This window comes from Humulus lupulus, chromosome 8 (genome assembly GCF_963169125.1).
Source record: "Humulus lupulus chromosome 8, drHumLupu1.1, whole genome shotgun sequence".
Taxonomy (NCBI): domain Eukaryota; kingdom Viridiplantae; phylum Streptophyta; class Magnoliopsida; order Rosales; family Cannabaceae; genus Humulus; species Humulus lupulus.
Window position 1 is genome coordinate 87995615 of NC_084800.1, and position 72089 is coordinate 88067703.

Genomic DNA, 72089 nt, shown 5'->3' on the forward strand with positions numbered 1-72089 from the left:
GTTATAAATTTGTAATTGATTTTGTAACTCCAAAATATGTCACATTTGGGCACACACATTAGTCCAATTTTTTGACTCTCAATAATATGTTACAAGGTGTGACAAATCACATTTTGTCACATTATTTAATCTAATATTATATTATATGAAATAATATAACATTCCCCCACTAGATTAAATAATCACTTTTTGTAACACTTATTTAATCAATCAAACATTATATTAAAATATAATATTCCCCCACTTGATTAAATAATCACTCTCTATAGAAACCTTTGCATTGGTGCATAAAGTAAAATGTCTTTCGACTTGAATTTTACCTTAGTATAATTATCACAAAGTTTGTTGAAATTTTGGTTGTCGAAGCATTGAACCACTATCCCTTGATAACAAACCGGTGATAACACACACACCTTTGCTGTGTTCACTTGAGACCTCAATGTCTCGCTTTTGCACCGTTAATGGCCATGTGCACATTCCATTCATAGACTTTTCTTGAGAATGACTCCCAATTCTCATGAGGGGCGGCACCACCCCTAGGTCTATATAGGTAGAACTCTTACAATATTTTGTTAACCTAAAATACTTGTCTTTTCAAGACTGAATTCTATTAAAAAACCTTTCGGTTTTAACCCTCATTTTGGTAACACACTAGTACTCATATCTCAGATGGGACAAAATTTGAGTACTACTATCTATTCACTTGATTGACTTGTTATTACCTATTGAACCTAATACTAGTTTGGTTACTAGTATTAAGATAGGTTACCATCAACCGAGAATCTCTTTAGGGAGTCTAAGTCCCACCCCTTGAGATGTAGAAATGATTCCATTTGAACCATTTCTTTTCTCATGTATGCATACTTAGACACTCTCATTATTTTATTCAAACTTTGTTGCTAGCCATAGTTTGATTAAAATAGTTACCCCTTTAAAATAGTGATTTTGACCATAGTCAACACCCCCACTATTTTATAGTTTAATATCCAAGATAAACATTTGAATATTAATTCTAGAAATCTCTTTGTTTCTAAATTTTCCTATAAATTGATTCCTTCTTGAATCAAAATATTACAAACAGTAACTTTAGACACCAAGCATGTCTAGATTTATCCATTCTATACACATATAGCCAATGTGATTTAAAATGTGGAATTCCAAATCTCCTATTTTATAGGATGACCAAATTAATCAATTAATTAACAACAAAATAAATTGATTAACTTTGGAGCATCACCCCCACATTTCTCATATAGTGACAATAAAATGTCACTTTAAAATAGAAATCTCTTCATTTCTAATAAGTCATTTATCCTCCAAGATAAATCTAGACCTATGATTCTCAAAGTTCATTGTGAGTCCTTAAGCTTCATGATAAACACTCAATAGATCAAGATAAAAACCTTAATGTTTATCTTGATTCATTTACTTGCTAAAGCAATACACATTTCTTTCAAAGCAACTTTTACTTTTAGTTGTCTAAATAATCTTAAAATCACTTAAACAACTTTTGTGTATTTTCTAAGAGTCTCTTTGAGATTCTTTTGAAAACATCAATTTGACATCCATTGATTTTCTCATCAAAATCAAAATGAAAATGTCAATATTTTAAACACTTTAAATCAAAGAAAATAAACCCTCATTGATTTATTTAAACACTTTGATTTCTTATGTTTTGTTTAAAATTATCTCCTCATCGAGATTAATTTAAACATATCACCATCTTTAACCAAAATGAATAAAGTTCTCTTTTATTCGCCATTGATGTAAAGATTCAAAATTGCTTCTCCAATTTTGAAAATGTCTCCTCAATGAGTATTTAAGAATTATTGTCACTAAATAATTCTCAAATATATTTTATCTGACCACACTCTAGACTATAAGTCTATTGAGTCAATATGTCATCCCACAATTTTTTAATCCACTTTGATCCATTTTTCTTGCAATGGCAAGACACAACCATTAAAAGATGTAACCCCCTTAGTTTCATCTTTTCTTATCTCATAAAGTGAGATGGTATACACTTAAATGAGAAATCTCATTTCTCAAATAATTCCTTTTATTTATCAAATAAATGGTAACTCATCACATTGCAATAATATAGGATAAACATATTAACATTATTATCACCTTAATAATCATATTATATGACATATCATAATAATCATGATAATTCTCATGTATAAATCAATATACATTAACATAATTATGTCTCAAAGAAATTTCACACAATTTGTCAACATATATCCATCATATTAGCATGCATTGTTAATCTCATAATGATATTGTAAATATATCACAAATATCATACAATAATTCACATATCCACATATTGATATATTCTATTGATTCACAAAATCAATATATAGGCATGTCATATAAAACTCATAAATTGTCATCTCAATAATTTATCATTATCTCATAATAAGACAATTCTAAAACATGCTTATCATATTACCCAATAATCTACTAGATTATTTACACATTAATCACATATAACAAAAACTCAAGATATTATATTATCTTCTAATCTAACCACTAAAAAACAAAGGAGATTAGAAAATAATGAATCTCATTTATAAAATTTTCTTCTTCTCATATCTATCACTATATGAAAACTACTAGATCTTCTAAGAAAACCAAAGAAGAACATTACCTTATCTTACCATCTTTTCAAGGTTGAATCGTCAAGATCTCTATGGCTTCTCCTTCCATTGAAAAGGAAGTTAAGCTTTTGATTGTTAGGAAAATATTGTTTTGCCTCAATGGAATTATGGTAAAACCAAATACAACTCTATGCAAAATTACAATGGACAAGATAATATTGATTAAATAAGTATTACAACTCAATTGCTCAAAATACAAGTAAATAAAAAGATGTAGAAGAAAAAGATTACAAACTCAATACTATAATGATACAAATAAATAAGAAGAACAAGAGAATGAAAACACAAACTCTCACACAACCAAAGTGTAGAGTAGTGGGGATCACCAACTTGAACAAGGTTCAAGACCTTTGTCCAAAAGCTTATTTCCCCCTATTCTCTAAGCACTAAGGGATCTCTCTAGGAAATAGCTCTCTGGAATTATCAAGCCTTTTGGTGTATTTTTCAGCCAAGTGCTTTGTGGATGGAAAATGGTGTTTTTTACAAGTGAGCATTACGCTCCTATTTATTGAGTTTGAGATACCCCTTTGAATTTCAAATTCCACCAACCCTCATGGCTGTTACCAATGTTTAATTGGATGTTTATGGAATTAAAATGGAGATTTGGGAGTTATTTGGGATGTTAGAACCGTTCAATTTGGAAAAAACTGAAAATTCATATAGGCTATCAGCCTCACTGGCCGCGGCCACTGAAAGTCAGTGGCCGCGGCCACAGGCCATTTTCAGCACAAAAAAGTCATTTTTCCAAAACGTCCCAAATCATTTCCCACATGATTTTGTAACCTCCAAACACCTATTGGGAGTTAAAAACATGTCTCCAACAATCATATATCATCATGACAATATGAAATCCAATCTCAAATGTGTAACATATAATATACAAATTATTGGGTAATATTTGGGAGTTACAAATTTGCAATTGATTTTGTAACTCCAAAATATGTCACATTTGGGCACACACATTAGTCCAATTTTGTGACTCTCAATAATATGTTACAAGGTGTGACAAATCACATTTTGTCACATTATTTAATCTAATATTATATTATATGAAATAATATAACAGTGTATAAACCCGGATCCTGGTAAATGAACTAGGGTCTTGGTAAATCAAGAGGGATGTTAGTAAACGAACCCGAACCTGGCACCCAGGTTAGGCGTGATAAGTGGTCCCCGATACTGACTTCACTCCGAGAAACACGGAGTTGTGTCTCCATAACTAACCTGCAGAAGGGGTTACATACGGAATGTATGCCGTCATTGTAGAACTGTACTGCCACTACTCTGACGGATCCTATCCCCCGGATCTCCTTTGAAGCCCACACGAACCAGACTGAAGTTGCATATGGCTGTCAGTCTTGTAGCGTCGTTACGCTCAGGCTGGCCCAGTGGACCCTAATTAGTGCATCTTATTTAGTAAAATCCTTTGTATTAAGCCTCCATCAGCGAGCAAATAGTGTTTATACTCTTATTAGGCCTGAATTAATCCGGCCCAAACCTAGAGCACTCAACTACCTATAAATATGAACAATTGTGCGTTAGAATAAAGGATCCGATTTTTCTCTTGTAAACATACACTCTGCTCAAATTCAAAGAGATCTCATTATTTAAGCTCCTAAAAGCTCTAATACAATCGACTCGTGGACTAAGGCTCTTTAACGCCCCAACCACGTAAAATTCCTAGTGTGATAATCTAGGCTCTTCACTTTCTAAGCTCTCTTAACTCTTATAATTCTAGTTTCCGAAAAACTTGGTAAACAATTTTTGTGAACAATTTATAGAAAAAAATGTCTTTTTTTCAACAAAAAAAAAATATATACTACTTCATAACTAAAAAAAAATCATTTTTGTAACAAAAATTTTTAAAACTAGAAAGTAAAAAATTATTTTGTAGCTAACATTTTTAAAGGTATTCAAAGAATAATGATATTATGATTATCCTTAACTACATATTGTAACATATTGTAATGTCCCAAATTCTCTAATGTAATTTAATGCCTGTATGAGGGGGTCAGGAGAGCCATACTTGATTTATTATGCAATTATGTGATTAAATGCATGATTATATGATGATAATTGCATGCATGTGGGCCCATTTCTTATTAGAAGGGCATTTTCGTAATTTTGATCTGTTAAGAGCATATCTATATATTTATGTGCATGTTTATGATATATGGGTGAGACCACATTATTATGTGGATATATATTTGGATTATTCGGCATGAGACGATCCTAGGAAGCTAGTTAGCGGTTTGGTCATAACTGGATTAATTACCGGGCTCGGGGTGAGCCTAGGGGTAATTGGGTAATTTAGTACATTATCGGGATCGGGTAATGGGGGAAATCATTTGGTAATTATTTGAGGATATTTGGAGTAGCGGGATTAGGAGGACGTTAATTATAATTAACGGGATAGTTGAGAAATGACATTTTTGCCCTTGCTAGCCTTGAGAGGTTTTAATTGACCTAGGGGCATTTTGGTCTTTTGACCATGGGATATGTTTGAAGTTAGAAGGCTGTAGAGTTTTAGACAGAAAAAACTAGAGTAACTCTCTCTTCCTCACTCGATCATCTCTCTCTCTCTCTCTCTTCTCTGGATTTCTTCGGTGGAAAAGCTTGGATTTGAGAAGTTTAAGCTAGGGAATTGCTTGGGGGATTGCTAGGAAGCTCTTGAGTTCTTGAGGTGACCGCTAACGAACTTAAGAACCGATCGTTCTCAAAGGTCGTTCTTTTATTATTTTACGCTCAAACCAGAGGTAAGAAAACTGCACCCAGTATGTGATATGCATGGTTATTAATGAAGCATGTTAAGTGCTCTATTTATTGATATTGATTGCATAGTGAATGCATATCAACTTTGCTTATCTGTGTATGGTACTGAATTATTAGTCAGAGAACGATAATGGTATTTAGTATTGATCCTGAAGCTGTGACTTATCAGTCAAGTTCAGCGGTGATACTGAGAGCTAGTTGTATGTATTGGCTTAACAGTCAAGAACGACATTAATGTATTTAACATAGGCCGAAATGATTAGATCTAATCACCATGAGCATGAAATGCTTGACCGACCCCAAGTTCGATGAAAACTAAAAGCGCTTGTCTGGTCTAAAGGCTAGTTACTTAGTGTCAGGGCCAAAAGGCTCAGGTGACTGAAATGTCACATGGCTTAGGGCGCGGAGCCCAAGAGATAGACTTAATAGTCATCTATTCAAGGAGCAGATCCCTAGAGATAGACTTATTAGTCATCTATTAAGAGTATGACTTAATAGTCACTTATCTGATTAGGGTGCAGAGCCCCAGAGTGTGACTCTTTAGTCACCTATCTGATTAGGGCTTCAAGCCCCAGAATGATTACCAGAATCATTTGTTGATATTGTATACATGCAGTAATAAGTTTTCTTACTGAGCCTTGGCTCACAGGTGCTAAGTGGTGCAGGTAAAGGAAAAGAAAAGCTCACCCAGCCTTGAGTGGAGAGCTTAGGTGGCGATGTGTACATATGCGATCGCTTGACCACCACGGCCAAGGTGTTTCTCAAAGGAACTAGGGTTTAACCCTATTTTTGCTGCTTAGGTCGGCAGGTTGTAATTTTTACACTGTAATGACCATTTTGGATTGTAAATAACTTTGTAAACACTTTTATGAGCCCACGTATAGTTTAATGTTTTAAATAAAATATATTCATTCCTTTTGATCAAGATTTTTACCCTGGCCTATTAATAACACCTAGATGCACGTTTATAACTAAATGACTCGTTTAGCGAGTTGAGCATTGTTTAAAGTTCACAGTAACGGTGTTGGAGTGATGTAATGACCCAAATTTCCTAATAAGGTTTAAGACCTTGATTAGGAGGTCGGGATGGCCATAATTGATTTATTATGTCATTAAATGATTATATGCATGATTATGTGAATTATATTATTATATGATGATAAATGCATGCATATGGGTCCATTTTTCATTATAAGGGCATTTTGGTAATTTGACCCGTTGAGGGCACATTTGTATATTTTAATGCATGTTGGTGAATTTTGAATAAGGCCACATCATAATATGGATTTTTTCGAGTCATTCAGCATGAGACGATCTTTGAATGCAAGTTATCGGTTTGGTCATAACGGGGTTAATTTCGGGGCTCGAGGTGAGTCTCGGGGTAATTTGGTGATTAGTACATTACCGGGAATTAAAGGGTAATGGGATATGATTTATTAGCATTTGAGAATATTGGGAATAACGGGAATTGGAGGGTGTTAATTATGATTAGCGGGATTAGAGGAGAAAGGACAGTTTTGCCCTTGGTGGTTGTTAAGGGTTTTACTTAAGCCTAAGGGTATTTTAGTCTTTTCACCTAAGGATAGATATAAACCATTGAGAAGGCTGTAGAAAGCAAAGCAAAACAGAGCATCAATTTCTTCCTCTCCGGATCATCATTTTCTCTTTGACTTTTGAAGCTCCATTTGAGGAACCAAGCTAGGGAGTTGAGCCTTGATGGTCTAGGGGTATGTTCCACCATTGAAGAGGGTGTGATTCTGAGCTTGAGGTAAGTTTCTAGCCATTGAAACTCTGGTTTTCTGCTTTGTTTTCAGTTGTTTTTCAATTGGAACTTTGAATTGGATAGTGAGAATTGATGGGAGTTTTTAGCAAAGTTTGGTTGGGTTATGATGCCTAGGACTCGTAGAGTGGATATTTGGGTTCATTTGGAAGTTTGGATGATTTTTGGGATCAATTTGTGAAGGTTGAAATTAGAAAACTCGAAGGAGGAAGAACCAGGGCTGTTTCAGCCTGGTCCTAGCGATGTAGCGCCCAAGGGAGGGCGCTACAGCACTTTCCAGGGCCAGACAGCTCTGGTTGTAGCGGTGGGGCAGCGCTACCCTATTTTTCTTGATTCATATTTTGGGCACTTTTGAGGGTTTTTGGCTCGGGGTTTCAATTCCTAAGGCTCGGGATCGAATCTTCTAACTGTTTGAGTACGATTTGAGGTCCCGGGAGTGAGGTTTAGGTCAAGAACCTTTTATTATTGATTTCATTAATTGGATTCCATATTTGGTTATGGCTAGGTGACCGCTAAGGGATCAAAGGATTGATCGTTCTCAATGGTCGTTCATTTGTTATTTCTCGCTCGAATCAGAGGTAAGAAAGCTGCACCCAGTATGTGATGCATGAGAAACATGTGATTAGGGCATGACATGAATATTGAATATGAGATTGATCATAGCTTAAGTCTCTATAATTGTGCATGATCATAATTATGCTAGTGATTGTTAAGTAAGCATGTTGAATGCCCTACATTTAGATATTTGACATATGATATATGCCTAGTTGCATTGCTTACTTGTGAATGGAACTGACCTATGAGTCAGGAATCGGCAATGGTGTCAATATTAACTGTGAAGCTGTGACTTATTAGTCAAGTTCGGCAGTAGTACTGAGCACTGGTCGTATGGTATTGACTTAAGAGTCAAGTACGGTATTAGCGTGTTTAACGCAAGCCGAAAAGATTAGATCTAATCGACATAAGCATTGAATGATTCATCATGAGCATTAATGCCTGACCGACCTCAAGTTCGATGAAAACTAAAAGCGTTTGTCTAGTCCAATGGGTAGTTACTGTTAGAGAATATATATTAATATGGAAAAAACCAAAATACAACTCTATGCAAAAAATACAATAGACAAGGTAATTGATTAAATAAACATTACAACTCAATTGCTCAAAATACAAGTAAATATAAAGAGGTAGAAGAAGAAGAAGACTACAAACTCAAAACAATAATAATACAAGTAAATAAGATCAACAAGATCAAAAGAATGAAAATAAAACAAACTCTCACACAACCAAAGTATAGAGTAGTGGGGATCGCCAACTTGAACAAGGTTCAAGACCTTTGTCCAAAAGCTTATTTCCCCCTATTCTCTAAGCACTAAGTGATCTCTCAAGGAAATAGCTCTTTGGAATTATCAAGCCTCTATGGTGTATTTTCCAGCCAAGTGCTTTGTGGATGGAAAATGGTGTGTCTTACAAGTGAGCATTAGGCTCCTATTTATAGAGTTTGAGATATCTCTTTGAATTTCAAATTCCACCAACCCCCATGGCTGTTACCAATGTTTAATTGGATGTTTATGGAATTAAAATGGAGATTTGGGAGTTATTTTGGATGTTAGAACCGTTCAATTTGGAAAAAACTGAAAAACCAAATAGGTTGTCAGCCTCACTGGCCGCGGCCAGGACTTTTCAGTGGCCGCGGCCACTGGCTTCTGTCCCCCAGGCCACGGCCAAGGAAAGATAGTGGCCGCAGCCACAGCCTTTTTTCAGCCAAAAATGTGATTTTTTTCAAAACGTTCCAAAACGTCCCAAATCCTTTCCTACATGATTTTGTAACCTCCAAACACATATTGGGAGTTAAGAACATGTCTCCAACAGTCATATATCATCATGACTTTGTGAAATCCAATCTCAAATATGTAGCATATAATATACACATTATTGGGTAATATTTGGGAGTTACAAATTTGTAACTGATTTTGTAACTCCAAAATATGTCACATTTGGGCACACACATGTGTCTAATTTTTGTGACTCTCGATAATATGTTACAAGGTGTGACAAATAACATTTTGTCACATAATTTAATCTAACATTATATTATATGAAATAATATAACAGTTACTTAGAGCCAAGGCCAGAAGGCTCGGGTGAATGCATCGTCACATGGCTATGGGCTACAAGTCCCAGTATGATTATCAGAATCTCAAGTGTTAATCGCTCATATGATTAGGGCTACACGCCCCAGTATGATTATAAAAATCTCAAGTGTTAATTTACTCATCTGATTAGGGCTACACGCCCCAGTATGATTATCAGAATCTCAAGTGTTAATCACTCATCTGATTAGGGCTACACGCCCAAGCATGGTTATCAGAACCTCAAAGTGTTAATCACTCATTTGATTAGGATTGACCTGATAGTCATCCATATAGGAGGGTAGGATTCATCATCATTATCTGGACTTATTTGCATGCGTGAATAGGGCTATTATTGCTAGGCATGCACATTATGATTTAGAAACATGTTATTAATGTTCATGAGCATATTGAGTTTTCTTGGTGAGCTTCGGCTCACAGGTGTTATGTGGTGCAGGTAAAGTGTAACGACCTCCTTTCTTAACATACATATATATTGTAAAAAAAAAAAAATTTAACCTGAATACGACAATACTGAAATTCTGAATTTACAAAAACTTTATTAAACAATACATAAATTAATGTTCATAACTTCAAACCATACAATACCCACAAACTAAATAAAAACTTTATCTTGCATTCAAATCTTAATACTTTTATAAATAATTTTTCGTGGCGTTACTACACCTTAACGTAGAATTAGAGATGTATCCAACCGATAAATTTAAAAGCTTTATGTAAATTACAACGTTTATGAAATACTTTTAAAGCTTTATGTAAATTATAAAGTTCACAAAGTACTTTTTATGAAATATAAATATAAAATCAAGTTTCTTGTTTATTTATAAAATAGCATAGCAGAACTCCACTCCCTTCAGGCCAGCCCCATATGTACAGTCATGTTGGCTCCACGTATACTCATCAACAATTTATATTTGGAGTATCCTACCTATAATACAAAACATTATCTTATGAGCTAAGGCTCAGTAAGTAGAATAACTACCTCATGTGCATTAAAATAAACGTGCAACATGTTATGTATTTTCTTTCTTTCACTTTCCTTTCTTTTGGGCCCTAGAGGATGCTGCTGCCGGCCTTACATAGGGAATCACATTCCCACCTGAAGATTAATATGATGATAGGGAATTTCTCCCTCATAAACATTCATTATATACGGAAGTACATCTCCCTCCTTACATTTTTGGGACGTAGGTCTCCCAAGCAGCACCTCTACTTTAACGCTTTCAATAACTTGTTTGTGAACATTAAGAGTGCTTATGCATAAGAAATATAACATTCTTAAAAATAACTTATGCATAACAACATGGCAGGATAACATATAAAGCATATAAATGCACATAAGACACATAAAATACTTGTATTGTAGATGAGGATTCTACTTACCTTGCATTTTGATAAAACAACTGAAATTGTTAGCTTCCTGATAAAAACACAAACTATTAACTTACATAAAATCTACATGATGTAATTTTAGTTTATAGTTGTTGTTATTCTATTTTTTTTTCTTATTTTATTGTTTATTTTATGTCCAGGCATATGGTCATACTATAGTTGTCCATGGCAAGATCCCGGTCTAAAAGTTGTGCTCATGGTCATGGTCATACGGAAATGTCCAGGTCATAGTATCAGTCCATAATAATAGGGAATAAAGTCATATAATAAAAGTCCAAATAGTCCAAAATGTGATCATAGCCTATATAAGTTTAGTATTATAATGATACATTAAAAAAATAGTTTATATTTCAATTTTTGGCATTGTAAATTATGACGACATGGTAAAATAATCTATATATAAATTTTAGCATTATAATGGCATAGTAAAGTAATCTATATATAACTTTTGGCATTATAATGGCATGGTAACATAATCCATATATAAATTTTGGCATTATAACGGCATAGTAAATTAATCTATATATAAATTTTGGCATTATAACGGCATAGTAAAATAATCTATATATAAATTTTGGCATTATAACGACATAAATTAATCTACATATAAATTTTGGCATTATAACGGCATAGTAAAATAATCTATATATAAATTTTGGCATTATAACAGCATAGTAAAATAATCTGTATATATATATAATAACTAAATAACTGAAATGAAAGGCTCGGGAAAGAGCTTACCTAAAAGGTTTTCGTAGGCTAGCGTTACGGCAGAACTTCGCCTAGATCTTCGAGGTTTAGAACTTTAGAAGGGTGTTAAGAAGATTTTTTGGGTAGAGTAAGAGAAAGAAAATGAGGTTCTGTGATTCAAAATGAGCTTTGGAAGAGCTATTGATATGAAATTTTTGGGTTACTATGCTAATAAAATATTTAAAATATCAAGCATAGTGGAATAATAAAATATTCAAAATATAAGCATGGTGGTTTGCTAAAGTCATCATTGTATCACTACTGCACCATCATGTGGGAACCATGGGGTGGACCCCGCTGTGGGACCCATGCGGACCCCATTGTGGGACCCACTATGAATAGTACCCAGTGAATAGTAAAAAAATGAAAATTTCTCAATCTTCTTATATTACTCAGTCCAACATTTTTTACTCACAAATTTTTCTGAAAAAGTTTATCTAAAATCCATAATTTAATTATTCTCATGTGTTAGTTACTTCAACAACTTGTAATTGTTAAAATCCCACAATAGAATACACCTATATCCCCAACGATCAAGTCACTATTTACCAACGGTCAATAACGGCTAGTTTTTGTCCTATAAATACTTGTTCCTTCAACTATTTACTTGCACAACTTCTTCATCTCTTAACCTTCTAGATAAAATTCATCATCAAATCATGAATTTCTCTTTATTGTTCATAACTTTAGTGATTGTTTGCTTGTATTTAACATCATTCTATGGGTATTATACTAATGAAATGCCCATGAATATTATAGTTGCGTATTCATTAGTTATTCTTCCACTTTATTAATAGCTCTAGCATTCGATTAACATTGTAATGCACTCAAAAATATGAATAAAAATATCTTGTCTTATTTTTCATAATTGTTATAATGCATTTGTAGAAAGAAGTGGGGGTTACATAAAGGCAAAAGAAAGTTGGACCATCCTTGAGTTGGAGAGCTTAGGTGATGATGTGTACATATGCGGCTGCTCGACCACCACGGCCGAGGGTTGAAAGAGGAACTAGGGTTAAACCATATTTTGCCGCTTAGGTCGGCTCATTGTAAATCTTTTATTGTAATTAACATTTAAATTATATTTTTGGGATCCCAATGTATACAATAAACGTTTTAGTGAAACGTTGTATCATAACCAAAAAATTTAACCCTAAACCGCTAATCATACTTAGTTACACGATTATGGCCAAATGACTCGATTAGCGAGTTTAGCACTGTTTAAAATGCACACCGTAACGGTCCCTGGGTAGTAAGGCGTTACAAGTGACCAGGGCATTACACATATAGTTATTAATATTAATTTCAATTAACTATTTCTTCTATATAAAAAGTGTGTAGATAACGGAAACTATTGGTTTTAATAGTTTGTTTTGTTAACTTTAACAGAATATTCTAAATATTTAACGAAATATAACTTTAAAACTAATAGAAATAAATATTTATTAATTATATTAATATAAATTCAAATTCAAATGTTATAAAATATTATAATTATAATAATATATAATACTATAATAGATATTTAATAATTATATTAATATAAATTCAAATGTTATAACATATTATTATAATAATATTTAAAACAAAATTAGATATTTAATACTTATATTAATATAAATTTAAATATTATAATATATCATTATAACAATAATATATAATACATAATGCTAATTTTTATAAAAAAAAATTATCATTTATATTTAAAAATATTAACATATTATATTTATTTTTAAAAAAATCATAAATAATATTTTGGTTTAAATTTTATTTTAAAATGTTTATGTCATTCTTTTATATATAATATTATTTATTTATTTGCAATTTATATGACAATAATAGAAGTTTAATAAAAATAATTAATAAATTCTCTATAAATAAAACTAAGCAAACATGCATTGCACGTTATTTGTATCTAGTACATTGTAACGTATAAACTATAATAATTTATATAAATATAAATATTTCTTTTAATATTAATAAATAAATTTATGTTGTTTATATAATATAAAAGTTATAAAATAAAAAAATGTCATTTGTTTAATTAAGAATATTATATATATATATATGAATACCAATATAAATATTGAAAATTAATAAAACGTACACCATTAATATGTGTTTATATTTAATAAATATATACCTCATATAAATAATTTAATATAATTCTATCACAATATAAAAGAAAGTGAAGAAAAGATTTATGGTTGCTTGAGAAAACTAGTACGACTATTTGCATATAGGTCGTATTTTAGTAATTATTTTAAATGGAATTTTTTTAAAATATGGCTTTTATAACTTCAATGTGTAAAAATATGAAAATTATACTTTTTTTAATTTGTATAGAAAAATTTATTAAAGAAAAAATTAAAGTACGAGAAACACAATTAATATCTAACTAAAATATGGGAATGCCACATTTTTTTTTATCATAATATTTTTTCTTTAATTTTGAAGGTTATTTTATTTTATTTTATTCAATTTTTTTTTTCTTTATTTTTCAATTATTTTTTTCCTTACTTTTTTTTTCTTCTATTTTTTCCTTTTTTTTTACCAATTTTTTTTCTTTCCATTTTTTCATTCATTCTTCTTCTTCTTCTCTTTTTTTTTTTTTTTTTTTCATTTATCTATTTTTTTTCTTTCATTTGTATTGTTTTGTTTTTTATTCATATTTTTCAGTTTTCTTTCTTATTTTTTTCTATTTTTTATTCATTTTTGTATTTATTATTTATTCCTTCCTTTTTTTTTCTTTTTTTTACACATTTGAGCTTTTTTTCTTCTTCTATTTTTTTTTTTCATTTTGTACTACCAATTTTTTCATTCATATTTTTTTTCTTTCCATTTTTCCATTATTTTTCTTCTTCTTCTTTTCATTTTTATTCATTCATTTGTTTTTTTTCCTTCTTCTTTTCTTGTATTTTGTTTGTTTTTTTTCATATTTTTTTAGTTTTCTTTCCTAAGTTTTTTTCCTTTTTTTTTCTTCATTTTTTGTGCTTATTCTTTTCTCATTACATTTTTCCCCTTTTTTCACACATATTTTAAAATTACATAATTATTTTACTATTTTTTTATTTTTTATCTTTTATTATTGTAATTTTTTAATATTTTTTCCACTATATATAATAAAACTCAAATCAATTTTTTTCAGTATTTTCTTTTTACTGTAACATTTATAGGAACACCAAAATTTGGAAAGAAAACTAATAAAAATATGAAAACGTGAATGTGTAACTAGTTACCCTGATGGGAACATTCAAATCTTGAAAAAAAAATTATATGAAGAAGATGGGAGAGAGGGGAAATGGGGTGGATCTGATATTTTTTTTTTATCTTCAGATCTGTGGTAACTGGTTACCTTCTCGTTCTTTGTGTGTATATTTCTGTGGATAACTGGTTACCTTCACGTTATTTGTGTGTATATTTCTAGGAGTAACTGGTTATCTTCATGTTCTGATGTGTTACACCCAGATTTCGAGCCATAAGAATTGTGACCTCGAAAGCTGGATTCGTAATGAATGGACTCGTAATGTCTGGAACATGTCCGAAGCCTAGGCATCGAGCCTGCGAAGCAGAGACGACTTCGAAGATGGTAGCCTCGAGATCCTCACAAGCTCGAAAGACAGACCCCGAAGTACATCTGTTCCCGGGATGGCCTCGGATCAGGGCTCCGAGCCTGACACACGTATGAGCTCGAAGTCATGTGATCTCGGGAAGATGTTATAGCTCGAAAGTCAATAAGAGACCTGGGTGAATAAGGCCTTGGCGATATAGGATAATAACTTTGAATATCTTAGTGGATCATCAATGAGAGACGCGGTCTACATTGATTGCTATAAATCCCCTATAATAAAGGGGTGTTTATTATGCAGTTATACGCCCCCTGATCTTCAGGGGACGTTTCCTTGTATATAGAATCACAGGCTTTTAACGCCATTAAATTTATTTGCATATAAAGAATAACTTCCCGAAATATGTGGGATAGTATTCTAAAATCTCCTCTATAAATAGAGAGGTCATTGTTGGACCCAAAACGGGTATGTTTTAATATTTAAACTCGCAAGTGCACGAATCGTTTCGGAATATAATGTTCATGTAAGTACGAGGTCGAACCCATGGGAGTTGACTAACATCAAAAGAAACTATTTCAAACAAAGCAAGAATATTCTAACCTAGTTCCAAATATTTGATGAGATTTTGTTTTAGAAAAATAAAAGACAAGTAATAAAAATATTAATGATAAAAATGGTTTTCAAATGAGATATGTAAAATAAGATTATTAAGATTTTAGAATCCACAAAATGCAAGTTCAATAGTATTTATAAGTATATTGATTCCCAAGTTTAGATATTGTTGAAATAAATCACACTATATTTTTTTCAAGATACATTTTCTATTCAAGCACAAGTTACTTTAAAAAAGGTAGGATTTTTCTTCACTTATAAAAGATATAATTTCTAAGCATTAGTTGTGTTACAACCTAATGAAACTACAAGAAATCAAAGAGATTATGTTTAGGCAAAATATGATACTTATGCTCTAAGAATTAGATGTGAACAATTTAATGAAAAACATTTAATCAAAGAATATCATATTTTTGCATAATGAAGAACTAAGTGTAATATGCTTTAACACTCAATAATAGATGAAAAATGCATATCTTTGATAGAAAAATCCATAAACAATGTTGTACAAATGGGAAATCAACATACAACAAAAAAAATACTATCTAGTTACATTTTGCTTTATCATCATCTTAATAACCTTTGAAAAAGATTAGAAGCTCATAACTAGATAAAAATTACAAAATAACATACTTGACATACTCTTCAAAAGATGAAAATGGTAGAGAAAATAGTAAAGAGAAGAGAGAAAAATATGTGTAGAAGATGTTGAAAAGATGAAGAAGAAGAGCTCCCCAAATGGTCTTACAATACTCTATTTATAGGCAAAATATGGAGATTAAATTAATCAAATTAAAATAAATAAATTGATTAATTTAATTGTGTTGGGAAGTGGTAGGATAAATAGAGTAAGTGTAAGAGTATTGGAAAGATGAAATGTTTGGTTGGGTAAAAGATTAGTGAAAAGCTAGGGTAAAAAAATGAATTAGGAATATTTATTTAGGTGAGAAAAATATGGAAGAGTGAGTTGATATTTAGTGAAAAGAAAAAAATATTGGGAAGAAAAATGTGACTTTTTGGCCTTTTGGTGGCTATTGGCAGCTTGTGGCATATGGGGCATTTGGGCTATTGAAGCTGACTTGGGCCAAGCAGACTGGTTTGTGTTGAAGAGCTAGGCGTGGCTGGTGGAGGCAAACAGGCGCTGAGTGTAGGCGGAAAATGGGCCTGGGCTGGGCTTCGGTGGGAGCAGAATGGCTATAGGCGCTGGCCTTCTTTGCTGAAGGAAGGAAGTGCATCACAAGGTGCTCGGCTAGAAGAGCTTTGGAGGCTGGCGTGAAGGGTGGCAGCTGGAATGGGCTTCGTGGGCCTTGGTGGTTGGATTGCTGAAGGTGGTCTTGGCTGAACTGAAGCTGCTAGCTGCTGAAGCATCTGAAGGGAACGGACTGGCAGGTTGGATGGAGTTGAGGCTGGAACAAATGGGAGCAGGGGGTTGGCGGACGCGTGGCGCGCTGGCATGCCGCCACCTGGCGTGCTGGTGAGAAGAGATGCGTGGGGCACGGCTGGGCCATGGAGGTGCTTGGGCTGTTTTGCACTTAGAAAAATGCCATTTTTTCTTCTCTTTTTCAACTTTATATCTTTCCTTTTCTTCTATTTTCAAAGCCCAAAAATACCATAAATTCCCTACAAAATAAACATAAAATAAATCATAATAAAATATTTTCAACTATAAAATAAATCAATTTAATTCTTTGAAAATATTAATTATAACTTAATTTATATTTAACATTTAATTTCAATAATACAATATTTTTACCTCAAACTAAACCACACTAATTCAAATAATTAACTACAATATTTTACAACAAAATAACTATAAAAAAACACAAAAATCTATAAAATCAAAATAAGACTAATAAATTCAAAATTAATTAAAAACTTAATAAATCAATTAAAAACTCAAGATTTAAGCAACAATTAGCACATAAAAAGTGGTAAAATAACTCTATTTTGTAGAGTTATCAGTCATGTACCATTGTAGAGGACCGAACTTTGTTGATCTTGAGAGAAGCTCTGGAGAATTCATTCTTAAAGGATTTCCAGAAATCATCTTAAGTCTTAATAACAAAGACTCGTGGACTAGGCAAAGTTAACTGCTGAACCACGTAAAAAATCTCATTTGTGTTACCATATTTTTATTGGCCATAACTGATTATTGTTTTCGTGCTATTATTTCACTGTTGACGAAAAACGGCGTCAACATGATGTGTGTGTATATTTCTGGGTTCTTTATGGTAACTGGTTACTTATGTTACTAAAATCATAGTTACTTTTTTATTTTTTTTTTTATTTTTTATGAAGTGTTCTTCCTTGTTTCATTTCAAATTTGATGTTTATTTTCATATTTAATATGAGTAACTCGTCACCCCTCTTATGGTAATGGTTACCCCTCTTATGGCAGAAAGTTACTCCTCTTAGGATAACTAGTTACCCCTCCTGGTACATGTTATTTAACCTAGCTCTAGGATTTTTTTTTACATAATTGTCAAATATCAATCAAGTAATTGGTTACCTTACCTAGGATTTGGAAAAAAAAATGTACAATCTAAAAAAAAAGGGGGAAATGTTTATAATAAATAAAAAATAATTTTAAACACAATTCATATTACAAAATAAAAGAAAAAAATTGCAAAACAACTAAAGAAAAATTTAATATAAAATTAGTAATATAAAAATAATATATAAAAAAGCTAAAAAAATAACAATCAAATTACAAACATACCCTTCCAAATTAATAAAACTTGATTAAGAGTAAAACTATGACATAAACCAAATATGAGCAAATAAAAAATTCTTAAAAAAAATCATAGATGAACTTTTTTTGAAAAAAGCCATATTTTTTAATATTCTATTACAATTCACATATTGTAATTTCCTCTATTTTGAATTAACGTATAAATCAAACTCTTTTTATTTTTTCCAAATAGCATGGGCTTGGCCCAATTTGTTGATTGACATTTGAATATTTTGCATTTTGGGCCTACGTACAATGGGCCTAGTTTAGTTGAGTTTGCGCCGCAGGTGTAAGTTGGGATGAGAGTAATCCTCCAAACCTGGTAAGAGTATGCGCCGCAGGTGTGATTGGCAAATCTTAAACACGTCCCAATCTCTGAGTCATGCCAAACGCATGTGGTGTGGGCAGTGAGAGTGAGCTCACCCCCACCGCCTAGGAGAAACTGCTTTTATTTTATATTATTTTTTTTAGAACAGAAACTGCTTTTATTATTAATTACTTGAGATTACATTCCAGTTTCGTGCACCTGGTTTTATAAATCAGCATTTTTTTTAAATATATATATATAATATATTGTTTGGTGTCTGTTATTTTTTATTTAAAGAAGTTCATATTCCAATTTATAGATACGTGGGTTATTGGAGTTTAGTGATAATATCTGTGGACGCGTTCACATTTTATGCAATTTCTATGTCAATATTTAAATTATAAAAAAATAAAAAATAAAAAATAAATAAAAGAAAGCGGATAATGATTGTTGACCTTGTATTGTTCCCTGTTAAATCGTTTTCGATTAAGAAAATCAGTTGAATATTGTTAAAGTCATTTTCATTGGAGTAAATAACTTTTCGTTGCAATATTAATCAATTACCATCACAATTCAATTAATTTGATTTAATTATAGACTTATTAAACAAATAGTCAATCAGTTTTACTAATTCATAACATATATTTTTAATTTCAACAAATCTTTAATTACTTGATTTTATAATATTTTATTTTTTTTCTTAAATATTTGAAACGGAAGAATACGAAAACAACAGGCATTGCAGATTTGACGAGCCACGTCATCTCTATACGCGTGGGGCTCTTAGTCCAGATAATCACTGATAACAGCCCAATCCACGCCGATTAGCAACTTTTTATGACGTGGCAAGAAACCATTCGTTGACCTACCCAAGTATTTGAGCGACCTACCGCAGCAAACCCTTGCTGCTCTTTAAGAATGTATCTCTCTCCAGGCCTAACGACTTTTCCAGAGTTTCTCTCTCTACAAACGAAATAATAAAAGTTGTTTTTACTTTTTGAGCATTTTGGTCTCTCTCCAGCTTCTTTTGATCAGAGGTAATTATCTTTCCCCCTAATTCGATCATTTTCGTTGAAGCTAGGGTTTTGACGTTACGGTTCGTAACTTAATATTGATTTTGTTTGGCTTTATGTATGTAAATGAATAAAAAGTAGCAGCAGAAGAAAAATGGTGAATATTGATAGCTGTTTGGCAAGAATCTATGGATGATTATATTTGATTGGTTACTTGGTGCCGCTGTTAGAAATTTTTTTTCTCACTTTAATCATTTGTGTTTATTTTTCAGTTTCCAAGCAGCAGACTAAAAAGTTGGTGAATAGTAGAGAAGTACTGGTGAGAAAAAAGATTTATTTGTATGTAATATACAAAATATAGATAGATTTCTCTTTTTGTTTGCTTAGATTATGATTAGTTTGGAGCTTGGAGTTTATTATGTTATTAGTAAATTAATTGAACCATGATTGACTGTGGTATAGAATATTCATAGAGCCTGATTGAATTTAGTATGCTATTTCTGGATTGAGTCGATAGTGGGAAAAACTAGTTTTGATTATTGATCGTATTGTAAGTTTGATTAAAGGGCTACCCTGCACAGGCTTAACTGGTACTTTTCTTTAGATTTGACCCTGGTCTCTGCTACTGGTCCAATGCCTTCTCCTATCTTGCCTCAGTGGCATGATAAGGCTAGTGGTTTCTTTTCTTCTTCAGGTACCTAAATTTGTGATGTTTATGGCTATTCTTAGGTACCCCTTTTGTTGTTTTAAATTTATTTTTGGTTTTAATGCAGGGGTAAAGCTTAAAGAAGCCGGACAATCTGCTGGAACATTTGTCGGCGAGGTTGCAAAAGATGCAAAAGGTAACGTTGCAGATGTGGCGGAGCGAGTTGGCTCGTTGGTCAAGAGTCGATGGGCATTTTTCCAGCAGCCATCAACAAAACATGCTATGCAGGAACGTCTTATATCTGCAGCTGCTACTACTGGTACATTGTTTAGGAAAAGCATCTCAGAGACCAAGGAAAAAGTAGTTGTTGGAAAGATAAAAGTTGAGGAGGTATTTTATTTTTGGCCAATGTTTTGGTGAATTTAAATGTCATCCATGAATAACTTCAAATCTTCTTAATATTACTCCTTATTTAAAGAATTTAATACTTAACTTATTGTAAGCTCTGAACTTTAAGGCATTAACTTGTTATATGTTATATAGGCTTCAAGTTCTGGATTTTTTTACATGTGTTACACAATCAGTGTTAATGTTTTAAATTTTTACATGTTACATAGGCTTCTAATTGTGAAGTTTTTACATGTATACATAATAAGTGGTATGAAAACTATGTCAATGTTTTACTTGCGTGATTAAAAACTAAAACTTGGTTAGTCTGCATGTCAATATAATTACTGATACATTGTAGTTGGATAATTTGTAATAGGTGGCAAAGAAGACAGCACAAAAAAGTAAAACTATTCTGACTGATATTGAAAGATGGCAGAAGGTAGAAACTTAGATGCTGTTGTTATCCTTTATTTTATTTTTCAATTGAATTATTTTGCGTGTACTAATGGTTTTGCCTTATGTTTGTATTTGCAGGGAATTGCTAGCACTGATGGTAAGTTTCATAACTAAGAGGTTACCTCAAGAACTTGTTTATTTCTCTTCTGTCTAATTTATGTTGACTAATTTGATTAATGAGAGGCATAGTGCATAAGATTAAATCTAGGTAGCGGTAAGGTTTTGAAATCTTCTGTGGGAGATGATGGATTTTGGAAACATTGGCAGCATCTTTTGGCTGTTGTAAGCTAATAACCTTATTTGGGCTTCTTCTGAGATAAATTAAATTCAGGACAGTGTTGTATCCATTATTGAGACTATTGCAAGGAATCAGGTCATAACCTGCAGTAAGTATTTTGTATTACTATTTGGACTATGGATGTTTAATAATTCTTCCTTCATATTTTCTTCAGTATTTGGAGTCCCAATTGAGATTCTTGTACAACGGGAACAATCCATGAGACCCATTCCCAACATGTTGGTCAAATGTGCAGACCATCTCATATTATCAGGTAATTGATTTAAGAGTTGGAAGCAACTATAGTTCTTTAATCGGTAACATAAAATATTTTATTTTTATTCATACACATACTTATAAATACATGTAGAATGTATCAATATGAGTGTGTACTGCTCAATTGGAGTAATTTTTGCTTTCTCACTTTTTTGGCTTTTAGGACTGAATACGCCAAACCTGTTTAAAATCGAGGGAGATAAAAAAGTTACTCAACAATTGGTTTCACTGTACAACCAAGGTATCTCAATACTTTTTTTCTTAAGTCTTCATCTGCCGTTATACAATTGAACTGATATGCTAATGCTGTGTTGTTTTTGTTGCATCAGATTCAAATGCATCATTACCAGAGAGTGCAAATCCAGTTGATGTAGCAGCTCTAATCAAGTATTACCTAGCTAGTCTTCCTGAACCGCTAACCACATTTGAGCTCTATAATGAAATTAAAAGTGCTTGCTCTAGCATTCATGCAATGAGAAACATATTGAAGAGACTTCCAAGTGTGAACTACATGACCCTGGAATTTATTACAGCGCTATTTCTCCGCGTTAGCCAGAAGTCTCTTCTTAACAAGGTAGGAAGCTTCTCTATCATAGGCTCGACATTTAACCTTGTATATACATCACTGGCTAAAATAATTATAAGCATCAGTTGACTAACAATTTAGAAGGGGCGGCTTTCAAGAGCAATATATTTCTTATTCTGCTTGATGCCAAGAAATTTACCTTTCAGCTGCAGATATAATGTTCTAGCCTCTGAATACTTATTCAATAAGCATGCTCAGTAATTTTAAACATGATACAGATGGACACCCGAAGTCTTGCAATGGAAATGGCACCGATTTTAATGTGGCAGAAAGGAAGAGAACCTGACATGTATAGGCAATACTGGATTCAACCACAGAAAGATCCTTCCAACAATAACTTGGAGCCCCAGCCCGTTTATACTGCATGGGATCTTCTGTCAGGTAAGAGGGTTGTTTTAGAATAGTTTTTCTGTATAGATTTATAAAATGTAATATGGACTGGTGTTCAATTATTCTACGGATAGGAACATATTTATGGAAAACATATTTTCTGATCTTTTACGACTTCAAGTTATGAAATCACGTAAAATTTTCTCAATTGTGCTTTTCTGATGTTTACTTTAGAATGTCAAAAAAGGTGGATGAGATTGCTTTCTTTTTCTTAAGAAAACATGAACTAAATTATTTACTCTAATTTGAACAAGAAATTGAGTTGCATAAATGATTTCTCTTGCAATAAAATATTTTGGAAGGCATAATGGTGTTTGAATTTTTTATTCGAGTGAGTAAATTTCCATTTATATTCTTTTTACATATATAATTTTTTTTTCTTTTCTATAATACAGACGAAGGCGAAGCTACAGATGCATCTTCTCTCATTCCGTTGGATGATGGCATGCCAGTCGACTTTGGTGCAATTGAGGTTGTTCAATGCCTCATAGAACATCACAATGCAATTTTTACAGATGCAAATGAAACGATTTGGAAATGATTTACTGTCTGAGTGAGAGTGAAGTGAACTAGTTGCAATGCTTTACCAATATCTTCCTTAGTCTTAAAATGTTCAAATTTGGCGAAGATGATCCTTGCTCTACGGTGTTTGATTTCTTTGTGAAGCCAGGGACTGTAAGTGAAAATCAGCAACATTTAGTACATAACAATAGTTTGTCTTGTATTTTGAAAGAGTAGTGCTACTGTAATCTGTTTTATGGTAGAGAAAAAGGCCTTGCTTTCATGAAAAAGACTTATGGTCTTCAATTACTAACAAAATTTCACTTTGGTTTCGGCATGTGAACATATTACTACTCGTAAACAAAAGTGAAAATACTGTAAAAGGAAACACCAACTGTTGCAGTAAAAGCAGTAATCGGCAGTGAGCAGAGCAAAGCCTTTTTTTTTTTTTTTTTTTTTCTCTTTTCAAATTCCATTACAAATTGAATGAGTTCATGCTGCCATATCAGAAAATACATACACTTTCAAGTCTTCATCACCAACACAATTCACAACTCTTGTGAACTCGAAACAGAATCAAAATAGTCAAGCATGTCTTGAGTCAAATCATCAAAAAAATTGCTGCTTTTACTTTCTCTAAGTAATACACTTGGATCGTTAATTAAACCAGAGCCAATGCCACTAGCATCAACCATAGAAAGTCCTGACTCAAAGTTTAGAACGTTTGGCCTCATCATTTCAGGCAATGGCGCCGCCAATCTCAACTCTTCAGGTTCCACGTGTGGACAGTTAGATTGACATGATGGGATAGCGGCCATAGTAGAATCCTGAAAAGTGTAAAAATTGCTGAGCATATTGGAACCATTGAAACAAACATGCCAACAAGAAACTAGAACAATTGTACATGTGAACTTCAGTTCAGTACCTTTGGGACTTGATGAACAAGAGGCCTTTTCACTTTGGTTTTGTGAGACTTCAATGGTGATGGTCTGTGATGAAGAAGCCTCTGCAGCCTCTTTTTCCTACTACTCCAGAAATTCTTGACATCATTGTCTGTTCTTCCCGGCAAATACGTAGAGATTTCGGCCCACTTGTTCCCCACCTGTGCCTGCAGTTCTATGACTAACCTCTCTTCCTCTGCTGAAAACTTGCACCCTCTGCACATTAGTTCCCAAGACATTTTACAAAGCCAAATTCTTCACGCATTTACAATATCTTATAAACTATAACTTTTCATTACAGTTATGTAAACCAAAAACAAAAAGAGCACTTACGTTTTCAAGTTGGGTCTAAGCTTATTGACCCATCTAAGACGGCATGATTTCCCAGTTCTAGGCAGTAATCCCTTTGATCGAATGGAGCTCCAATCTCTTGGGCCATTCTTCTTGACATGATTTATCAGTACCTCATCTTCTTCAGCATGCCATGGCCCTTTTCTTATGTATGCTCCATCGCTTCCTCTCTTCATTTTTATTATAACCCAAAATGATTATTCTACTGAGAGTGTAGTTACTGTCGACCATGCAACTACGGTACGGTTCACTGACTAGTAAATTCTATGCATCGTTAACATGGCTTACTTATATGGATCCACTAACCCTCTCGAGGAATCTGACTTGGCACGATGTTATTGGTCAATCTAATAGTACGTGAAGCCTGAAAACCACCCGGTTGTTATTTCCACTCTAAGAAGCAACGATTATGACGGTTAGTGGTCTTCCCACGATCTTTTGAGCTCGTCTTATTCAAACTTAATCTGTTGTTATGACTTGGATATCATAGCAAATATAGCCACGTGTCTTCAATGTCGTTTTCCTCAAGTTAAAAACGACGGCAACCACATCCCCCTGCTCTATAATTTGCGATTTGGAACTTTCGTGGTGCTGTTTGTATTTTTGGCAGTTTGTTGAATTTTATAAATGATTATATATATATTTATATAATATAATATACATAATATTTTAAAAAAAATATATTATGTTTGATAAGATATGTTAACATATATGCTACTTCAACATAAAAATATTATTCCTTAATCAAAACTTTTATTTTTATATCATATTTTTCTTTTGTTATTTATTTGTTGTATTTTTATTATTTTGTTAAAAATTTATTAGTATGATGTATATTTTTTAAAATACTATTTAGTTATGAGTTTTATTATTAGTCTCTACTAATTATAATGTTTAATTATTAAATTATTTGATTATAAGTATAAATAGCTCGTACTGCATTGTATTTATGCAGTTTGAGGACTGTGTGATGTGTTTTGGAAAATTGTTCAAATTGTATATGCGATGCGGTCCAATAAATTAGCAAAAAACTATACCGCCGGCACCGAAAACACTCTTATATTGTATAATGCATGTAGTTTAATCAAAACTACATTACTTCTTAATTATAAATTTCTTGTAATAGTGATACAAATGTTGTTTTAATGAAATCTAGAGGAACATTTTTCTTGTATACAAAATTTATATAGGGTGTCATATATTTAAATTTTAAACTACTCATATTTTACCCAGTAAGACTATTTTAATTTTATAAAATAAATAATTAAAAACATATGACAAATTAGTATATCTATGATGAATATAAAATATTCAAGACCATTAATGAATTTTCATACTTGCTTCTTGAAATAAACTCACGTCATTTAAACATGATAATGAGGTGTTATTCAGACACGGCTGGCTTGGTATTTTAGGAGCCCACAATTGTATTTAAAAGCTCATATAATTCTTTCAATAATTTTAAAGTTTAAATAAAATTATATAATATGTGTCTTTTTTATTTATATTTTAATTTTAAAAAAAAATAGAATTCTTGGGCTATGTATACTTCTCCTAGTTTAAACTCCCTCTCTCTCTCTCCCTCTCTCAATGTAAAAATATTCTTAAAAATATAAATACTGATTCATATAATAGATTAATACTTAAAATTCATTATTTTTTTGAATTAATACTTAAAATTATTTTAAATGTCTTCAAATAACAAAAAAAACATAACTATTATTTAACATTTCATACTTTTTTTTTTTTTTACAAACAACATTTTTATACTTTTGATATGACTAAGAGCACTCCTAACACGGCGGTAAAATGTTTTATTCTTTATAATATAGATAAAAAATTATTGAATAATATTTCAATGAGCAATGTAAACTTATATTTTTTTTTACTTAAATGAATAACATTTCTCTGTATGTAGTGAAATACTATTCATCAAGCTATAAATATTTTAGGGAAATTTACAAAAATACATTAACATTTAAAAAATATATGAAAAATACGATAGATTACAAAAATACAGAATTTTTATGAAAAATATGGAGTGACAAAAGTGTAAATACAGAGTAATAGTGAAATACAATTTTTTTTTGTTAATAGCCGTTACAAATTCGTAAACATATGTTACAGATGCGTAATCCAGTTACATAAAAATATTTTTGTAAACAACATTTACTAATATATAACTAAGTTTTATATATTTGTAAACAAGTTTTACATTTTTGTAGACAACATTTACAAAATAATTCATTGCTAATTTTTTTTATTTTTGTAACAATGGTTTACATAACTAATTTTATAACCAAAAAAATTTATATTTGTGACTAATATTTTTAAAAGTAAGTTGTGAATTTAGTTAACATATTTGTAACAAAAATATATAAAACTAAGTTAAAATGTTAAATTGCATTAAACAAGTAACATATATATATATATTTTTAAATTGTAACTACTAATAAAGAAATAGATTATATTGATTAAATATATAATATTTTATGTAAGCATAAATATTTATTTAATATTAATAATTATATTCATTTTAAATATTTATAAGTAAAATAAATTTATTTGTAATTATTATTATTATTAGCATACCGAAAGTTGTATGAACTAATTACTGAAGAGAAAGAGATAAAAAAAACTAAAGTGTAGAAAATAGAAAAAAAAAAAAAGAGTAAGATATTATCATATCTATAAATAAATATTCATTTTTCAGTTTAAAAAGTAGCGTGCTCAAATGTGCTCAAATATTTATAATTGTATAAATATATATATATATATACATCTATATATATAATATTAGTTTGAGGAATTAAGGTGAAGGGATGCATAATTGTGTGAGTGTGTAAGCAATTGAGAAAATCTGAAAGTTAATATATAAAACTAGAATTTATACTGGAAATGTGTAATTATTTTATATTACCGTATATTTAGAATTTTTTTTCTGAAACATTGTGCTTATTTTAATTATCCAAATATTTTATTATTTTTTTATAAATTTTTGTATATATATGAGTGTGATATTATTATATTTAATTATTTTATTTATTAAAATAAATAAAATATTTTTTAAAAATATAATATTTAAATAATGAATACGTAAAAGTTTGAGATAAATTATAAAATATATATTTTGGTGATATATTTTATAATATAGAATTCAGCTGTCCCAAAATAAATATAAACAAATATTTTAAAATGAAGAAATATAGTTTAAAGGAAAATTACATCAAACATGTTCTAATTCTTACTTGAACGGTTAAAGTAGAACACAATAAACTTCAACAATGAATTTCCCTCAAAAGAAAAAAAATCGACAATGGAAAACGACATTATCGTTGCCCAGGGCGCCATTTGCTGCCGGAAGTAAGAACCTCATTCTGTCCCTCTCTGAGGAGTGAGAAGTATTCCCAATTTCCAGCTGCTAAGTTCCTCGCCCGGGCCTCCCATGGCTACAAAAACACTGCTCTCTGCACAAATCCTTCTCCTTACATCACTACTCTTCCTGGTAATAACATCCCACTATTTTCTTCTCTTTGCCCCCTTTGGAGGAAAGTGTTTGAAATTTTTATTAGTTCTTTAGAACCCATTTTCAATCCGCCCCACCTACAATAAATCATCCGGAACTGTTGATCTTTTCTGATTTAAAGTCTTTTTATTTCATCATAAGCCCACTAATGATCTATCATTTCATTTTGTGGTTTATCAGGTATCAGGACATGAAATTGTGAATTCAGAGGAGCACCCTTTGGTAGTGAGTACATGGCCATTCGTGGAGGCTGTTAGAGCTGCTTGGCGGGCTGTTGATGGTGGATTTTCAGCTGTGGATGCTGTCGTTGAAGGTTGTTCTGCTTGTGAGGAACTCAGGTGCGATGGTACTGGTAAGTTCTTCCCAATTTTTATTTTTAAATATGAAATTTTCTATTTTGGAAATATTATTGGGATCTTAATTTAAAGGTCTGTCTAGCTGTACAAAATTGCGTTTAATTTATTATGTGTGCATAAATTCTGGAACTATGGCTTCTCATAGACAAAATAACATGAAAAATTTATAGAATTGGATCTTATTCAACTTCCAAGTGGTTCAAGACAAAACCCACAATAGAGCATGTTCCATTATATTTCTCAAATTTCACTTCGGTTATAACTTGTACCATATTTGTAACGTCCTGTAGTTAATGTTGAGTTACATATGAACATGGCTTAACGATGAACAGTTGGGCCTGGTGGAAGTCCAGATGAGAATGGAGAAACTACAATTGATGCTTTGGTCATGGATGGGGTCACTACCTCTTACTTGTTCCTTCTTTTCCAGTTTCAGCTCTCTGACATTTGGCTTTGCTCTGAAAATGATATATACTTTGTGTTCCTCTTAAGGACATGTGTAGGAAACAATGGAGGTTGGAGCTGTTGCAGCTATGAGATACGTGAAGGATGGAATAAAAGCTGCTAGGTTAGTTATGCAACATACTGGACACACTTTGCTTGTTGGAGAGAAAGCATCTGCTTTTGCGATTTCAATGGGACTTCCGGGACCAACAAACCTTAGCTCAACAGAATCTATTGAGAAGTGGATCAAATGGAAGCAAAATCGTTGCCAACCTAATTTTTGGAAAAATGTTGTACCTGCAAACAGTTGTGGCCCTTATCATGGGAAGAAGGACTTTCTTAAACTTAGTCACAGGACATGTTCTGAAGCCTCTCGTCTGCTGGAAGATTTCAAATCAAGTTTGCCCCAAGTTGGTGTTAACAATCACGATACCATATCAATGGCGGTTATTGATAAAGTAAGTTGATGATCATTAGCATTTTTTCATCACTTTTTCAAGATAAATGGCTTTTGTAACTTACCTGGTTTTTTTTTCATCAAGTTGGGGCATATTGCTGTTGGTACATCAACTAATGGTGCTACGTTCAAAATTCCTGGGAGGTAATTTATATTGAGCTAGTTGTTGATACTTGATACTATTTGCAGTCTTTTATTAGCTTCCCTTTGATCTAGGCAGAACCGGCTGCTCTATATGTGTATATTTTCATCAAGGCGTAAAAGAATAATAAAATCTAAACAAGTTAAACAATATCAGCCAAAAAATTCAGTCATGTTCATATCTGAATAAAAACAATTTTTTTTTAATATTTACAATTAAATTCTCTAAATAGATATTTATTCACTTTTATCTTATTTACCCCTATCAAACTGAAAACGAGGGCTCTTCCCTTAAAAAAAGAATCATCTCTAGCTCTCTCTTATTATTTTAAGCATTATTATTGTTAAAAAAAATGTGAATACAGGAATTTGAGAGGGAAAATGTCACTAAAAGATTTTGATTACTTGGAAAGTCTTGCATTGTTTGGTCATAATAGTTTCCAAGTTCTGACACCGTTCTCATTTTTAATTGATCTTTTGAAAGTTTTTATCTAGTTATACATATTGTATTGTATTTTGTCGAGTTTGTTTAATATGTATTTTGGAACTTATGTCTAATAGAATATATAATCAGGATCTCTGAAAAACTTGAAAGATGAAAACAAAAAGGAGCTCTTGAGATTTTTCACAATTGTTAAGGAGTTTACAAAAAGGATGCGAATAACTCTAAGTGAAGAAGTAGTTGAAAAAACACTTTCTAATGACTTCGAGATAATGAAGTGATCTTATTATTTTTTTTTAATTTTTAATTTTTATAAATGATGAAAATTGTGAGAGTATGATGGTTGATGAAATATTGTTTGTCAACTTAAGTGAGCTCTGTATTTAGCTAATTATGGTTATGTAGCAGTAAATGAATTGAGTTTGAGGTGAATTCTTAACCCATTTCTCAGAACAAGACACCGAGAACATGTTTTTTGTCTAATGCAAATGCAGGGTGGGAGATGGACCGATTCCAGGATCTTCATCCTATGCTGATGATGAAGTTGGGGCCTGCGGTGCAACAGGGGATGGGGATATTATGATGCGTTTTCTTCCATGGTAAAAATAATGCAAACGAGAAAGATAAATAGTTCTTATTGTTCATTTTTGAAGTTGTTTGAATCTCAAAATGCAACTCATCTGATTTCAGTTATCAAGTAGTGGAGAGTATGAGATTAGGGATGGAGCCTAAGCTTGCAGCTAAAGATGCCATAAGACGAATTGCAAGAAAGTTTCCAGATTTCGTTGGAGCTGTCTTTGCCTTGAACAAGAATGGTGTCCACGCAGCAGCCTGCTATGGATGGACATTCCAATACTCAGTCAGGAGCCCAGAGATGGATGATGTGAAGGTTTTCACAGTGTATCCGGACTCTGCCATTAATAATAAATGATTTTCTTCAGCTGAATTAGTGTTCATTAGTTCCTTTCATGTATGGAGGCTATTGACTAGTGGTTGAACTGTAATTTTTCTTTTTATTATTAAGATTTCTTTCAAGTGTTTGAGAGCTTTTCAGCCATGCCATTGTCTCAAAATTTCATCAATTTTCCTTTCCAAAAATATGAAATTCAATGTGGGGGCACATGTGGACTTTTGATGTTATGCAATAATCACAAGAAAATGTATTATCAACTTGACAAATGTAATCATGCAAATGCTTTATCAATGTGGTCTTTAAAAAATAAAAAGAGACTAAAATATTACTATTCTGTTCCAAAAGAAATCTCTTCATTTTGTGCCAGCTAGATTTTTGATGAATAAAGTGAAAAGGCACCATTTTCAGCTCTCATTCCATATATTCAGTACTACCGTATGTCCTGTTAAGCCCAAATGGTCATTTTGGTAAATTGAAAATATTTATATATTTAAAAAGAAAAAAATGAAAAGTTATTGGATGGGTCATGCCATGTGATAACTCAAAATCAAATTTTGACCCAAACCCCATTTACAGCATCCTTTAATTCAGATTTCAGAGTGATGCTGAATAGAAATTTGGGTTTGGATTTGAGAGATGGAACATGACGGTGACGGAGATGGCTGTAGTAGTAGTAGACCAATTGACAAATCGCAGCAGCCACATGAACATGATGCGTTTGTTGATGAAGCGTCGTCTCTGAGCTCGACCCTCTTGTTGGATCATGTTGGGGAAGTCATTCTTACCTTTAATTCAGATGGGTTGTCTTGGAAACTCGTTGAATCATCAGATGATTATGTACGTTTTTCCTTTCTTTCTTATTTTTGTTCGCAACATTTTCCTCAATTAACCATGATTTTGCCTAAATAACTCTGTATATTTATATTATAACGTCTATCATTATTGTATTAATTGTGGCTTGCTTCAGCTTTTTTGGGTTTCAATGGAATTCTATAATTTGATAGAATTGTTATTTCTTTATTCATCTGATTAAGTTATCGTTAACTTGGAGTTGGCCTTGTTTTCTAAAGTAATGGGAATCGAGTCCTGATAATTGATAGGCCGGGATGATATAATTGAGCTGCTTTGCTGTTCAAAGTTCCCATTTTCTGTTGTGTCGCACATTTGTATTGCATAATTTGATATTTTCTTCTTCTTAACTTTTGATGTTAACTATGTTGTTTTGATGGAACAGAATGAGACAACTTGTTTGGGTATCACATTGGGTTCAAAGTTTGCAACTGAGTCTAAGTTCTGTGATGTATATGCTGCTGAGTTTATCAATTATGGTATTGTTCATGGAGCAAGTATTTTGGTTCAGAACTCTGAGGTTTGTTCTGTAGTCCGATTTGAAAAAGTCTTATCCTCTGTATAGTCATTATGTTTTCCGAGGCACTATTTTCACATTGATGCAGATGTACCGCTTTACAGTGCATGGTTTTGAAAGGTCAAAGACTCAGCCTTCTGTATGGGCCCTAGCTGTTTATACGTTTGGTCACAAGGATATGCAAATATGTCAAATGTGGGCGAATCAAATCAATGATACTATAAAACTGGAAGTAGAGAGGCCAAAGAATCTTATGGTATGTTTAGTAAATGGCCTGGTTAAGCATTATATGTTCTGCTTTCTCCAGGATATTCATCTTTTTCAGCTCTGTATGACAGGTTTTCATTCATCCAAGGAGTGGAAAGGGAAATGGCTGCAAAATCTGGGAAATGGTGGCTCCTATATTCTCACGTGCTAAAGTGAAAACAAAGGTAAAACCTTAGCTTTTTCTTTAGAAGGTTTGAAATCATGATCAATACTTATTCTAATGTAATATATGTGGGAATCTGATAGACTCCAAGTAGGGATCCTTAAATCAATTGCAAAAACAATAGGCAAAATCTGAGACACATTGATGGTTGAAGGAAATAGAAAGTAGGCAGATTATATTAGAACCATGATATTTTTGAGACCTCAACTCTTCCTACCCAGAGCAAAGCTCTTACAAAATATCGCTCTACATACCCCACTCTCATTCCTCCTTCTCTCCTATATATACTACTCTATTCTAGCTCATCCACTACCCCAATTCCTATGACCCAAATACCCATCTATTACTTATTTTCTATCAATATTTGGGTCTACCATAATCCACGATAGCTAATGACATTGAACCATTAAATTCAAATGGAAAACATGACTGCTTTCATTGCAGGGATTTTTGACAATCTCTGGTGTGTAGGCTATGACTGTTTCTTGTTTCAGTATTCAGATGCATAAAATCCTTCAAATTTGCAATCTAGAAATTTCAGAAGATCATAGGGAAAGTGTTTTTCAGTTTCCTTTTGTTTAATATCCAGTCCCACAACTTTGGCTTCTAAGATGGTTCTTATTGAATGTTAAACTCCCCCAAGTTTTTCTGCTAGGTGATAGGATCACAGAGTTATATGTTTCTTATACCCTTTCAATGATTATCAATTTTCCCTAATAGAGTATTCAGGATAGAAAGGCCCAGTGGAAGGTCATATTGAACCAACTAAGGCCCAGTGAAAGGTCATATTGAACCAACTATAGTTTATATGGCTCTAGTTCTTTCTTTGAAAGTTTTGTACTTTTTTCCTTTTTCTATAGGTGATTGTGACACAAAGGGCAGGGCAGGCGTTTGATGTGGTGCAATCTACTTCGAACAATGAACTGAATTTATATGATGGAGTTGTTACTGTTGTAAGTAATAATCTCCCATGTGATTGCATGTATCTCCATCTCAATGTGTGATTTTTGCTAGTAACTTGCATCCAAAATTACAATAAAAAAATGTCTGGAAGTACAGATAACTTTCTGGTTTTCTTTTGGAGATCACTGTATCTTTTGATCAGTTATCGAGCCAAGTGTCTTTCCAATTTTTCCCTCAAATTCTTGTTGATTATTGAATCTCTAGCCTTATAATTAATTTTGCTAATTGTTTTAATTTCAGGGTGGTGATGGTTTCTTCAATGAAATTCTCAACGGGTTCCTTAAATCTAGACATAAAGCCCCATTCCCACCAGCTCCTTCAGATTTTTCTCATTCTATTGGAGATTTTGGTAGTTCTGGTGTTAATGAACTAAATGAGACAGTTGCTGAACCTTCTCAGAATGAAGACCAGTTTCCTCTTCTTCCAAGTTCAAAACATAATGGTCTGGGTCTCTCACAAACTGTCATTTGCACTAGAACTATGTTTCCATACTACTGAAGCTTTGGATTTGATTTTAGCTTTAGGCTTTTAGCTAACACATTAATGGTTGTATTATGATATTACAGGAAGTCAAGATGCATCATGCAGCGCAGGTTAGATAAAATCTTAATTACAAACTGCACTTGTTTCTTATAGTAAAAGTATACAAATAACTAATTCATTCTCTAACCCTGTTTTTCTCGTCTTTTCCTATACATATGTACTTTGAATTTTCTTTTTTAAGTAATGCCTAAATCCAATATCTTTATTTTTTTTCCTTGCACTTCTCTCAAAACCTGGCAGACCAAGATCCTGATTTGCTCCTCCCAAATGAACGATTTAGATTTGGAATAATTCCTGCAGGTTCAACTGATGCCATTGTGATGTGGTATTTTCTTTTTTTCATATGCATTGCATATCAAAACATGGATTTGCAATTTGTGCTCTGTGCATTCAACACGACTGACTTATCATTATAATTAGCATTTAAGGCTTTAGGATTTATCGATATTCTGTGTTCCTCCTACATTGCCTTCTTCACACCTCTTAGCTTTCCTTAGCAAAAGCATGTGCATTAGTCAAAATATGGGATATTCCACTAAAAAAATAGAGGTCATAATAGTGCGACATTTTGTCAAATGCTATACTTTTTTCTCAGGTAACACTTTGTTTTCTGTTGATTCTGTTTGGGTGAAGACATTGTCGTAAAACATGAAATGATTTTTGCATTTCTCTATTTAATAACTATAATATATTAGAGAATAAGTTAAAATTGATAGAAAGTTGTCAAGAGGAAAAAATCTAAATTACCCAAGCGCTAACATACCACTGAAGCTTGCAGAAGAAAAGTATGATAACTGGTCAATTGACAAAATGACACTTGATTGAGTAGAAATGCAATTATGTGTTAAAAATAATTTGGTGTTAAAGTAGACTTCAAATGACTATATTGCTTGATTTTTCTTTTGCAGTACTACTGGAGTTCGAGATCCTATTACATCTGCATTACAGATTGTGCTGGGTAAAAGGGTGTGCCTGGATATTGCCCAAGTTGTGAGGTGGAAATTAACGTCTGCGTCAAAGGTTGAACCTTATGTACGCTATGCGGCTTCTTTTGCTGGGTACTTCCTCATTAATATCTGCATAATGATTTAAGGGGTTCTTGTTTACAAATAGTAAAATATAGGGCTAATAAAATATGCTGAATATCTATCTTCCTAGAGAACCTAGAGTTACCTAAAACCAAAATTTCTGAGCTAAAGCAGTTTTCTGCTTTTAACATACAATGGTCACAGGCTCTATAAGCATGTTCATGTGGCATTGGCTTGGCATGTCTCTGATTTCATCTGTATTTCTCGTTCCATAAAGGGTTAATGTGTCATTTTTGTTCACACGTCCACATTAATGATCTAATATTCATCCATGTCTAATCCTGTAATATCTTTTGTGGTGTTGGTTTGTACTCTCTTAATTTGGCAGATATCTTCTGCTACAGTATGTTATGATCAATAATTTGTACTTTTTACCTGATGTATTAAAAGGTATCACATTACAAATGCTGGTTTATCCATGGTTAATAATTTGGTCCTCTTTCAAGCACACAAAATATGATTGTGGCTATGGAAAGAGTTTATGCCTTTGGATTTAGGGCTTTGATTAATTAAAAACCTGAGGATAATAACTTTTTCTAAATTCTTTTTCCGATTGTGTTAGGTATGGGTTTTATGGAGATGTCATTACAGAGAGTGAAAAGCTTCGCTGGATGGGCCCCAAACGTTATGATTATGCCGGAACAAAGGTGTTTTTAAGGCATAGGTGCGTGTTGGTTTACTTTGCTTAAGTTCCCTGAATTTAGCTAAAATGTTTATGGCATGGTACTGCGACTATGCAAACTTCTTTGTCAAATTTCTGGAAGACATACAACTCAATCTTACGGATTCATACATGTATCTGCATCCAGGATTTTTTGTTAGAAAAAAGTACAAACTAGTTACATGTGACTATTGTGATGCAAAAATATCATTTTACTTTGTTAGTAACATTTTCTTCTTATTGATTTTTCCTCCATATGGCTCAGGTCATATCAGGCTGAAATAGCATACCTGGAAGTCAAATGTGAAGAAACAAATTTGTCTGATTCTGAAAGCAGTAATCTGGTCAGTCCTGTAAAAGAATCTGGTAGCCCAAGTGTATCCGAAAGAGTGATTTGCCGTGTAAACTGCAAAGTCTGTAAAACAAAATCGATTTGTGGGAACAGGGTTGGTTGCCGCTCGACACCCTACTCACATCCAAGAGAAACAAGATGGCGGAAATCCAAAGGGCGTTATATTAGTGTTGGTGCTGCCATAATCTCGAATCGAAATGAAAGAGCGCCAGATGGTCTAGTGGCTGATGCACACCTTGCGGATGGTTTCTTACATCTCATATTGATTAAAGACTGTCCTCATGCTTATTATCTCTGGTAAGACTGGCTCCTCTTTTTTTTTTTTCTTTTTTCTCTGCCTTCTTGGCTCATGTAGAACGTTGACTGGTGCCTGTTTCAGTAAAGGACTGTAATTACCACATTCCCTACTGCAAAATTCTTTGTTCATGGATTTTGATACCATGTCTGACTTACACATATGCAGGCATCTTACCCAACTTGCAAGAAAAGGTGGAAAGCCGCTGAATTTTAAGTTTGTCGAGCATCACAAGGTATGTCTTCTCTCCAGGCTTTGATTTTCTTGTGTTTTTAGGTCATTTCTGTTTGGTTAAATATTCATAATGTTGGCTACAGACTCCTGCATTTACATTTACTTCTTTCGGCAATGAGAGTGTGTGGAATTTGGACGGCGAACGCCTTCAAGCACACCAACTATCAGCGCAAGTATTTCAGGGTCTTGTTAGCTTGTTTGCAACTGGTCCTGAAGTATAACAGGGGAACCTTCTTCAATTGAAATGTCACAGAGGAGTTGAAATGTTAGTTTTGTTATCAAATCGGGATAACCTTGTTGTTAAGAATCTCATGAATTTATTTATTCTTTCCTTGCCCCAAGGTCGGGGTTGGTACACAATGCCACACTTCTATTATTTATAGGAGATAAAGATCGTTTCTCCTGCTGCTATCTTGAGGCCTTTGGTAGAGTTTTCACTGAAATACAAAATTATATATTATGTTTTATATCTGTGTGTATATTTATATATTATTACAATCAAGGCAATGTTGTCAATTGATATTCTTGATTGAAGCCTATTTTCGCTAAAACTTAATTCATCACCAGATTTGCCAATTTAGTCAGTGATTTTTTGAGGGGAGCAAAAGAAAAAGTAGTATATATATCTTGGTCATTTTGGATTTTTTTGTTAAAGAGTCATTTTGGAATTCTAAGTTAACATTAATCACCATTTTGAGCTTCTTTTCTTTTTTGTCCTAATGTCTGTTCTACTTTTTAATAAATTTTGAATCACTTGAGAACTCTGTCTTAATAAAAAAGAAAAACGAAATTGATCTTTAGGTGTATTGCTTAATTTCATATATAGCAAAATTATATAATTAGGCTAGCTTGGAAGGTAGGATTAGATAAATTTTATCAAGTAATTTTGTTATTTCAAAAAACAATCGTAATAATTTTGTTAATTCATTTGACGTGAGATAACTAAATTTGTCATATACAAATTCTCTTAGAGAATATATTATATTGTACTCAATGGAAATAGTAAAACAAAATTACAACTCTAAGCAAAATAATACAAAAGACAAGGTGATAAAAAAATAAAGTGTTATAACTCTATTGCTCAAAATATGAGTAAATAGAAGGGTCTAGAAGAAGAAGATTACAAACTCAAAATAATAATAATACAAGTAAATAAGAACAAAAGAATGAAGAAAACAATAATAAAAACACAAACTCTCACAACCAAAGTGTAAAGTAGTGGGGATCATCAACTTGAACAATGTTCAAAACCTTTCTCCAAAAGCTTATTTCCCCATATTCTCTAAGCACTAAGGGATCTCTCAAGGAAATAGCTCTTTGGAATTATCAAGCCTTTATGGTGTATTTGGGCACACACATGTGTCCAATTTTGTGGAATTATCAAGCATCTATGGTGTATTTGGACATAGGTGTCAGAACCGTTCAAAGTAGAGAAAAATGGTTGAAAATTGGCTGCACATCTCTGGCTGCGGCCACTAGCATGCCTGGTCGCGACCACTAGCATGCCTGTCCGTGGCCATGGCTCGTTGTCCCCCAAGCCACGGCCACCAATGCTCCTAGCCGTGGCATAGGCCACTTTCAACACCAAAATGTCAGTTTTCAAAAAATGTCACAAATTCTTTCCCACATGATTTTGTAACATCCATACATCTAATGAGAATTAAAAACATGTCTCCAACATCCATATTACTTAATGATTCTTATGAAATTCAAATCAAATGTGTAACATAAAATTTACACATTATTGAGTGATATTTGGGAGTTACAAATTTGTAACTAATTTTGTAACTCCAAAATATATCACATTTGGGTACACACGTGTGTCCAATTTTGTAACGCTTGATAATATGTTACAAAGTGTGACAATTCACATTATGTCACATTATTTAATCTAACATTATATTATTTAAAATAATATAACAATTTCTATATTTATGTTTATTTATAGTAAAAAAGAAAATTAAAATTTTGTAAGCCACTTATGTTCTTTTAATTTGTTGTTGAATAATCGACTCATTTAACCTAAATTAGGGTTATTTCTGCAATTATCCAAAAATATGGACAAATGAAAATAAAAAAATTGTTAGTGGGGGTGGTTGTTATTATATATTTTTAATAACTTATACTGAAACATTAAAAGTTGTTTATTGATAAAAGAGTTAGTTGGTTAAATTGGTGCATTAAACTTTAGCTCATAAAAAGTATTTTTTTTCTTTCAAGAAGCTATATTTTTAGCTTTTCTAAAATTAACTTTTTAAATCTTAAAGTTCATTTGACATATTCCAATCAAGCTCTCAAAACAGTTTTTTAGACTTAATACACATAAAAATACTTTATAAAAACTATGTCAACCACACCCAATCTCTTCGGAGCAGCTAATCAATAGTTGCTTTGTCATCGTTACTTATTTCCTAACGCTGTACTGTTACCAATCTTGTCATATTACAACTTTTTTTTTTTTTTGAAAGATATCATAATACAACTTATCACATTAAAAAACAATGTATTTTTTTTATATATACAACCAGTAACACGGAGCCAATAATATTTTTTAAGGGGTTAATTGTATATAAAAAAAGGTGCTTTATCATTATTTTTATAGAATTTTATATCAAAATTATATTTTTGGATTGGTTTAATATTAAAAAATACTAAGGAAAAAAATTAGGGGAGGCTTGAGCCCCCATTTGTGTATCCCCGGCACTCTATAAAACTAATAATAGCTAATGTTATTAAAAAAATAGTTTTTATTGTAACATAAAATTGGTACTATACTTTTTTTCATCTTTATAAATGACTTTGTTTTTCTCTCAATGCTTCTTCCTCATTCTATATATAACATTATATTGTGTGTATTATGATAACACACAACATAGGCCGCCCAAACTAACAGAAAACGTATTTAATTGAGTTGTTATTTTTTAGTTAATTAGTTGGGGTTTTGTTTGTTAGTTGTTATTGGGTAGTTTGTTCTTTGGACTCTATATATACCTTGCTTTTCATTGTAAATTAGATATATACCAATTTCTTTTCTTTTTATGAATATATCAGTTTCTTTCCTCAGGCCCATTTTTGTTTCTCTGTTGGACCATGAGATTTGTTTTGCTATTATGGTATCAGAGTATATCATCAGCCCATTGAAACCCTACTTTTCCTTCTTCCGTTCTTTCCCGAGTATATGCCTCCAACCCCAGCCGCATACACCTTTGTCTTTTTCCTTCCTTCCCTCCTTCTGACTTTCAGCCACCCAGATCACCCATCTCCCAACTGCCATGGCAAGAACGTGATCAACAACTGAAGCCTTTTCCATTTTCTTCTTCTCGGCTCAAGGGCTAGAATCTTTTTTATTTTTTTTCTCACCATTTTTTTTCTCATCTACCTTCTTCAACCCTTGCCATCTCTTCAGTCGCACTTTGTTATCCTAAAACCCCTTCAGCCGCATCTCCATTGCGACCTTTTCTTGCTTCATTAATCTGTTCTTTGGGCATCTCATTTTTTTTTCTTGTTGCTTTGCTCTGCTTCGTTCTTTTTTTTCGACACTACATTTACCTATTTCTGCAGCTTCTTTTTGTTCATGGCCAGAACTCGTTCTCAACACCAAACTACCGAAACAGACATGAACTCTGTCCACCATGGAGCTCCAACCCGTTCAGATGCCCCTCTCTCCGATCATGGCCGTTCTTCATCGCCCGTACCACCACCACCGACCACAGCTCCGCCCACTGTAGCTCCGCCAGCCATGATTCCATCCATATATGAGAATCCCTATTCTCTTTCTCACGCTGACCAACCAGGAGCTGTTTTGGTTTCTAGTATTCTCACTGGTAGCAACAATTATAAATCTTGGGTTCGTTCTATCACCATTTCTCTTGTTGCCAAGAATAAAATGGGTTTCGTCCTTGGTACAATACCCACACCTCCAGTTCATGATCCACACTACAGTTCTTGGACCCGCTGCAACTCCATGGTTATGGATTGGATTATTAACTCAGTTTCACCTCCCATTGCTGCCAGCATTTTGTATCGCGATCGTGCTTCTACAATGTGGCAAGATCTTCATGATCGGTACTATCAAAGCAATGGCCCTCAGATTTACCAACTGAAGCAATCCATTTCCAATATCAAACAAGGGGATCTTGACATTACCACATATTTTACCAAGTTGCAAACTCTTTGTGATGAACTGACTATGTTTAGGCCACTCGAATTACCAAGAACAAGATTATGTCTTGTATTTTCTAATGGGTTTAAATGAATCCTATGCCCAAATTCGCTCCAATATTCTGATGATGGAGCCCCTCCCTCCCATTAACAAAGTGTTTTCCCTCATCATCCAAGAGGAAAAACAACGACCCTTATCTAACCTTCAGTTACCCATTGCTGCACCTGTTCACACAAGTAAATCTTTTGGGAAGAAACCTTTGTTGTGCACTCACTGTGGCCTCCAAAATCACACTCATGACCGTTGCTACAAACTCCATGGTTTTCCCCCTGGTTGGAAGCCGAAACCTCGTGACTCACAAGCCTCATGGACCGCCAATAAACCTGATTTTCCATCCAAACCTCCACCAAAACATGGAGTAGCCGCTGTTGTTTGTAATGGTCCACCTTCTTCTACTTTCACTCCTGAACAGTGCCAGAAACTCCTCACATATCTCACTAATCAAATGCAATCTCAACATCCTGAGCCCACTGCCTCGGCTTCACAAGTTTCTGGTATACACTCTAACTCTTCCTCTTGGCTGCTTGATACTGGTGCTAGTCATCACATATGCAAAGATAAATTTTTGTTTACTGCTTTTGATGATAATATTTTTTCTACTTTTGTGTCTATTCCTAATGCCATGACTGCCCCTGTCTTTAATATTGGCACTATCAAACTATCAGCCACACTTATTTTACATAATGTGTTATTTGTCCCTACATTCACCATAAATCTCATTTCTGTTAGTGCATTATGCCAAAAATCAGCTTATAATGTCATCTTTACATTACATGATTGCATTATTCAGGACAAGGATTGCCATACTCTGATTGGGAGGGCTAAATGTATTGGGAATTTATATGTCATGGACGTGCCTAGGATTGCTTCTATCTCTACTGACATATGACACTCAAGATTGGGACACCCTTCTTTACATGTTTCTACTAATGCAGATTTTTTACTTGCTTTTTCACCTTTACATAAACAAGATAACCCTTGTAACATTTGTCATTTAGCAAAGCAAAGAAAATTGTCTTTTTCCTCAAATGGCCATATCTCCAATTGTAATTTCGATTTAATACATATTGATATATGGGGACCTTTTATGCATGAGACTATAGAAGGATATCGATATTTTTTTACTATTGTGGATGATTACTCTCGTTATACTTGGCTTTTTTTTATTAAAAATGAAATCTGATGTTTCCACTGTTATACCACATTTTTTCACAATGATTCACACACAGTTTGGCACTAAAATCAAAGGGGTTAGATCTGATAATGCCAAAGAATTAGCTTTTGATAATTTCTTAAAATCACAAGGCACACTTCATTACTTATCTTGTGTTGATTGTCCTGAGCAAAATTCAGTGGTTGAACGAAAACACCAACATTTACTCAATGTTGCAAAAGCCTTAATGTTTCAATCAGGTGTTTCTTTAATATATTGGGGTGATGCTGTTCTTACAGCCACCCACTTGATCAATCGGCTTCCCTCAAAGCCTCTCAAAAACATTACGCCATATGAGGTATTACACTCTAAAATGTTTTGGCTGCCTGTGCTTTGCTTACACTTTGCCAAACTCAAGAAATAAGTTCTCTCCACGAGCTCTACCCTGTCTCTTCCTAGGATATCCCCAAGGTATGAAAGCCTACAAAGTCAAGGACCTCACAACAAATAAAATATTCATATCTAGAGATGTTATTTTTTATGAGAAAGTTTTCCCTTTCCTCTCTAATAGATCTATTGACCATATTAATTCTTTATTTTCTAATATTCATTCTTCATTGTCCTTGCATGTACCAAATGGAGCTGCTACCCATGATCCTTCTTCCCTAGAAATAGACATTTCACAAAGGCAACAACACCATTTCAGCATTGACAATAACCCCAATGAAGTCATCACTAGAACAAGGAGATCTTCTAAACCTCCCTCCTTTTTACAACAATATCACTGTTATAATAGCTTTGCTTCTACCACGTCCTCCAGTCAATATCCTTTATCTGATTGCCTTGATTATTCTAAATTGCATCCTTCCTTTCGTACTATTATTTGCAATGCTAGCTCCATAAGTGAACCAACATCTTACAAAACAGCTAGTCTCTCTTTAGAATGGACCAATGCCGTGAATGAAGAACTAAATGCTTTAGATAATAACAACACTTGGACAATAGTTGACCTTCCTCAGACACATAAACCGATAGGATGTAAATGGATATACAAACTTAAGAGAAATTCCAAGGGTATTGTCGAAAGATATAAAGCTCGATTAGTTGCTAAAGGATATACTCAACAAGAAGGCGTGGATTATTTTGACACCTTTGCCCCTATTGCTAAAATGGTAACTGTTAAACTTTTGTTAGCCATTGCTGCCCATTATGGTTGGCATTTACACTAATTAGATGTCAACAATGTTTTTTTGAATGGTGACCTTGATGAAGAGATTTACATGTCTCTACCTCAAGGATACACACTTAAGGGGGAGCAAACTAATTTTCTCAAACCAGTTTGTAAACTTAACAAGAGTTTATATGGCCTTAAGCAAGCTTCTAGACAATGGAACACTAAGCTCACTACTTTCTTACTTGCATATGGTTTTAAACACTCACATTCAGATTATTCTTTGTTCATTAAACATGACACTACTAATTTCTTGGCTCTCTTAATCTATGTTGATGATGTTATGATTGTTAGCAACTCTACACATGCCATAAGCACTCTTATTCTTTATCTATCATCTTGCTTTCAATTAAAAAATCTTAGTGAACTAAATTCTTCCCTGGCCTTGAAATTGCTAGGAATAACAAAGGCCTTTTCCTATCTCAGCGAGGATATGCTCTCCAAATCCTTGAAGACAGTGGCACACTTGGATGCAAAACTACTTTTTCACCAATGGATGTCAACCTCAAGTTATCCGCTGAAGATGACGACCTTTGTAAGGACCCAAAAGCATATAGAAGACTCATTGGCCGCCTCATCTACTTGACCATCACACAGCCTGATCTATCATACGCCATCAATAGATTAAGCCAATTTGTTTGTTCACCTTGGCAGCCTCATTATCAAGCTGCCCTCAAAGTGCTACATTACATCAAAACAACTCAAGGTCGTGGTCTCTATTATCCTACCAGCAAGGACTCTATCATTACTACTCATTGGCCCTTAGATTATTCCATCAAAGTTTTCTGTGATGCTGATTGGGCCGCTTGCCCAGACACTAGACGTTCTATTTCAGGCTTTTGTGTGTTTTTCAACAACTCTTTGGTCTCTTGGAAATCAAAGAAACAACACACCATCTCTCGCTCTTCCGCTGAAGCTGAGTATAGATCAGTGGCTAATGCCACCTCTGAAATTATTTGGCTGCTCTCCTTACTCAAAGACCTTGGTTTTCCTCAAACAAAACCAGTTCTTCTCTATTGTGACAACCAAGCAGCTCTTCATATCTATTCCAATCATGTATTCCATGAACGCACAAAGCACATAGAAATAGATTGTCACTTAGTTCGAGACAAAATCAACCAAGGAATCATCAAAACTTTACATGTGTCTACCCACAATCAACTCGTTGACATCCTCACCAAAGCTTTGCCATCACCACAATTTCACTCTCTTGTCTCCAAGATGGGTGTTCTCAACATTTTTGCCCCATCTTGAGGGGGAGTAACAGAAAATGTATTTAGTTGAGTTGTTATTTTTTAGTTAATTAGTTGGGGTTTTGTTTGTTAGTTGTTATTGGGTAGTTTGTTCTTTGGACCCTATATATACCTTGCTTTTCATTGTAAATTAGATATATACCAATTTCTTTTCTTTTTATGAATATATCAGTTTCTTTCCTCATGCCCATTTTTGTTTCTCTGTTGGACCATGAGATTTGTTTTGCTATTACAAACATTATCTTTAATCTGTGGACAATGTGATCGTAAAGACTAAAGATTATATTTTAATTGGATGAACGTGTTTGACCGAGTCCATCACCATAATAATTTCAAGTCTGAATTTCAATTATTAATTACATCTTCTTAGTGGAAAAAAATGTGGAATGGGCACTTCCTTATTGATTTATTGGGCAAAAGAAGAGTCAAGTTGTTAGACTCTTGACATTTTGGCAATATCATTGCTAATAGGCACTCACATTTTCATCGGTATAATTTAGAATTGTATATCACATATTTTAATTTAATTGAAATATATATGACTTGATATTAATCTACATCAATAATAATATGACTAATAATATTTGTATCTAAAAATATGTAGTTAAATATTACACAAATATAATAAATTAATAAAATAGTGACACATTAATATTTGAATGCATATTAACTTATCATTACCCTAACAATACAGGGTATTGAACATCTTAACCTAAATTGCACTCTAACTTTTCTCTTTGGCGTGGTAAGGGGGCATTGAAGTCAATGGTCTTAGAGAGAGACAAGTCTTTTCCATTAAAAGACTTGTGGTCTCTGGTATTGATAAAATGACAAATAATCTCTTTGGAATTGCCGTACATTTGTTCCAAACAAACACTTGACTATAAACGACCCTATACTCATACATATTGGTTTCCATAAACATTCACTCTATTCATCTGCCTTCACAGCCTCTTACAATGTCTACACCATTAGAGTAAATTCTCTCTCTCTCTCTCTCTCTCTCTCTATATATATATATATATATAAATCTAAATAAGTATATGATTAAGAAGAACCATGATCCTCTTCTGATCAAAGGAAGGACTTTTTAATTTATTTTTTCCTAAATTTTGATGAGTAACTATTGAATTATTACTATGTTTTTTTGTTAATGTAGATATTACAATTCTCTTCCACCGGTTAGCAAGTTCTATGGAATGGCCTGTTTGATGACCACAGGAGCCTTCTATCTCCAACTCTATGATTCTTGGATCATTGCACTAAATTATAGCCTCGTGATAAGAAAATTTCAGGTAGATTGTTCCAAACTCTATTCTCTACAATTTATATCATTTATTAATTGCTTCATCTATTGGCCAAGCCTTCATTTCATGTTCATTCATCCCTCCCTAATATACAATGACAAAAATAATTAAATATATTGTCCTTATTTGTACATTTGGGATTCAAATTTAGGGGAACTTCAGCATAATTTGTGAAATTGAGAAAATATATATTTATTTGTTTTATTGATGCCAATCTTTGGAATTATTAATATGTCATTTAAGTATGATAAAAAAAAAAAACCACTTAAGGAATTAGATTAAAAAAAAGTTATTTAAGGAAAATTGTTATGGTTGTAAGTAATTTGGAAAAAGTAAATTATTTATTAAATTAAATAAAATCAGTTATATATAATATTAATTAATATGTTGTGGGTATATTATTTTATTTCAAAAAAAATTGTTATTATTTGCTTATATTAGTATATATGTGTAAACTGCCCTAAAAAAATTTATGGGCCCTACCCTTGTATTAGACTTGGTGGCCAACAACACATATGCCCCTTAGTATTAATGTTTTACGAATAAACATTTCTCCTTCATGTTTTGATTCAAGGTCTAAACAATTAGTACATGTCATATCATTAAAAATTATTAATTAGTAGATTAATTTTCTAATTTTTATTATGCTTATTTAAATATTTTAAATAATGTTGTGTACATTTATTTGTTAAACATGAATTAGAACATTAAAATTGGATAGAAATTTTTACTCTCATGTTTTAGTGTAATTATATATGGAGTTAATCACTACTAACTTTTTGCTCAAAAATAGCAAGTCAGAGGAACTGTGTTCGAAAAAAAATGACTACGTTCAAAAAAATTTTGTCAATAAATGTGAAATTGATTTTTTTTTTAATTTTTAAATAAACTCACATTCAAATAAGGGACGAGGCACAAAGTTGCATCAATGAGGGCAAAACATAAAACAAAAATTAAGGGGCCAAATGTGTATTTTTTGAAAGAAATTAAAAATTATTAAAAAAAAATCATATATTTTTTTCAAAATTTAAGCCCTCTTTTTAAAAAAATGCAAAGTTAAAGAACTTTTTATGGACCGTTTGGTATGAGGAGTTTACAGTTTTCATATTACTGAGAAAGTTGAAGAGGGTAATATGATAGTCTGGAAACTTACATAATTGTGTTTGGTTGTACACTGTAATCTTATCTATAATTCTTGGGAATATCACTTTCTGTGTTTGGTTGTGCATAAGAATTTGTTAAGTTTTCATATTTTTATAAAATTAATATAATAATATATTTCATCAAAATAATTTATAAACAATTTTACTCAATGAAATATTTTTTAACAGAATTAAAAAAATACATCTATTGAATACTAGAATCAAGTATAATTTTTAAAATTACAAAAATACTCTTATTTTATTTTTAATAATATTTCATTTGTTATTTTAAACTTAAGTAATGATATAAAGGCTTTACAAATCAATTTCTTTAAATAAACAAATATTATTTATCATTTTATAGTTTGATATATGTTTATATTTTTTTTCTTCATATTTTCATAAAATTAATATAATAATATATTTCATTAAAATAATTTATAAACAATTTTACTCATGAAATATTTTTTAACAGAATTAAAAAAATACATCTATTGAATACTATAATCAAGTATAATTTTTAAAATTACAAAAATACCCTTATTATTTTTAATAATATTTCATTTGTTATTTTAAACTAAAGTAATGATATAAAGGCTTTACAAATCAATTTCTTTAAATAAACAAATATTATTTATTATTTTATAGTTTGATATATGTATATTTATTTTTATATTATAAGCTTCAAAAATAAAATAAGTCATTAACTAAAAAATTATTGGTTTAAGATTTTTTTAAAATAATAATAATAATAATAATAATTTTGAAGTGTTTCACATTCCTGGGTATCTGAAAACCACTTGTCAGATGAGTTTCACTTAAATCTAGAATCAGGAAAAGTTAAAACCCCTAGAGTACAGATTCACAGGTTAGAAAAACTCAAACCAGTACCAAACATGGGAAAATGTTCAAATTCTCATTCCCGTGTCCAGATTTCTGCATACCAAACAACTCCTTAATATTTCTCTTCTTCTTCTTCTTCTTCTTCTTCTTCTTCTTCTACCCATTCACTCTAAGTACTCGATTTCATTCCCTCTCTTCGCTCCCTCTCTATACCCAAAGAAATCGAGCATCTCACTCTTTGCTTGGTATGGTGGATTGAAGAAGGGATGGATATGAATTTAATAGTTGTGGAATGAAGCAATCAATCTTTAGTATATTTTTGTTTTGTAAGAAAGAATGAGAACAAGGGATGGAAATGGCCAAGGATTGCAAATCCCTTGGACCCACAAAAATCAATCCTTCCATGTAATCCCTTGAGTGGATTGTAGAAAAAAAAAGACTAAATCTCTTAAATAGTAAAAATTACTAATTGTTTTAATATTGTAAAAAAAAAAATTACTCATTTCTTTCCTTCCTATTATACCAGACAATTTTAAAGATTGTTACTCCCCTATCATTCTCTCTTTTTCTTCTTCATCCTTCTTAATTAATCTATCTCTCCATCTCCCCATCATTCCCACCAAATATAGTGTTAAGGTTGAGTCAACCTTGCTTGTAGGGCCAGACCTAAGATTTATTGGGTCCTATGCAGAAAAATAAATTTTGGGGTCCTTTTAATAAGAAAGTATTGTAAAAGTTAACAAAACATAATATTTTAACTGATATTTTTTAAAAATTAATTAGGCCCTTGGGCTAAGGGAATTCTAGGTATGGACTTAGCCCGTCTTAGCCTAGGGCCGGCTTGCTTGGTGTACTTATGAAAAATCTAAAATTCGTGAAGCTTTCATTAAGAGAATATTTAAGCTGTAAAATAGTAGTTTGATGTAAATACGAAACATGGTAGCACTATATCTAAGTAACTATGCATGAAAAGATATTACACGATTAGTAAATATGCATATAGACTAAACTTAGTATCTCTTATGCAATCTTGAAGACTTTACTTATGTTGCAATTTCCTTGTTTAAGTTGAGAAAGAGCCTTAAATTCACGGGGCTTCAATGAGAGCAACGCTATTAGTTTCAACATAGGTCGACACAATTACAAAACATTTATATCACAACATGATTAGGCTAGCAAGGTACATAGCATGATAAATACGATAAATATAATTATTAATAATAAATATTTATTTGTAAATTATACTAAATTAAAATTATGTAAAACTTATAAGATAATTAATTTAAATTTAAGAAAATACATTAAAATTTAATATATATATATTTTTTTTATAGTTAATTAAGTCTTTAGAAGAATGTAAAATATACATATTTTATTTTATTTGATGCAAAGTAAGAGCACTCTATATTTAGAGCTAGGTAAAATGTTATTACAATGAACTTTACATATTTAAGATAGCGTGTCTACCATATGTTCAACTTTTGTAGGTAGTTGGTTAGGTATGTGTTCTCATTGCGGGTCCGAAGGTGGACCAGTTTTGTTCCCAAGCCCCAACTTTTAGAAATGTTATTATTTTTTGAAAAATATCATTTTATATATAATTTTTATAAAAATAGATATTTATGACATAAATAATTAATATTTCAAATTTGTTATATTTAAATATCTAATTTTTTATTTTTACGACAAAAATATTTAATGTTCAATATATATTAAATTGTGAGTACCTCTTCTGCTAAGTTTGTTGACTAAACAAATATTTGTCACTTATAATCAAACAATTTCATATTTAAAAAAAAAACATTTTAAATCAGAAAAATAAATTAAAAGACATTTTTAAATTAAAACAAATTTAGAAAATACATATTTTAAGAATTAAAATATTTAAATTACGGAGTAATACATGTTTGGTGAGTCTTCAACAGAAGAAGTACTAACAAAATCATTACTTTAGCAACTTTGGATATTTTCGTTGCAAAGAAAAAAAATTAGGCATTTATCTTTAAAAATATATTGTATATTGAGTATTTTGTTGTAAAAATAAAAAATTAGGTATTTAATTATAACAAATGCGAAATATTAGATATTTATGCCGCGTATACCTCTTATAAAAATACAGTACTTTGTATTCCCCTAAAATTAAAAATTGATTCCGTGTATTCTACACAACTTTATATAGCATTAAATTATTCTTTCAAATTATCAATATACACACGAGTCTAAATAAGTCATTATTTTCTCAAAATTCTCACTTATTTTTTTAGATTCGTATTACAATTTCATAAGTTCGAAGTTCAAAGTCTCCCTTTTATCGTGATTATGGGTGTTCATTTAATCCTATTTGTACTTGGTTATAATCAATTCAATGAGCACTAAGTGCAGCAATAGCACAAATTAGATTAGTAATTTTTTAAAAGATGATAAATTATTTATTAATATTGATTGTTTATCACTAAAATTCATATAAATATGTATATATATTCATTAACAAAATCAAGAAGCACTCAAAAGCTTAAATGAAACATCCATTTTCAATTTGATTTAACATACTTAAACTCCAAATAATGTGATAAATAACAACAACAATAAGTTCTAGAACTCATAAGTCATAAACAACAATAACATTTTTTTTATTTAAAAAATGCTAAATTTAATTATAATATTTAAAATATCATTTTTTTTTTACTTATATTTATAATTTTATTAATAAATATAAAAGTGATTGGATGAGTTAACTTTTAATGTCATATATTCAATATGCTCAAATGCAGATTTTAAATTTTTCTTTCCAACTTGCACTAGTGCATATATCCGCACTCTGCATATTTGATTGAATTGAATTCGATTGCAAGTAGAAGTTGAGTTAGGTTTAACAGTTACACAACAATTTGTTTTGTTATATGTTATTAAACTATCTCTTAAAAATATGTATATTGAAAGTATGATTAGTTATATGTAATTGCAGGTGTGGAGGCTTGTTACCAATTTCTTCTTTCTTGGACCCTTTTCATTTCCATTTGCTTTTGATCTAATAATAATGTAAGGAGGCCGTGTATTACTATATATTATATCACATTTTGATAATTAAAAAATGGTTGATAAATAGTAATAGATTTATGGGTAATTAACAATTTGGTACTTTGTATTTTATCGAAATGCAGATTTTGTATACTATGTTTTCAATAATGCTTATCTAGTATCGTGTAATTTGAAATCGTACATATGTGGTACCCTAGACTCAAATTTGATCAATAAAATTTTCTTAATATGACAAAACTGTCATCAGTAAAATGTAATTGAGTAATTAAATTTCAATTTGAAACTTATATAATTGAGAGCAATTTGGTCATATTGATAAAATTTTGCTAATCAAATTTGAGTGCAGGACACCAAATATGTACGATTTCAAATTAAAATTACTAGATAAACATTATTAAAAACATAGGTACCAAATCAGTATTTCGATAAAATATAAAAAATCAAATGACTATTTACCTAGATTTATATATATATACACGTGTATAAAATTCGGCATAAGATGAATAAAGTTATACTCTAAGTTTACTTGCCCTTATTATTGTTATGTTTTTTTATTTGCATAGACTAAGATATGGTGTATCACTAGAGAAGGGAACTTTTGACAAGAGAACAGCAGACTTTGTATGGATGTTTATCTTCGGAGCTCTATCACTTCTGGTAAGAAAAATTTAAATAAAAATTCCTTATAATTACTATAATAGTTGCATCACATATATTGAGAAATCGTAAGAGACAAATGACATAAATACTATTAATATTGTTTTTTTTATATTAACTAGTTGCGCTTAATTTTATTTAAAAAATATATTAATTTATTTTTGTTATATATTTTAATTATTATTTAAATTTAAAATAAATAAACAATATCATATATTATAAAATAATTATATAACATTTCAAAAAAAAAAAATTAACCAAAACATTATCTATAGTTTAAAAAGAATATGATAATTTTAAAATAAAAAAATTCGTTAAATCAAGAATTTGTTTGAGACAAACTTTTTACATATAAAATTATGGTGCATTCTAATTTTAAAATAAATTATTTGATGTTATTTATTAGTTTGAAATTTAATATTCATAATAATTTAACTTTTGATATTTTGATTTATATATTATATATGGTGATTATAATTTAAAAATTAAATATTTCAAAAATTCTAAATTAAAACTACGAATCTAAAAAGTTTATTTGATCAAATTTTAATTATTTAATTTAAAAAGTTTAAAGCCAACAAAAAATTATGCATAAATATATATTATTTAATTAATGGGTACAACAATTAAAATAAATAATTTTTCATTAAAAAACTAAATGACAAAATAATAAATATGTATATTTATGTCTTATATCACTATTACATATATGTTTGGATAAAGAAAATACATTAAATGAAAAATAAATAAAATAATAAATTTAAATATATAAATATTTTTTTATTATAGTTTGAAAACATAATAGATAGAGTATAATAAATATTTTAATATAAAATTTTAAAATATGTGATGATAAATTATGATGATTCATTTATTACTTTTTATTTTTATTTTTAATTTATTTATTTTATCTTATTTAGATGAATTTAAAACTAATTATGTTATAAAACAATAAAATAACATGTTAAATTTAAGGAAACCAGCAATTTTGGTTAAACTTATATTTATAATATATAAAAAATACTTATTGATGATATGAATTAGGTGATGGCTATTATTCCAATGTTATCATCTCCATTTATGGGAGGTTCACTGGTTTTCATGATCGTCTATGTATGGAGCCGTGAATACCCAAATGCACGTATCAACATATACGGCCTTGTATCATTGAAGGTATCATATATATAACACTTTGTTTTTGTTCTTTCTAAACTTGAATTGTTCTTGATAAATTTGGTCGTGTGACAGGGTTTCTATCTTCCATGGGCAATGCTAGCACTAGATTTACTATTTGGAGTGCCATTAATGGAAGGCATTCTAGGAATGGTGGCAGGGCATCTTTATTACTTTCTTACTGTGCTTTATCCTCTCTCTGGTGGGAAGTACATTTTCAAGACTCCTGTCTGGGTGTATCCTTTTTTCTTATAAATGTTATTTATTTATTTATTTCATATGCATATATAATGCATTATATTACTCAATGTGATGATGATGAAGAAGGGTTTTCTTAACGAGTGAATTTTTTCAGTCACAAAATAGTGGCATATTGGGGAAAGGGAACTCAAATGAATTCGCCAGTGGAGAGAGATCCATTTGCAGGAGTTGCCTTCCGAGGAAGAAGCTACCGTCTCAATGGGACTCGAACGAGGCCCGCCGATGATGATCAGCAGGATCAACGCCGCCCTAACAATCAAGCTGATAATGATGGGGGAGTTTTCCGTGGAAGGAGTTACCGTCTCAATGGAAATTAGCTAGTAGTATACTCCATTCCTTCTTTTGTAATATTATTATTAACTTCATTTTGCACCTTAGCTTCTATATTATTCTATTAACACATAAACTAGCACAATACCTATTGGAAATTAAAGTCTTTCGAGTCATGGTTTTTATTGACTTGTTATTAGTGGGCTGTATTTAGAGATTTGTGTTCTACTCTACTAGTACATAAAAGTCAAGTATTAATATATCAACAATTGTTATAGGATAAATGGAAAATTGTCGCCTAAAGTTGGAAAAATGGTGGGACATATGGTAGTCCCACAAGAAAATTTAGGTACCCTTTCAAATGGGTAAATATAGAATTTCATTTCCTTTGGTTAGTTGATAAGCAAGGAGGTTGCAGGAAGTGCAAATCATCTTAAGTGGGGCAAAACTGCATGCGACTCATGTGTGCTCATCTGTCCTACAAGCACGAATCCAGGCCCAATATGCTCAGAAATTATTTTCTCCTTAAAAAAACGTGGAGAATATTCCAAGAATAAACTCTATAATATTAATTTATGCCAACCACACGAAATCTCTTCATATTTCATGACTATGTGACAACCAAGTAGATTTTGTTGATTGTGTGAACCAAGCATAATTGTTTGACTCACAAGCACGAATCTGGACGCGATTATGTGCTTGATTCGCTTGCTTGATTATCAAGCATATTTTGTCATCAATGTTGAAATTAAATGTTTTGTTCTCTCATTGTTTCATGCACCATTCGAAAATCATTTTATCAATTTTAAAAAATTATCCCATCCTTTTCTTGTTCGAAATTCTCTTCCTTTGGTTTTGGGTTAAACCTCTTCTTGACACTACAAAAAACAAGGCCTATACCGAGAAAAAATATCCTCGGTATAAGCCCAAATGTCCTCGGTATAACCTCTACCGAGACAATGTCGTCGGTAGAAAGTTATCGGTACATCCGCGTCGGTAAAACAAAACTTCTACCGACGACATTAAAAATGTTCTCGGTATATGTTTTACCGAGGACAATGTCCTCGGTAGAAAGTGACAAAAGTCCTCGGTACAACCACCCCCAATTTGTCATCGTACTGGTATATACCGACATGTTAGTGGTATATACCGAGGACAATGTCCTCGGTATAGACTTTTCCCCAATTTTTTTTTATATTTGTTATTCCCTTATTTATTTATTTATTTTGAATTAAATATAAAAAAATAGAATAAAATTAAAACATTTATATTAAACATATAAATAAAAACATAAGAGTATGTTCGCTGAATCAAAATAAAGAGTTGTCTTAAACATGATAATGTAATAGTCAATTGTAATAAAATTCATACATAAGTCCTACTGAGTCGGTGCTCCAACATCGGGATCATCGGGTGGTGGTAGGGCACATTGAGATCCCGGGGTGATACAATGAGTCCGGACATGCTCCTCTAACTGTCGAAGACGCTCTCTCATCTCAGACAACTCTTCATCTCTAGTTTGTGAAGGACGAAAATCAAATGGAGTTCGGTCCCTTATGTTAAGGATACGTCCATATCCTTTCTGGTGGCCCCGTCGTTTTCCGAAGACAGTTTGTACCAAAGATATGTCTTCATCTTCAGGCGCACTCGAAACTGGTGTGGAACTCTCAGTATCAGTTGCCTGTGTCTGCTGTGTGTCGCGGTATGCACGCAATTCCTCCTATGATACAATGTATAATGTAATTAAAATTTTGAAACAATTAAAATTTTGAAAAATGTTTAAAAAAACTTAACGTACCCAAGTATTTTTGGCTGTCTCTGTCACCCACCCTGTGCTTGATTTATGGTGAGTATCCATCCAGCTATCCGGGATGGACTCAAGTTGCCCAGTCTCTAAATTGCGCTGTCACGTACATATATTTTTATAAAATTAATAATTAAATGTAAATAAGAAAAATAAACTAAAAAATAATTAATTAACTAACTTTTTTATAGCGCAGGGCTGGGATTGACTGAGAACCTCCATAGCTAAGCTCTTTCAGTTTCCTCCTATTTTCCTTGTTGACCACAGAATGTTTCTGCAAAAAGTTATCGTTAGTAATATATTTAATTAAGATAGTTAAGTTTAGCAAGAAATTAATACCGTAATTTCTGGGCGTCGGAAAAATTCAATGGCTTTTTGCCACTGCGTATCCGTGCAACCACCATAACGATTTTGTGGCCCATTAATCGTTAAATGCTCTTTAATATCGTACTTCCAGTCAGAATACTTTTTAGCACACGAAGTATCAATGCCTCTCAAGATCCCAGGCATATGCCCTTCTCCATATCTAGTACGCCCAATATCAAACAAATCATCCTAATTTACAAACATTTATTAGTAAATATGATATATAACATAAAAATACATAAACTACTTACTTCCAAATGTGCAAGTATTCTTTCTTTCGAGGCATTTGGTACTTTTGACCATTGAGGACAGTCCGGATCTGTGTACTGTCGAACAAGTAATCCGAGCTCTCTTGAGAAATTTGAGTTGTACTCTCCGATCTCTTTATATGTTCTCCCATGCACATCCCACTCGAGAGGGAGAGGACACCCCAACTGTTCCCTCTTTTCCCGCGTGTTCAATCCTTTATGGCGTCCACGTTTATTTGGAGGCGCTATTGTATGCAAATTCAATATTTTAAAATTAATATGGATTAATTGTTAAATTTTAAGGAGTATATCAATGTGTAAAGTATTACCTCGTTCACAATCAGCTGGGATATCTGACGGTCCACGTGGAGGATCGCATCCTCCACCATCACCCCCGTGAGATTGAGCAATAACATCAGCCATATCTGTCAAATTAATCGATGTTAAAATTACATTTATCGGTTCAAAATGACTATATAAAATTATTTATTGTTAAAAATAATTACTTCAACATATTATAAAATTACCACTTAATTATCACTATAATAATCTTCACTATCATCATCGGTTTCTATGTGTTCATCTTCCTCTTCATCATCTTCATATTCAACCTCCTCCTCCTCCTCCTCTTCTTCTTCCATTTCCTCCTCCCTCTCCTCCTCAATTACAACATTATCTATCTCAACAAATTGTAATGGAGCCCCCGTACGTTCAAAGCTGATTTGTGGCAACGGTCCAAGATCAACGAATAATTGGAAATTAGAGGAACTAGTGTCGTGCATAACATCTACTTCTACATCCTCCGCTTGTTCTTCAACTAGTGGGATGTCCCACACATTTCTGTGATGCACTTCTTGGACGACTTTCCAATGGGATTTATTTTTAAGGTCTTCAATGTAGAAAACTTGGTTAGCCTGAGTTGTTAAGATAAATTTATCATCTTTGAAGGCCTCCGAATTGGTTTTGATACTCGTTATGTTTTGCTCAAACTTTAATCCTGAAGACCGATTAGTGTCAAACCATTTGCACTTAAATAATACAACAGAACAACCAGAAAGATATGACATCACTAAAACTTCTTCCAACTGGCCGTAATAAGTACTATTTTCGACACCCGCTACAGAGACTCCACTATTTTGAGTTTTGCGATTCTTGTCCCTGTCATAACACAGAAATCTTACTCCATTTACAACACACCCAGGATACGACGCAACATGAGTTGAAGAACCGTTTGCTAAAGAGATTAATTCTTCATGTACTTCCAAAGATCCTGTTTGTCGAAGATGATAAATCTTATTATAAAACCAATTAGGAAATTCCTCTCTATGTAATTGGTCTAGGTTTTCAACACCTCTAGTCTGTAGAATTTCCCTATGCTCTCTGCAACAAACAAAAACAACCAATTTAAGAGCTACTAATAAGTGTTATAATAAACATGCAATGAAATGATGAACTACTTTAATTACTTACCGAAGATATGGCAAGATCTCATTGCAGTTGTTTAGAATATACCAATCCGCTATTTTCTTCACTTCATCCTCCAAAATTGTCAAGGATTTCTTACCAATTGGACGACCCTGAGATCGAAAGACCGACATCTTTTTAAGTGATGGACCAACATCTACATTTCGGTCTGGACGATTGAACTTTGTTTCAACACCTTTCAAGTACATGGAGCAAAATGTTAATGCCTCATCAACCACATATCCTTCTGCTATTGACCCCTCTGGACGTGCTTTATTACAGACATAATTCTTCAATTTTTTCATATACCTTTCAAAAGGATACATCCACCTCATGTGAACCGGTCCTCCAAGTATTGCTTCTTCCGGTAAATGTATTAGTAGATGGACCATGATATCGAAAAAAGCAGGTGGGAAAATATTTTCTAACTTGCAAACAATCTCAACTATTGAAGTTTTGACTTTTTCTAAATCTGAGACTTTTAGAGTTCTCGCACAAATGAGCTTGAAGAAAGTGCATAACTCAATAATAGTTGAACTCATCGATTTCTCTAGGAATGCATGCACACCAACTGGAAAAAGGCGTTGCATAATGATGTGGCAATCATGCGATTTCAAACCAGTGATCTTAAGAAAACCAAAACCATCTGGAAACTTCACTGATTTAAGAAATCGACAAAACTTTTGGCGATCTTCAGCAGTGAAAGTGAATTTGGCCGCAGGCTTTTGTATCCGACCATTCAACTTCCTCAGCTGTAACTCTGGTCTCATCTTCATCTTCTCCAAGTCTACTCTGGCACTAACTGTGTCTTTGGTCTTATTCTCCAGCCCAACTATTGTGCCTACTAAACTGTCGCACACATTTTTCTCAACATGCATAACATCTAGATTGTGTCGCAACATTATGTTGGCCCAATATGGGAGCTCAAAAAATATACTTTGAGCAATGTGCCTCGATGCATATTTTCGCATTAACCTAGGGGTTAAAGGAAAACAACGCATCACTTTATGAGGCACTTTCTTTCCCTTGGTGTTCTTGTCCACCCATCGATCCTCCCCACAAACAGGACATTTGCTTTTTCCAGCATGTTCTTTCCAAAACAGTGCGCAATCATGCTTGCAGACATGGATTGACTCGTAGCCCAATCCAAGTTTCCGCAACAACCTTTTCGCTGCATAATGCGATTTTGGAAGCTTATTTGGGGCTGGAAATGCATCATGTAACAACTCCAGCATTCCATCAAATATTTTGTTGGAAATTTTCCCCAACACTTTGAAATGCATTAACTTCACTAGGAAATTCAATGATGTGTAATTTTGACACCCGGGGAATAATGGAGCCTCGATCTCAGCAAACAAATCGTTATAATGTTGCCCACCCCTGTAGTCTGTTGTAGGTATCTCTTGACCGCGCTCATTCTCCGCTTGTTCGTCATTGTCATTTTGCATAAGATCATTGAGAACATCCATCATTTCATCTTCATCATTTTGATCTGTCTGAGCTCTCATTGGTATTATTTCATCCTCTCCATGCCAATGCCAATTGGTATATTTCCGTAGAAAACCATTTACAAAGAGATGGTTTTCTAATACATCAATCGTCTGAAATTCAACGTTGACACACCTCCTACACGGACATTTCACCAATCCCCTTGAGTCAACGCACTGCCAAGCTCTCTGGAGAAAATTCATCACACCAGCCTCATACTCATCGGATAATCGATCTGTCAAATTAATCCAGCTCTTGTCGATCGACATTGTATGAATGTAGCACTGCACGGAATACTAATCATCAAACTTACAATCAATTTGTGTGTGTGTCCTAATTCAGAGAGAGAAAAATGTAAGAGTCTTCAATGACTCACCCTCTCTGAACGGGTCTAAGGCTTCTTGTGATAAACACTAAAAAAATATAATATTATCACTAGGTGATAATAATACTATCATATCTTTGGTAATAATTTCTTATTACCAAAGAAAAAAGCAAATAAAATTAAATATAATTTTTTTTTAATGTCTTATGTTCTTTGAAGTTAATTATGTTGTTTTATGATATCTAACTATAATATATTTCAGTGTAAATATTATTAAAATTATTTAAATTTGACTTATTTTGTTCTAACTTCAAATATTAATTTTAATTTTAATAATGATTAACATTGTGTTTAAAATTGGTTTTCTAATAATATAATTGTTAATTTTATTTTTACATATTAATTCAGTATTTATTAAATAACATATTTTACTTATGTTTTATTGAATAGTTTTATGAATTTACACAAATTTTTTAAGATTTGTTTAAATCGTTATAATTACTTTAAATTTATTACTTATTTAAATAAAATTTCAAGATTAATGTTTATTTTTATTAAAATTTGGTTGCATAATGTTATTGTTAATTTTATTTAATCATAATTAAAAATATATTATACTACTTATCAATTCACTATTTCTTAAATTAGAAATTTTATTGAGTACTTTTAGTTCTATAAAAAATTGGGCAGCATAACGACTGAATTTTCATATATCCCAAAATTTAAAAACCTGCAAATAACACATAAAAAAATATCCAGTCGCAGAACATACACAAAGCAATACAAATACATTGTAAATGACTATATAATTTATAATTATTACTCTAAATTTGATTAATTATTCAATTTTCTATTTAAAATATCATAATTCTACTAAAAATTAACAACAAAAACAAAGCATCAATATTCATCAACACTAAGAATAAAAAAATTAACAACAACAACAAAATTCAAATTAAATAAACAAAACTCACTCTAATAATCAAAATTTATTAACCAAATCTAATAATCTAAAACTAAAATTATTTAACCCAATCTAAAAAAACAAACACTCAAATATTATATTTTCATACAAACATATTTTTATAACTAAAAGTCAAATTATATACCTAAAAAATAAACTATTAAATTAATAAATTTTCATACTAATAAATTAATTATTTATCCATATGATTAAACTAACTAAATCCTAAAACTATATATGTATTTTACTAAAATACTACACAACATTATTTCCTCTAAATTGGATATCACTAAACTTTTAACTAATTTTCATTATTAATTATTATTCTTACCTATTTTAAATACATAATCAGAAATTATATATATAATATAATAAATAACAATATATTAACAATATTAAACAAATTATACAAAAAACCCTAAATATATTTATGCAAAAAATATAAAAAACAACCAAAAAATTACAAAGAAAATGCGAAATACCTGTAAAATCGCTTGTAAACAATGCAAAACCTGAAAATAATACCACAAAAATCTCATTATAGAATACCAAAACAGAAAAAAAATTGAAAAATTTATACAAAAAAAAAAACTGAAATATATGTAAATGCTTACCTTAATAGACCTTATAGCAACCTAAATCCTCTTTGGAAGGGAAGCTTTGACCAAAACCAAAGCTTTTGGGGGCCGAAATACCGAAAAAATGAAGAAGGGGGCGGAGAAAACGGTGTTTTGTTTCTGCCGTTTCAGAGAGAATGAGCTCTCTGTTTGGGAAAGATGAAGATTATAAAGACCATATACCGAGAACATGTTCTCGGTATAGGGTCCTCGGTACAGAAACTAAAATGAAAAAACCGTGTAAATATGGTGCGGTACCAAATTAACTATACCGAGAACGTGTTCTCGGTATAGTGTTAACGGTAAATCTTCTTTTTTTTGTAGTGTGAGTTCATACCATATGATGTCGAAGCTCTTTTAGTCTTCATTCAGATTAGTAATGCACACGGGGCGGGGAATTGACAGGGAGTGCTCCTCCCGTCCCCATTTATACTTTTAATCATCGTCCCCGCCCCATCCCCACTTATTCCCCGTCGAGGGTGGGATGGGGAATCCCCTATTGGGGCGGGGAATCCCCACGAGGAACCCATTTATTTAAAAAAAAAAAAATTTAAATAAAAATAATAAATTATATGTAAAGTAAAATATTGTACAATATTTATTATTTAAAATATTAAACATTATCTTAAATAAAATTTAAAATATTAAAAAAGTTACTACTATACTACAATAACACATAAAGAAATATATAAAATATTACAAAATATATAAAAAATTTAACAGGGCCCCGTCGGGGCGGGGAGTGCTATCCTTGGCCCATTTAACAATCAGGGATGGAAAATTATCTCCACCCCCGCCCCGTTCCCCATTTAGACAGGGATTCCCCGCCTCATTAGGGGCGTGTAACGCCCTAATTTCTCATAGACTACTGAGAACACAACGTTGGGTCATAATCGTAAATATTGCTATTTTATTTAATAAAAACTTTTAAAAAAATACATGGATCCATGGTTTTATAAAAATAAAATACTTGTCTTTAACATAAAAATGAGCAACATTTAAATAAAACAAACTTTAAAAATAAATAAATAATTTGGCCTGCTTGATCTTGCTCGACTATATGGTCCCCAACGAATACATCACGAAGTTCTTAGATCCCACTTGCCACCGGCCTTTCTATCCTTAATTTTCTGAAATAACAACATCATAAGGAGTGAGCTTCTAAGCCCAGTAAGGAAAATACAAACAAGGGTTAGTCATATAATCAAGCATAACATATATTCTCCAAAGTCATACAAACACAAACATCTAGATCATATCATATCTTAAGTCATAATTCTAAATCACAGATCACAGGTCATACTCAAAGTCATAAATCATAGGTCATAGCTCATAGGTCATAGATCATAAATCATAGGTCATAAATCATAACTATAGGTCATATATCATAATCATAACTAAAAATAACAAGTCAGATATAATAAAAAGATAAGTGCTTATACATGGGTGGCAATTAAGCCCCGGACAAAAGTCCGTCATAAAGTTTTGGCAACCGAGCCTACCGGAGATAGTCCGCCATAAAGTTTTGGCAACCGAGCGTACCGGAGATAGTTCGTCATACATCATTGGACACCTTAGGTCCAGACACACTTACCCCTTTATTGTACCTGAAATGTTAGGTCATACAAACATAAACTATATCATACATTACATAAACTAGATCATAATACTAAACTATCTAATTTTTCTTACCAACACCAGGATAGTTGAGAACAAATGCGGGACTTGGAACACTCCTAAAACCAGCAATAAAAATGGTGAGTATTTCTAAAGGAAAGAGATAAAAGGAATAGAACTAAACCACCAAGAGGAAACTTACCGAAAAGACAACTTAAGTTCAAAGAACTTAAAAATCTAACTGTTTATCCAAAAAAGATCTCCTGATGACGTGGCAAGGATTTTCTACATGTGGCAGAGATACTGCTCGCCTATCGACCAGAAACATTTCTACATGCGGAGATCAAGTTTTGTCTACGACCAGACTGGTCGTATATTCCGATCATTTATGTAAAAGATCTGTACAATTGTAATGATATCCGAGAATATCTCTTCATTGTGACTGGAAGATCCGTTTATTAAGGGAAGATATTATTAATTGATTCATGTAACCTTTCATGAGCTTATAAATATGCAAGGAATAGCTCAAGGAGAGGGATCGATCTTTTTCTCTTTTTTTTCGAACTCTATTGCTATTATCCATCATTTGTATTATTTTTCTTCTTCTAAGGTCTGTGAAACTCAGGAACCCTAGTTCTTTGATCACACCTTCGGAGTTCAATACTAATAATAGTATCAAGTGGACGTAGGTTATTACCAATCACTGGGGCCGAACCACTATAATTCTTGTTGTTCTCTATTTGCCATTAGATCGCTGTCTCAGGCTCTTATTTATTTTTTTGTCATTTTCTAGACTCCGTGTCGTTGACCAAAACGAGGGTCAACATTCTGGTGCTTTCGTTGAGAGACGAACTCAAGAAAATCTAATGGCAAAAACTACCAAGAAGACTAGACAGGCTGCCGCTGCGCCATCACAGCCTCCTCCCCCAAATGTGGCTGAAGACGAACCTCATTTGGAGTTTGATGAGGAGGAGTTGGACTCTGAGACCCTGAAGACAACACTGGGGGTGTTGCAAGATAAGTTGGCCAATCAGGAGAATATTGCCGAGATAATGGCGTCACAGCAAATGGAGATAGAGCGTCAGTGCCAGAAGCTAAGCGAGCGGCAGGCGGAGATGGACCGTCGGCAGAGGGATGCCATGGCAGCCCTTGAAGAAGCGATCCAGTTGGCTAGGAATCAGGCTTGGCCAGCCTCCTGGCTTGATCAACCCCCAAGCGGGCCACCTCAAAGGGGTCCCAATCCTAGTCCTCCGCTCCAGCCAATAAGCCCTCAGAGGCCGAAGCACCCACCTATGCCTCAGGATGATGTCCCACCGATGGATCCTGAGACGCAATCTCCATCTCAAGCTGGTCGAGGCAATCCCCCGCGCTCGAGGCAAAATAGGGTCGGGCAACAGCCCCGCAGCCCTAGATGCCTAGGGGGTGAAGAGCCGCATCCACCGAGCAGGGGGCGGACATCGCACATTGAGTACGATCGGAGGAGAGGCACCCCTTTCGTACAAAGGATTGCTATGGCAGAAACCCCCAGCAAGTTCAAGATGCCAACTCTGCCAAATTTTGACGGGTATGGAGACCCGGTATCTCATTTTAACAATTTTGAGATACAGATGGACATTCAGAAAGTCTTTGAAGATGCTCATTGCAGGATCTTCCCAGTAACACTTTCTGATGCCGCCCAGGAGTGGTTCTTTAAGTTCCCTCCTGCAAGTATAGTATCATGGGAGATGTTCGTGAAGGAATTTTACGGACAGTTCTACACGGGTCGTGTGCATCCCATCGAGGCGAACCAACTGGTCGAGATACGCCAGAAGGAGGGGAAGCCCTTGAAGGATTACGTTCAGTACTTCATGCGAGCCGCAACAGGAGCCAAGACTGTGGGTGATGAAGGCAAGATGATGGCCCTAACCGCTAGAGTTAGGCGCCATTCTCCCCTCTGGAGTAGCCTCAGAAAGCATGGGGTTGAAAGCACCCAGGAGTTTTTAGATCGAGCTGATCGATACATCAAGCTCGAGGGCGCAATTTCAAACGAAGGAAAATCACCAGCAAAAGACAAGGGGCCCAAGGAAGAACCCGCCAAAGCCGCCAACGGGCCTAAGCCCAATGGCAACGACAAAGGCAACAGGAATGGCAACGATATGAATGGTGGAAAGTGGGCAAACAACGAACCCTCGACCTCCGAGAATAAGCGCCCCAAAGGTAATCAGTATGAACCGAAATTCACCAATTACACCGCCCTTGTTGAAATCCGAGCCGAGGTTTACCAGGCGACCAACTCGAGCGTGCCCTACAAACGACCCGCACCAATAAAGAAAGATATCTCCAAGAGAGATTCAACAAAGTTCTGTCGTTTTCATAACGACTACGGACATGACACCAATGAGTGTAACCAGCTGAAGGACGAAATTAAGTTCCTGATAAGACAGGGACATTTAAGAAGATATGTGTGAGTCGCAGGAGGATCTCAACGAGAGGCTCAAGGTGGCAACGAGTCGGCGCCTGCACGCCAGCGCTCGCCACCTTTATAGTCAGCTCCCATGGTAGGTACCCTACTCACCATCTGGGGAGGCCCACATCTTGCAAGAGATAGTGGAAAAGGGAGGGAACGATATGCTCGAACCTTACGCCACGACTAGGACATCGAGATGATGAGTGTCGAGGATCGTGCACCGAAAAAGGCTCGGATAGAGGAGGAACTGATCACCTTCTTATACGACGACGCCCAGCATGTGCGATTCCCACACTCCGATCTTTTGGTCGTGGATGTTCAAATCGCGAATATGATGGTAAAAAGGGTGTTGGTCGATACAGGAAGTTCGGTCAACATCCTCTATAATTCCTCGCTAGAAAGGATGAAGTTGTCCATAAAGGACCTGGAGCCATGCAATCAAACCATTTATGGTTTTTTCGGAGAAGGATTCGCCCCGCTAGGGTCAATTAGACTTCCAATCACAGCAGGCGCTGCTCCCGCCAACAGGACATTACTCACTACTTTTATAGTAGTTGATTGTCCTTCAGCGTACAATGTTGTGATAGGGAGACCAATTCTGGTCGACCTGCGAGCCATCACTTCTATATGGCACCTCGCCATGAAATTCCCAACGAACGCAGAGGTAGAATGCGTGTTCGAAAACCAAAGGGAAGCGAGGGAGTGCTACAACGCCTCGATCACCAAGGCAAAGAAGGGTGTATTGAGAAATGCCACCAGGAAGGAGTTGCGAATGGAAACTGATGATCAAGCCCGCTCAGGTGATAATCTCACCAAATAGGGCGTTGCCCAAAGTGAGGATAGAGACTTAGATCCTCGCTTTGGGGATTTTGAAGAAGAAGTAGGCCCCATCGAGGACCTTGAAGAGGTCCAACTCGATGAGGAAAATCCAACCAGGGTTGTGAAAGTCGGTAAAAACTTAGAAACAACAACAAAACAAGCACTAATGGAGTTCTTAAAGAAGAACCAGGATGTCTTTGCCTGGTCGCATAAAGACATGGTCGGGATAGACCCTACAGTCATCAGCCATGTCCTGAACATTGACAAAAACTTTCCACCAGTACAACAAAAAAGAAGGCTGCTCGACAAAGATCAAGGGCCTTGAAAGAGGAAGTCGAGAAGCTGAAGGAGAATGGGTTCATCAGGGTGGCGTTTTATCCATTGTGGGTCTCCAATCCTGTACTCATGCCCAAGCCAAATGGAAAGTGGTGTACGTGTGTGGATTTTACAAACCTAAATAAAGCCTGCCCCAAAGACTGTTTCCCACTCCTGAGGATCAACCAGCTGGTCGATGCCACTGCAAGACACGAGATCCTCTCATTCATGGATGCATACTCGGGGTATAATCAAATTAGTATACATCCTCCTAATGAGGATCACACTAACTTTCGAGCTGATACAGGGCTCTACTGTTATAAGGTGATGCCCTTTGGTTTGAAAAATGTTGGTGCGACTTACCAGAGACTCGTCAACCACATGTTTAAGGAGCAAATCGGTACGAACATGGAGGTCTACGTTGACGACATGCTTATTAAGTCAAAAAAACAGAAGGGCATGTAAGGGATCTGTAGGAATGCTTCAACGTCCTGAATAAATATAGGATGAAGCTAAATCCCCTTAAATGCTCCTTCAGAGTAGGATTAGGGAAGTTCTTGGGATTTATAGTTAACTCAAGAGGAATTGAAGCTAATCCCAAGAAAATAAAAGCCCTGATCGAGATGAAGTCGCCAGTGAAGATAAAGGATGTCCAAAGCCTGACCGGTAGGATTGCTGCTCTAAGTAGATTTATTTCTAAATCGACGGACAAATGCATCCCATTTTTCAACCTACTCAGAGGCAATAAGAAGTTTGAATGGATAGATGAGTGTGAACAGGCCTTTCAAGCACTAAAGACGCATATGGCGCAACCACCCATCCTGTCAAAACCAGTTGATAAAGAGACTTTGTTCATCTACCTGGCGATCACAGATTATGCTGCTAGTGCAGTTCTTGTAAGAGAAGAAGAAGGTGTGCAGAAGGCCGTATATTATGTAAGCAAAAGGTTGATCGGAGAAGAATTGAGGTATCCCCCCATTGAAAGGTTAGCATATTGCTTAGTTTTGGCCTCTAGGAAGCTGAGACCTTACTTCCAAGCTCATCCAATTACGGTACTAACCGACCAGCCTCTTCGACAAGTTTTGCGAAAGCCAGAGGCTGCCGGAAGGTTACTGAAGTGGGCAGTTCGATATATCTTACCTGCTGCGAGCAGCGATAAAAGGACAAGCCTTAGCTGACTTCATCGCCGAATTCACAGAGCCCGCGAATGGTGAGCAAATTGAGGTACCCAGCAAGCCTGAATGTCAAATCCAAGCACCCCAGTAGAAATTGTTTACAGATGGTTCATTTAACAAATCCCACGCAGGAGCAGGAGTGATATTGATAATGCCGGAAGGACATCGATTTCACTATGCAATTATATTTGACTTCGCCGCTTCTAACAATGAGGCTGAATATGAAGCATTGCTCGCTGGACTGCAGTTAGCCAAGGATATGAACATAAAAGGTGCTTGACGTATATAGCGATTCTCAGCTGGTAGTGAATCAAGTCTTGGGAGGGTATCAGGCGCGAGGTTTGAAAATGGTCGCCTATCTGAACAAAGCAAAAGATCTGTTAGCCCAATTTGACAGATACAGTCTCCAACAAGTACCTCGCGATCAAAATTCCAATGCGGACGCTCTGGCAAAACTGGCAAGTGCAAAGGATGCTGATACTCTAAACATAGTGCCAGTCGAGCGACTATCAGTACCAAGCATCCAAGTAGCAAAGACTACTCATGTCATCTAGACGGCGGATACATGGATGGCACCGTATGTAGAATATCTGCCAAGCGGCGTACTACCAACGGACAGAAACAAAGCTAGGACCCTTCGGCGACAAGCTACTAGGTATATCCTGGTCGATGGAATAGTGTACCGAAGGGGATATTCATTGCCACTCCTAAGATGTATTTCAAAGGAGAAAGCCAAGGAATTGATGAAAGAGGTACATGAAGGTTTTTGCGAGGACCACGCTGGGGGACAAAGTTTGTCAAAAAAGATCTTAAGACAGGGCTATTTCTGGCCAACCATGAATGAAGACTCAATGGAGTTCGTGCGAAGATGTGACAAGTGTCAGAGATTTTCTAAGATCCCATGAGCAGCTCCCAACGAGTTAAAGCAGATGTAAAGTCCATGGCCCTTCGCAGTTTGGGGAATAGATCTAATTGGATCCTTGCCTACAGGAAAGGGTGGTGTAAAATATGCAGTGGTTGCCGTCGACTACTTCACCAAATGGGCTGAGGCTGAGCCACTCGCAACCATAACGACCAAGAAAGTTCTCGCCTTCATGGTCAAGAACATCATTTGTCGCTATGGATTACCAAGGAAGATAGTCTCGGACAACGACACCCAGTTTGACAGCGATCTATTCACGAACTTCTGCAAACAACATGATATTATCGAAAGCTTTTCCTCAGTCGCTCATCCCCAAGAAAACGGGCAAGTCGAAGCAGTTAATAAAACGCTGAAGGATACCATGAAGAAAAGACTTGAAGAAGCTAAGGGAGCATAGCCAGAGCAGTTACCTGAAGTCCTTTGGTTGTACAGAACTTCCCATCGGACAGCAACAGGTCATACCCCATTTCCCTTAGCATACGGGTATGAAGTATGTTACCTTTCGAGTTAGATCCACCCTCACACCGTAGATTAACATACCACCAAGACTCTAACAGCCAGTTACTGATGGAATCCCTGGAATCGATTGATGAAAGGTGTGAACAAGCCCAGCTTCGAGTAGCTGCTTACCAACAAAAGGTCGCTCGATATTTCAACTCTAAGGTACGAGATAGAAAATTCAATGTTGGAGATCTTGTACTTCGAAGAGTTTTCCTTAACACCCGCGACCAGGCTGCTGGAGTACTCAGGCCAAATTGGGAAGAGCCTTACCAAATTGATGAGGTCCTACCCCCAGGCACTTAAAAACTTGCACGCTTAAACGGAGATCTCGTTCCTCGCTATTGGAATGGAGAACACTTGCGCAAGTATTCTCAATGAACAATTCTTCTTAAAGAATTGGCTTGTATAAATTTACATTTTACAAGTTTTGGAAAATGTACGATCTTATTGATCACTCGTAAAGACATGTTTAGTCCATTTATTACAAGAAATAAAAGGGATTGTGCTCAGCCAGTCATTTCTTGCCAACTATTGTATGTATTACAAGTATTTGCTCCTTACGTGTGTTGTTTTGCTGTATTATAATGCTAATCATATTGCTCCGAGCAGTAATGTTCGAGCATGTTCTAGTCAAGGCAAGTGACCAAGGACCCAAAGCTCCCCGGTCACTTGGGGGGCATATAAGGTACAAGTAAGCAAAGCATATCGTTAAGGTATGTAAACATATGAGCAAAATAAGTGAAAGCATGCTGGGGCACTTAGAGTATTTTCCAAAATTTTGATATTTTGTTAAATCAAACCAAAGTGTTATGCTAAGTTCGGTCATGCGAACATATAGATGTTATAATAATATGCAAATATATTATAATATCAAAGCGAATCCTTTTACACCGCAAGCAGTAACTGCTTGGATGTAATTGTTCAAGTAAAAGTAAAAGCTGCCCGTGCAGCAAACCAAAAACTTATATTGTTTTTACATCACGACCCATAGGTCGTGTAGTGAAAAAAGAAAAAAAACATAAAGAGAAAAAACTAAGGAGCTTGAGGAGCTGGAGGATCTTGGGGAAGATTCTGGTGAACAGCACCCGCAGCCTCCTTGTCCGTCCATCCCAGCGGCCAGTGAGATTTCAGGGGAAGCTGGGACCCTTGATCTTTCTGTTGACCCAAACTCTTAAGTCTCCTTGTTTTGATGATTAACAAATATTTGATTATTATTTGTTACTAATGATTTGTTGATTTTGTAGCAAAAACCAAAGTGAATTAGCACTTCGAAGTCAAACTTATGACCAAGGGCAAAATGGTCATTTTACCAAATTTTCCGGAAACGACCCGAAATGGACTTCAAGACTCAAGAAACTCAAGATAAAGGTTTAATTTCATTTCTTAGTCTTGTAAAGTGATTGCAAGTATACTTTAAGTCATAAGTATAAAATTTGGCTCACTCACGTACTAAAAAATGGTGATATTTTAAAATGAGAAATAAATATCCTAAATTCACTTTTAAGAAAATACATTCCGATACGGTCGTAACGCAATTGGAATTTTTGAAATCGGATAAACGAGCTAAAAGTTATAAAGAATTGAAAAATGGGAAAATAGGCCTAAATCGGATTTTGCTCTCTGTTTGCCATCCGGAATTCCGGTTCCCCATCCGGACTTCCGGTTCGCGGCAGACAGCTTCGAAAATTAACTCCTAACGGCTATAAACGGCTAGTTTTTTCCCAAACTCTATATAAACTCATTTTTCACTCAAAGTTGGTTGTTGGCTGAGCATTTATTACATATACCAAACCAAATCCATTGAGTTCAAAGAGCTTTCAAAGTTTACTCATCCAAACACATATTCACACACTTGAGCCAAAATTTGTATTTATTCCTTCTAAGTGTGCATGCTAATCACTCTAGGTTTCTCATTGTATTATCATACTTCTAGAGTGATTTTTGCTTGTAATATCAAACACATTCTCATATTGTGATTGAGGTGAGGTTGGCACCGGTTTTGTAAACAACCCGGTTAGAGTGAGATTGGCACTTCAACAATCCGAAAAAGAGGTTGATAGTCCTTGGTGGTGGAAAACTATTGTAAGAGGTTTGGAAATACCTTGGTGAAAAATTCCCGGTTGTAAGGGTTAGTCAAGCCCGCTAACTTGGCTCGATTGTTGAACTCAAAGCTAGGTCTATAGCTTTGAAGACCAAGGACGTAGGTGGCTTAGTTCTACCGAACCTTGTAAAATTCGAGAGTTTGCGATTTCTTAACCTTCAACTCTTTACATTACAAATTTGATTATTTGCTATATATATTTGATTGCCATATTATTTGCTTTTATTTGATTAATTTGATTTATTGCATAATTTGGCATATTAAGTTTTAAGTTTCCGAAATTAGTTTAAATTTCCAATTCACCCCCCCTCTTGGAAACATATCTTGGGTTAACACTTTCTTCCTCAGCCAACTGAGTTGTACAACGAGCAAGCTCGGCAGCCCTCGCATTTTTGGGAAGGTAGTTAAAGTTTGCACCCTGATTATGCTTCCAGAAATCATAGAAGCATCTCAGAGTGGCATTCTTGTACCTCTCCAAATTACCGGCGTTGGCCTTCTCCAACTCCTCAACCCGGCCCTCCAGAGTTGTGGTTTCCTGCCTACTCGCGACCAGGTCCACCTCGAACTATTGGGCCGCTCGGAAGTTAAAGCGGTTGGACTCCCTAAATTGGTTCCTCTACTCGCAAACCTTTTCCAGAGATTTCTTTTTCTCCTCCAACTCCTTCACCAGTTGTGCCTTTTCCTCCTCCACCACTGCCAGCTGCTCAGCATGTTTGGCCTCAGCAGCCTTAAGTTCGCTCATGCCATTGCTCCGAGGTTCTGGTCTGCTCGGTGACAGCGCCCAGGCGAATTCGGCCAACAGTGAGGGTTAGTATGGCCTACAATCAGAACTGAAGTCAGACAAAACAGTAAACTAAAAGAAAACCTGTTATTGCAGAGAAATGACTTACACTGGTGAACTCGTTCAATGCACGGTTTAGAATTGGATCAACCCCCATCGTCTCTGTAGCAGCCATTGCCTCTTGGCAACGGTCGTGCTTCGCGATCTTGGTGATCCTCTCATTGATCAATTTGTAGGCACGACCAACCATCTCGCTCCCAGTAGGAGGATCAGCCTGCTGGGATTGGTCGGTCGGGGGCGCGGGAGGAGTATTCGATCCAACGGGAGCAGAAGGAGTGTGCTGCTCGCGGGGAGGAGTTGGAGTTGCGGTGGCAAAAGGCCTATCCTCCGAAAGGCCTTCATTCTGGGCTTTCTTCGCCTGAGGCTCTTTCCTGCTCTCCCCTTGGTGTCTTTTGCTGCTTTTCTTCTTGGCCGGGGAGGCCGCAGCAGCCTCAGGAGTGATGTAGAGGTTGAATACATTGACGGAGTCCGTGTCTGAAAAAGAAGAATACAAGTTGTACAGTTAGATGGCATAAATGACCTAGTGTATTACATCACAAAAATAAGCAAAAAAGGATTGCAAAGTCAAATACCCGAGCTATTATTACTGGTCGCTATCCTATAGACTCTACTAGCCTTATACTCACTCTTTGACATGAAGAAGTCTGGACCTAAATGTGGAGCATATTTAAAGTTGCCGTCCCCGTCGAATAGATGACAGAGAATTGGAAAATCGTTTAAAAGGGAAATAACAGTACCATTTTCATCCAGCGAATCGT

The 72089-nt window shown here is 33.7% G+C and overlaps 5 protein-coding genes across 10 annotated transcripts; 4 read left to right on the top strand and 1 right to left on the bottom strand.

Annotated features, from left to right (window-relative positions):
- Nucleotides 1–19620: 19620 nt before the first annotated feature.
- On the top strand, nucleotides 19621–23597 carry LOC133798050 (uncharacterized Rho GTPase-activating protein At5g61530). 3 transcript variants are annotated; one of them, XM_062236228.1, is made up of 11 exons: nucleotides 19621–19766; nucleotides 20015–20081; nucleotides 20324–20436; nucleotides 20516–20778; nucleotides 21155–21217; nucleotides 21313–21331; nucleotides 21687–21785; nucleotides 21951–22028; nucleotides 22117–22361; nucleotides 22592–22754; nucleotides 23159–23597. In XM_062236228.1, the coding sequence occupies exons 3-11, from the start codon at nucleotides 20376–20378 to the stop codon at nucleotides 23302–23304; spliced, it is 1137 nt and encodes a 378-aa protein (XP_062092212.1). In that variant the 5' UTR covers nucleotides 19621–19766; nucleotides 20015–20081; nucleotides 20324–20375; the 3' UTR covers nucleotides 23305–23597. The 3 variants fall into 3 exon arrangements, with proteins under 3 accessions (XP_062092212.1, XP_062092210.1, XP_062092211.1); XM_062236226.1 differs by having other exon boundaries at nucleotides 20015–20061; XM_062236227.1 differs by having other exon boundaries at nucleotides 20015–20061; nucleotides 20347–20436.
- Nucleotides 23598–23812: 215 nt separating this feature from the next.
- Nucleotides 23813–24732, bottom strand: LOC133795769 (transcription factor DUO1-like). Its single transcript, XM_062233227.1, has 3 exons — nucleotides 24539–24732; nucleotides 24190–24421; nucleotides 23813–24091 (listed from the first exon to the last, which is right to left on the bottom strand). Exons 1-3 carry the CDS (start codon nucleotides 24730–24732, stop codon nucleotides 23813–23815), a joined length of 705 nt encoding a protein of 234 aa, XP_062089211.1.
- A 3102-nt stretch (nucleotides 24733–27834) lies between these two features.
- Nucleotides 27835–30979, top strand: LOC133798052 (probable isoaspartyl peptidase/L-asparaginase 3). 4 transcript variants are annotated; one of them, XM_062236231.1, is made up of 7 exons: nucleotides 27835–28061; nucleotides 28263–28434; nucleotides 28771–28835; nucleotides 28942–29340; nucleotides 29425–29483; nucleotides 30417–30521; nucleotides 30613–30979. In XM_062236231.1, the coding sequence occupies exons 1-7, from the start codon at nucleotides 28002–28004 to the stop codon at nucleotides 30851–30853; spliced, it is 1101 nt and encodes a 366-aa protein (XP_062092215.1). In that variant the 5' UTR covers nucleotides 27835–28001; the 3' UTR covers nucleotides 30854–30979. The 4 variants fall into 4 exon arrangements, with proteins under 4 accessions (XP_062092215.1, XP_062092216.1, XP_062092218.1 ...); XM_062236232.1 differs by lacking the exon at nucleotides 28771–28835; XM_062236233.1 differs by lacking the exon at nucleotides 27835–28061 and having other exon boundaries at nucleotides 28417–28434; nucleotides 28931–29340.
- A 369-nt stretch (nucleotides 30980–31348) lies between these two features.
- Nucleotides 31349–37236, top strand: LOC133798051 (ceramide kinase). Its single transcript, XM_062236229.1, has 13 exons — nucleotides 31349–31672; nucleotides 32070–32204; nucleotides 32290–32457; nucleotides 32540–32632; nucleotides 33492–33584; nucleotides 33835–34036; nucleotides 34161–34187; nucleotides 34378–34462; nucleotides 35046–35195; nucleotides 35788–35889; nucleotides 36152–36535; nucleotides 36702–36768; nucleotides 36851–37236. The coding sequence occupies exons 1-13, from the start codon at nucleotides 31472–31474 to the stop codon at nucleotides 36986–36988; spliced, it is 1845 nt and encodes a 614-aa protein (XP_062092213.1). The 5' UTR covers nucleotides 31349–31471; the 3' UTR covers nucleotides 36989–37236.
- An 8212-nt stretch (nucleotides 37237–45448) lies between these two features.
- LOC133798053 (derlin-1.1-like) lies at nucleotides 45449–53517 on the top strand. Its single transcript, XM_062236235.1, has 7 exons — nucleotides 45449–45602; nucleotides 45786–45921; nucleotides 50884–50957; nucleotides 51521–51614; nucleotides 52659–52787; nucleotides 52863–53023; nucleotides 53143–53517. The coding sequence occupies exons 1-7, from the start codon at nucleotides 45586–45588 to the stop codon at nucleotides 53363–53365; spliced, it is 834 nt and encodes a 277-aa protein (XP_062092219.1). The 5' UTR covers nucleotides 45449–45585; the 3' UTR covers nucleotides 53366–53517.
- Nucleotides 53518–72089: the final 18572 nt, after the last annotated feature.

Coding starts and splice junctions, on each gene's coding strand:
- LOC133798050 (XM_062236228.1), top strand. CDS start 20,376: ATGCCTTCTCCTATCTTGCCTCAGTGGCATGATAAGGCTAGTGGTTTC. Junction 20,779..21,154: donor GAAAGATAAAAGTTGAGGAG/GTATTTTATTTT, acceptor AATTTGTAATAG/GTGGCAAAGAAGACAGCACA. Junction 21,786..21,950: donor AGACCATCTCATATTATCAG/GTAATTGATTTA, acceptor TTTGGCTTTTAG/GACTGAATACGCCAAACCTG.
- LOC133795769 (XM_062233227.1), bottom strand. CDS start 24,732: ATGAAGAGAGGAAGCGATGGAGCATACATAAGAAAAGGGCCATGGCAT. Junction 24,422..24,538: donor CTTAGACCCAACTTGAAAAC/GTAAGTGCTCTT, acceptor ACTAATGTGCAG/AGGGTGCAAGTTTTCAGCAG. Junction 24,092..24,189: donor TTGTTCATCAAGTCCCAAAG/GTACTGAACTGA, acceptor TACACTTTTCAG/GATTCTACTATGGCCGCTAT.
- LOC133798053 (XM_062236235.1), top strand. Junction 51,615..52,658: donor TCGGAGCTCTATCACTTCTG/GTAAGAAAAATT, acceptor GATATGAATTAG/GTGATGGCTATTATTCCAAT. Junction 52,788..52,862: donor ACGGCCTTGTATCATTGAAG/GTATCATATATA, acceptor GTCGTGTGACAG/GGTTTCTATCTTCCATGGGC.
- LOC133798051 (XM_062236229.1), top strand. CDS start 31,472: ATGGAACATGACGGTGACGGAGATGGCTGTAGTAGTAGTAGACCAATT. Junction 34,188..34,377: donor AGATGCATCATGCAGCGCAG/GTTAGATAAAAT, acceptor AAAACCTGGCAG/ACCAAGATCCTGATTTGCTC. Junction 35,196..35,787: donor TATGCGGCTTCTTTTGCTGG/GTACTTCCTCAT, acceptor CGATTGTGTTAG/GTATGGGTTTTATGGAGATG.
- LOC133798052 (XM_062236231.1), top strand. CDS start 28,002: ATGGCTACAAAAACACTGCTCTCTGCACAAATCCTTCTCCTTACATCA. Junction 28,836..28,941: donor ATGCTTTGGTCATGGATGGG/GTCACTACCTCT, acceptor GGACATGTGTAG/GAAACAATGGAGGTTGGAGC. Junction 29,341..29,424: donor CAATGGCGGTTATTGATAAA/GTAAGTTGATGA, acceptor TTTTTCATCAAG/TTGGGGCATATTGCTGTTGG.